The sequence below is a fragment of the Schistocerca serialis genome, chromosome 10 (genome assembly GCF_023864345.2).
Source record: "Schistocerca serialis cubense isolate TAMUIC-IGC-003099 chromosome 10, iqSchSeri2.2, whole genome shotgun sequence".
Lineage (NCBI taxonomy): Eukaryota > Metazoa > Arthropoda > Insecta > Orthoptera > Acrididae > Schistocerca > Schistocerca serialis.
Window position 1 is genome coordinate 150,275,304 of NC_064647.1, and position 72,089 is coordinate 150,347,392.

Genomic DNA, 72,089 nt, shown 5'->3' on the forward strand with positions numbered 1-72,089 from the left:
GTCTAATATATACAGTCGCGGCACTCTCGCTGATTTTTGTCATACACTGCGACAACAGCGCCCCAAGCGGTGGAGAAGCTACGCTGCTGAATACGGTATTCAGTAAATGTAAACAGTATCGTTTCTATTCATTTTTAACATGGTTTTTACGAAACGCAGCGTATGTAGCGCAATCAACTGCGGTAATAATAGGAAGAAGACACCACATTTGTCATTCTTCAGGTTTCCTAAGGACCCTGAGAGGTATGAAACATCACATTAGAGCACTCTTTATTTACGATTTTCTTTTTTTTTTAGGAACAAAAAATGGTTAATAAATAGTAGAAGACAGGACCTGCTGCAAAAAGATGTCCTTTATTTGCACAATAAGTGAAGTTTTATGCATTACATTTCCAGTCAAACCAGTTCATGAGCGCGGAAAAGAAGGAATGCAGTTCCTACGTTATTTGACGTGCCAAATAAGCCACAACTAGTGACGATGAAGAGAAAATTACCATACAAACGTGAAAGTGTTACTGCAAAAACAATAAAACTGTCTCCTGACACAGAAGAAACAGTTACCACAAGTGTTACTACACGAGAGACATATATAAAATCACTAACAACGGAATCTGCAACACAGACATCTTTTGAAGATGAAATGCTTAGATTATGTGAAATTATTCGCGTGTTGGATAACCGTGTGAAATGTAAAAACTTGCAAATCATTAGACTTCGTACAAAATTACTACGTGAAAAGGAAAGTGCCTATCGTAAGAATAAACTGCAACCACAACGTCACAGGACTCGAGTACTAAAGGACAAGCTCATTTTAGAAAGTATTGGTTTCAAGCACTTGAAAAAAGATGCTCTCGATTTACTGATAAGCCAAATCAGTATACCATTGAATGGAAAACGCGGTCCGAGATGGAAAGATGAAACTAAATTATTTGCACTTAATTTTTTGTATTATAGTACTCAAGCATACTGTTTTTTATCACACTGTTTTAGCCTTCCATCAGTACGTACCTTACAAAGGTATGTGGAAGATATACAATTAAATTGTGGGATAAATAATAACATATTTCATCTTTTAAAGCAGAAAGTGCAGCAGTTACCAGAAACTGATGTAATTGTTAATTTGTCTATGGATGAGATGTCACTAATGTAAAATTTGCTTTATGACAGCTCTAGGGATCGTGTTATTGGATTTGAAGACATGGGTTTCATATGTACATCTGTGGTTGCCAATACTGCATTAGTTATAATGATTAACGGCATCTTCTCAAATTTTAAACAGCCGTTAGTATATTATTTCTCCAAAGGACCAGTAGGAGCTACCCATCTGACGCGCATATTTTTTGAAGTTGTCAAAAAACTCACAGAGATTGGTTTGGTTGTAAAAACATGTGTGACTAACCAAGGCTCGAATTTTGTGGAGTGGAGGAACAGACTGGGTATCACACCAGTTAATCCATGCTTAGTACACGAAGGGAGTAAGATCTACTTTTTTATGACACCCCACAGTTGATAAAAAGCATACGTAGTAATTTATTCAGGTATAACATTATCCACACAACAGATGAAGGATGGATTGGCACTGCTTCATGGAAGGACATTTGTCAGTTGTGCTCAAGTGATTGTAAAGAAGTATAAGTTGGCTCCCAAGCTCACTAAAAGAGCTGTCCAACTGCCAGCATTTTCAAAAATGAAGGTAAGCACTGCAATTCGTGTGTTGAGTCATACAGTAGCAGCAGGCATTGGGACACTTGTTACCTGTGGCACCATATTTGCTACTGCTACTGCAGAGTTTTGCCAAAAAGTAAACGATATTTTTGACATATTTAATGAATATAGTGTTAAAGGGCTTATATCCTTAAGGAAATGCATTACAAGTGCATCAGGACATTTGGAAATATTAAAGACACTGAAGCCATGGATACTGTCATGGAAATTTGTAGATGTTGATGGGAAAGATTTTTCATGTAGGATTAAGTGTGTTAAAGGACTTCTGAGTAACATAAGCGCTTTGAACATGTTTGTTGATGATGTTTTGGGTGGAACCAAGTTACATCTATTAACACGCAAAATTAATCAAGTTCCACTGGAAAACTTTTTCTCAGTGATAAGGCATAAAGGTGGTTTTTGTAGCAACTCATCACCACGACAGTTTTGTGCTGCATTCAATAATTGTGCTTTAAGCAAATTAATAAACACACACAATTGTGAGGGGATCAACTGGGGTCAGACAATAGTGGATATGAAAGCAGCTTGCAAATTACTTGTTTCACCGCTGTTGGACATCAGTGACAAGAGTTCAGTGATCAGACTACCAAATGTGGTATTAAATTCAGGAATCAAGACTTAGTCTGCAGGAGCAAGAGAAGAAATAAAAAAGTGATGAAGCTGGCTCATTTGGGTTGCTAAAGTGTGGAAATTGTATTTTTGGAAGCAGGCTTCCTGCAAACAGAACGTAATGAAAAGTGATGTGTCGCTTCATTTTTACACAAGGAAGAGCATCTATATACTTCATATGTGGGATATACAGTATGTATTCTCTTGATTTCAGTGGAATGAGTGCGACTGTATGCTACTTCTTAATTATTTCTTCAAGAATATGTTGCAGCTTACGTCACTTCATTCAATAGTTCGTGCTCTGTTTACTTATATTTCAGCTCCATTTATGTCTCTCGCTGTTCTCCTAACACTTGTGGCGCAAAAATATACTAACTATTCTGTAAATTACGTACAAAACGAATTAAAAACAAACATTATTTTTACGTCGCATCTGCCGTCAGAGGAAGGCTAGCTTTCTGGCCGCTAGGGGCGCTAGTGTCACTTGAACTGTCAAATGGTAACAACTTTCACAGCAGTAAGTGTCACGACTGTATATATTAGACTGTGGCATACGCACATAAAGTTTGTGCTCGCTGTCTGGCGTCGCTTGCAGCGTAGCTACTCTGTTTGGACTGTAAACGAAGTGAAACCTTCCTTTGTGCTCGTTCTGTGTGAAGAGCACCCTTCCATGCATTGTTAGGAACGTAGCCAGTGTCTCTATTGACGTTAACAGATAATCTAATTTTCACTGCTTCCATAATCACCAATAGTTCGAAACGTGGGCCAGTGGTTATCACTCAGCGCTCGGCCGCCGCTGTTTCTTCAGCGATGGTGATGCTGGTGTTCATCACAGCGACCGGCAATGCTCCATGCAGACTGCACGTAACCGCTGCCACACTCACAAGAAATACTTGGTACTTATCATTAAAGTAGTTACTCAGGCCGTCCAGTGTAGGCTGTAATTATGGTACGGCAGCAAAACTTGGTAGATAAGCTAATGAATTAACGGGGAACCGATTACTGCTAGTGTGGTGTCACCGCCAGACACCACACTTGCTAGGTGGTAGCTTTAAATCGGCCGCGGTCCATTAGTACATGTCGGACCCGCGTGTCGCCACTGTCAGTTATCGCAGACCGGGCGCCACCACACGGCAGGTCTCGAGAGACTTACTAGCACTCGCCCAGTTGTACGGACGACTTAGCTAGCGATGCAACACTGACGAAGCCTCGTTTATTTGCAGAGAAGATAGTTAGAATAGCCTTCAGCTAAGTCAATGGCTACGACCTAGCAAGGCGCCATAGCAACTGATAGTTATCGTATGAAGCATGTCTCATCAAGAACGATGTATACAAATGATGGATTAAAGTTAAGTATTCCAGCAGCTACGTACTTTTCTGTATAGCATTCATTACGTATCCTGTTTCAGACCTCACGCCATCCTGCGTGAGCTTATAGCGTGCATTTCGGCCTTCGCTAGCAATATAACGGCTAGGAAAAAATTAGTTCGAATTTTGGCCACCAGGTGCAAATCTAGCGCAATGAATGCAAGAAAGACATGTAGAAATGTCACTACACGTGATGCATTAGGAACGAGACATTAACGGAAAAGGTCAAACGAGTGAGAAAGGCATAATGTTGATTTCATTATTAACCGCCGGTTACACAATTCGTTTAGTATGAGCACCAGAGACGTGGAAGAAACGTTGCATCCGTAAAACGACGCGATCAGCATTTGCTCACGGTGGAATCCGAGCAATGTGTTCCTGTCTAGTGGCCTCCAGATCAGACAGAGACCTAACGTGTTTCCCAGATCCAAAAGTCACATGGATTCATATCAGGTGATCTTACACACCATGCATCTGGTGAACATCTGGAGATAACACGTTCGTGGATAGTTGCATTAAGCAGATCTTTCATTGGGTGAGCGACACGAGGTGTTGTCCCATCTTCGTTGAAAATAGCGCTTTCCACACTGAGCCGTGGCGCGGCTCTCGGGCGCAAGACGCTATCGATTACTCCTCTGGTTGAGGTTGGCACTGTGTGCGATCGCGAGCGCCTCCTGTCGGAGCGGCTCCTAACAGGGGAGTGAGTACGAGTAAAGAGTGTCTGGGGCGAACAGCAGGGGAGAACGGACATGGCGGCGGCAGTCTGAGGCAAGAGAGGAGTTGTTGCGTACGGCCGAGAAGAGAGCGTTGAGCAAGGCGGCAGTCAGCATCGCTTTCCGGGGGACAGAGAGTTGCGGCAGTCCGGCGAGCAGACACCAGCTCCGGGAGCAGTGCTCCGGTTTGTGGACGTGACGTGGGTCGTATTTTGGCGCAGTATAGTTTGCTTGGTACGCATCTGCTGCTCCCTGTATGCCCACGTTCTGTCCGTATGTGCATTGAAAAGGTTACGCTCCGGCTGGAACAGTGGCTTGTGCTTTACGTTCCTGCTGCTGCAGGCAGCTGTAATTTCAGAGTTTTTGTTTTCGTCGTGAACAAGACAGCTAACGTGTGACCTGTTTTGGGTTTTGGAGTCCTGTTTTGGGCAACCTAGTTATCACGCACACAAATGTATTGCTGTCGAGCGAGGTTAGCCCTAATCTTGTGAAACTGACCTTTCAGTGACTGGCTCGTCTGCAAATTAAGTAATTTAACCTTTGTGGTGTGTTTTTGCTTTCAATGGTGAATTTGTCATTCATTTGTGTCTGTTTCGCCGTTAATGATAACTGTAAGATAGCAAGGTCTTGAAGGGCTTGCGTATCGTGGCTGTATTTTGGCTACTGTTTAATTTGATTTCTTGTTTATCGGTCTGGTGAAAACTTATGCCAAGTTTACTAATTTCCGCCTGTGGTTCGGAAGTTGATTTTAAGGTAAATCCGTGGGTAAATCTTTACTGCACCTAACTGTTAACTGATCTTGCGTGGAACTAATGCCATTATTAAATCGTTTCTTGTGTGATATAAATTGTATTACCATAGACAAGGAGACAGGGCACATTCTGTGGTCGAGGGGTAGGCACGGTTGTTGGTTTGCGCGTGGCGTCTTGTCGCTCGCTATCATTTCCCGCGTTAGTACGGGCGGCGTGAGATTTGTTTGCTCGCGCGGTTGTACGGCCGCTAGTCAGCTGTGCCTGCTCCCGTTTCAGGGTGGGCCGTGTTTCGTAAGGCGTACGCCGACTTTCAGTCACTGTTACTCCTGTGTTGCTGTCGGTCGCTTACCGAAACGTTAGTCTGTTTTGGCACGGTGGCCACTGGGCCATGACGATGTCGGCTGATGACCAGCGTTGGGGCGGTCGTCCGCTCTGAGTGGCTTCGGTCGCTTGGACTTGGCAGTTACCTTCTGATGAAAGAGGTTAAATTAATTAATTTGCAGACGAGCCAGTCACTGAAAGGTCAGTTTCATAAGTTTAGGGCTAACCTCGCTCGGCAGCAATACATTGGTGTGCGTGATAACTAGGTTGCCCAAAACAGGACTCCAAAACCCAAAACAGGTCACACGTTAGCTGTCTTGTTGGGGTTATTCACCTGTTGAAGCTTAAAATTTGTAACTTAGCTTTCATGATTTTAATTTAAGCATTCTTGTAAAGCAGTTCTTTATCTACGTTTTATTGATTGGTAATTCTTTGTTGGTGTTATTCACTGGTTGAAGGTTAACATATGTTTGTAACCAAGTTTATGTCCTTGCTTAATTGAGATTTGTTAAGAGCCTTTATTGCTGGAAGATCATTAAAGCTTGGGTGCTTGTAATTGTGAATACAGTTGTCTATGTTGTGGGCTACCCTCCCACTTCCACAGCCAAGCTGTCCTACCACCCAGTTCACACACACTCTTCCAAAGCCGGGATCACATGCTGTGCGAGAAGGTGTCGATAACGTACAGGCATAACGGTACACCTGACAGGCCCTCTAGATGTATTACCTGCAAAGAAGAACCGGCCGAGAATAGAGGCACATAGGACGAGTGCAATGGCTCTTTATGCACGCTGTTTAATTATCATCATCATCTTGCACAGTCCCCAGCCTCTGGCCGTGTCTGTATGGAACACAGGCCTCTCCATCGTCTTCTGTCTTGCCACCATCTCTCCGTCTTCACCTGGATCTAGTCTTCTCCTTTCTTCTGGACGCATTCCTCTACTCCTTCCGGCCGGCCGAGGTAGCCGAGCGCTTCTAGGCGCTTCAGTCTGAAACCGCGTGACCGCTACGGTCGCAGGTTCGAATCCTGCCTCGGGCAGGAAAATCCTTAGTTGAGATTAAGTAGTTCTACGTTCTAGGGGACTGATGACCTCAGATGTTAAGTCCCATAGTGCTCAGAGCCATTTGAACCATTTTTCTTCCAGCCATGTGTCTCTCGGTCTTCCTTTTGGTCTCTTTCCTTCCAGTTTCATCTCGTGTATCCTCCTGGGTATTCTCTTCTCCTCCATTCGCTTAACATGCCCATACAATCTCAGCCTTGATTTCTCTATCTCCTCCTGTAATGGTTCCACCTTCATTAACTCTCTGAAACTGTCTTTGTCACTCCAATACTGTTTCTGAAGAACTTCATCTCACTAGCTTGTTCTTTTCTTTTCTCTCTTCCTTTCATAACCCAGGTTTCTGATGTATATGTCAGGATCGGGACATAGTACGACCGGTATATAACCTTTTTACTGATTTGGGGTACATCCTTGCTCCATGTCAGGATTCTGACACTCTTCCGAAATGCTTCTGCTTTTCTCCCCCACTCGTTTATTTCTCTCTCGTTTTTTCCATCTTCCTGTATTATGATTCCTAGGTACTTGAAACCCTCCACTCCCCTCAATCGTTCCCCACCAATTGTCATTCCAGTTGTTCCTCTTTTCTACATTCTTGTTGTGACAATCATCTCACTCTTACTTATACTAAATTTCATCCCATATTCTTGTACTGTTCGTTCCCATACGTCCAACTGCTCTTTTACTTCCTCCTCCTTATTCCTCCAAATCATCAGATCATCTGCTGTTTAACAGTACCCCGAATTCGAGTGTTCTGTGCTTTCATTGCACCCTGTAGTATGAAATGTGCTTCATCACTCCATAGAACATTGCTCGGCCACATGTCGTCAACTTTGAGCCTTGCCAGAACCGAAGAACAAATTCAGAACTTTGCTGAGGGTCGTGAGTTTCAGTTGCTGCACCGTCTGGATCTTGTTTGGGTACCAGAGTAAAGCAGACCACAAAACATTCCATACTATTGATAATGGGATGGACAATTCTCACGACACTGTACAAGTACTAGCGCTACCCGGGACACATTCTACATGGTCAGTTAGAGCAATAGCAACCTCTTCAATAACTTCCACCGGGATAGGACGCCTTCCTCTTTCAGGCGCCACACCAAGCTGACTCGTGTTTTCGAATTCCATTATTATATTCTTTAAACCGTTTTATGACATCTGGCTCCGTTTCAGATCTTGTCGTGTGACGGCTTGTACGTGATACCGTCATTGAAACAATATGCAGCACCAGATTTGCAGCCGGTGTCCAAAGTTGCAAAACTGCAACCTTTATTCTCGGTCCGACCTTCTGTGAAGGCGATACACCTGGAGGACCTGTCAGTTGTAACGTGACGTCTGCATGTTATCGAGACCGCCTTGTAGGGTATGTGATTCCTGCCCTGGAAACCACTGTTATCATGCAAGATGGGACATCTCATGTCGCTCGACCAGTGAGAGAACTCTTTAACCCGAACATCCACGTACGTGTTATCTCCAGAAGTTTTCCAGATGCATGGTCTTAAGGGTCACCTGATCTGAATCGAAGTAACTTTTTGCTCTGGGGATGTCTAAAAGAACGCCTTTACCAGGGACACGTTCGCTTTCTACATGATCAGAATGGCAGTACACAGGGACATTGAAATGCTCTAGGGAACTGGTGTTAGGATACTGGGCCATAATCTTAGTAACAACTTTAATAAAAAATTAACCATTTATTGCCACATCTAAAAGATCTAAAAAGATCTCAGCAACTACCACCCCAGTTTAATTTACTAATGACTCTTTCTTTTGCAAGCATTGCAACTAGTGGTAGAAATCACATAACCTCTGAAATAACATATAATAAAAAATTTATAAAAGAGTCTGAAGAAAACGTTTCTGAAATGTTGAGATTAAATCCATGTCTTAATACAGATTTTTAATAAGATCAGCAATGTGGCATTCAACAGTACATTCCAAATTTAAGCTTTAGAAACTTACAGGAATTATTAACTGGCAGTTAACATCCGACATCCACTGGCAAGTAAAACCGATCGCATGTAGTTAGGAAAAACAAGCAATCCAAGAAAATAGGTTGATGACAAGTTTATATAAAATACAACCATTTGGTCGTGCAGATAAAGTGCCGCTGTAGAGCCAAAATGACAGTCAACCTGTTGACCATTTGAAGTTTTAGGCTCTCGCTTTAGCACAGTTGCCGGCCTCAATGGCCGAGCGGTTCTAGGGGCTTTAGTCCGGAACCGCGCTGGTGCTACGGTCGCAGGTTCGAATCTTGCCTCGGGCATGGATGTATGTGATGTCGTTAGGTTTAAGTAGTTCTAGGTCTAGAGGACTGATGACCTCAGATATTACGTCCCATAGTACTTAGAGCCATTTGAACCATTTAGCACAGTTAACAGAAAGAGCAACCACTTTAGGATTAACAGTTTCGTTTACTCAAGACCCTTCAACGGAAATTACAACGTGAACCACATGTGTATGCAAGCTATCCTGGAACATATAAATTACTAGTCAAAAAGTTTCGAAAAAAAGACACTGGAGAAAAATTAGAAAAAAGGAGTCGCGCTATGAAATTACGTTATATGGTGCTTAACTTAGATAATTCCAATTTCCACGGTTAAACCGAACCAAGACGCTTCCACATCGCGAATTTTATCGAAAAAACTGTATTTGATGAGATCACTTCAAAAGTTCACGAAAGCTGCTTTACAGACGACGATAGATAATAAGGTTGGCAAGTACTCGTTAGAGAGTAGCCTTTCCACACATAAACTACAACAGTTGGGAATGCAATGAAATGCTCACCATAATTGTCTGAAAGTAGGAAGTAAGTCAACAATTGCCCTTCCAGTGGCTGCAACCGGTTGAGTTGTTCAGTCGTTTGGAAATGGCTGACAGGGAATCAACCTGGTACTACAGAGCACACAGGCTTCTTCGGAATGATCCAGGTAGTTGGCCAAGCAACTGACTGAAATAACTTCTATATCGGGCAGTCTCCACTGGTCCGGCCGACACAGGACGTCACGCACCCCGCTGTGACTAACATTCCAAATGCAGCAGCGAGCCACGACGTCGCGGCGCTTGCTACCCGCTGTCGCCGTTTGCTGTACCCAATGACTCAGAGAGAACAACCGTCCCCGCAGTGGCGCTTAAATCGACCTCGTCGTCACCGCGCTCCCCTCTGGCGGCGGAAAATCCCTGTGGGTCTGCCACGGACTGAGATGCTGCCAGTCAGAGGGATCTATCGATACTGAATCGTGCACGATGTATCAGAATGTCTCCACCTCCTTTGAAGGGCAGTAGACAGGAATACGTTCCTGGGATTCCACCGGAAACTGCTGATCACATATTTTTACAGGCGAAGCATCTCGTCAGCGTCTCCGGTGTTCATAGTGAACAAATGGCTAAGCGATAGTTAATAATAAAATCAACATCATGCTTTTTGCAATTCTTTGTACTTTTCTTTCCACGTTCAGTTCCCAATCTATTACATATGGGAGCATTTCTCTTTCTTGAGTTCACTGTCAGATTTACACCTGGTGGTCAAAATTGGAAATAATTTTTTTTTTCAGCGTAAATTCATCCACATTAACGCATTAGCACGTCTACCAAGTTTCGCTGTGATACGATACAGCCCATACGGGATTTCGGTGAGTAGTTGCATTTTAATGACCACCCAGTATGATAAGAGATCTGTTCAAGAAATCACAAAATTTTTCTGTGTTTACCTTTTACTTATTGTGGATGGCCTCCTGCGAAATATTCTCCTCCAAAATTGATACACCGCTCCCACCACCGTTTCCACTTCCGGCGCGAATTTTCTTTTATGTTGTCTATCGTCCTAAACCTTCGTCCTTCAAGCGGTGTTTTCGACTTTGGAAATAAAAAAAGTCCGCAGGGGCCAGATCTGAGGAGTACAGAGGACGATACAGCACAGTGATTTCGTATTTTGTGCAATGGTCATGTTGTAACCTGTTGTGACCGCAATCGGAACGGTCGCGGGGTGGCCGAGAAAGCGCGGCGGGACGAAACGGAGAGCGGCCCGCGAACAAACAAACGAACGGAAAGGACGGACAGGAAACAACGGCGGACTATCGAGAGAGACCTTACGACGACAACACGCAACAAGCAACGGAGTGACAGAGACAACCAAAAGAATCCAAGGCGTCCACTAGTAATGAAAACAAAGAACGAATAACACGCTGTCTGTTGTCGAAGCGTTGTATCAAGACTCACACAACGATTAGACTCCCTGGCTGAGCATTTTTTTTTCTTTATTGAGTTTCGATTCCCCCCCCCCCCCCAAAGGGGGCGGGCTGGCAGCAGCTTAGTACGCCACTCTTCAGCCTACAGAATTTGTTTTAAAACGATGAAGATAATAAGGAATAAAAACAGGCGATAAAATCGGAGACTTAAAAGGTAATATGGCGGAAAGAAAATGTGGAACTTAAAACATAGAAACAAAGGGATGATGATGCTAATAAAATACATATGAAGCAGACAGGGAAAATAATAGACAGACAATTAAAAAACCACGGCGACAGTCTGGTTTCTGTTCACAAGAGACATAAAATTCACACCCAGCGACAGCATGATTTCTGTTCGCAACACTTTGGAAAGATGAACAGCACTGAACATTCACTTGAACACTGCACTAAAAAGTTGGCAAATATACCACAGCCGAGGGCAGGTGGGGGGAACCTGGACAGATGATGGGAAAATAAAAATGGGGGGGAAGGAGAAGAAAAACGAAGGGGGGGGGCAAAGGAGCCGATGGAGGGCGAGGACCCATAAGAGGGGGGACAGTGCTGGGCACATGCGACAGGGAGTGGGGAAGGCAGAGGAGGGGAATACAAAAGGGAGGGTGGGTAGGGAGAGGTTAGGCGGGGAGAAAACAGGATGGAAGGGGGGGCAAGAGGGAGCCCAGGGAAAGGACAGAGGAAAGGAGGGGGGGTGAGGATCAGAGTTGATAGGAGGGATAAATAGAGGGAGAAAGGGCATCATCCGGGAGGGGGAGTTGATGGAAGCCACCTTGGGAAAGGAGATGAAGGGTGTAGAGATGGAGGGTAGGGGGGACACAACAGTGAAGGCGTGGCAGGGGGCGGGGATGGGAGAGGAGAGAAGCAACCAGGGGGTGAGGGGGATCAAGGCGGCAGGAGGTGTAGAGTATGCGGATATGTTCGAGGAATAGGAGCAGATGGGGGAAAGGAATGACGTCATAGAGGATCCATGTGGGGGGCTGGAGGCGTATACGGAAGGCGAGGCAGAGTGCATGACTCTCAAGGATCTGGAGGCTTATTTTGGGGGGATGGGCGGCAGGTATCCAGGCGAGATTGGCATAACAGAGGATGGGACGGACCTGGCTGAGCGAGAGGCAGGCGCTTAAGTACGCTATCGGGAGCGCCGCTATTGGCCGCTGGGACCACGTGTTCCACTGTGGCGTCCTCACACTAAATGCGGTCCACGAGGCGTGCACCGCCACAGATTACGGCGCGATGGTTCAGAGACCTCTAGGGTTCTTCGACGTCCATGACGTCGGGCGGGAATTCAAATCCCGCGGCGTGCGGTACCAAAGGTCACATACGAACAGAGATGAATGTGCGGGTGCGTTATCGTAATGCAAGAGCTATGAATTGTGTCGCCACATTTCAGGCCGTTTCCTTCTCACATTTTCTCACAGGCGCCGTAATACGTCCGTATAGTACCGCCCATTAACAGTTTGTCCCCGCGGCACGAATTCATGATCAACTAATCCTTCAAAGTCAAAGAAGCATGGCTTTAACATTTGACCTGACCTGACGAGCTTTTTTGGTTTTGAAGACCCTTTGTCACCCCTTTATGAAGATAGAACCTTGGTTTCAACATCATAACCGCGGACCCACGTCTCACCACCAATTACGATTCTCTTAACGAACATCTAGTTTACATTTGCGCGATCCAAAAGCTCTTCACAGAAGGCCATATGGCCTTGACTCATGGGACGAACTTGGCAGCAACACGATGCACTCCAAGATGCTGTTTCTGGATTTCGTGACACGATCCGACCGAGATGTGACATTCTTCTGCAATCTCTCAGACAGTCAGTCTTCGATTGGTCCGTACAATTTTGCTGACGTTCCTGACATAAGCGGCGTCGGTAGACTTCTCCAAGGGCGACCTGAACAAGGGTAATCTTTAACTTCCCATCGGCCATTTTTAAACCGTGTGAATAATCCGTAGCAGCGACTTCGTCTTAAACGCTCATCACCGTAGGCGTCCTGCGTCTCTGGGCAGGTTTTCTTAAGTTTCACGCAAAATTTAATGCAGACGCGTTGCTCCTCTAACTCTGTCAGCTCGAAATTCGCAAAATATTCGACACAACGTTCTACTCAGTACAGCACTGAACGATAACTAACAGATCTACAACAATGAAACTTCCAGAATGACACTTTCACTCTGCAGCGGAGTGTGCGCTGATACGAAACTTCGTGGCAGATTAAAACTGTGTGCAGGACCAAGACCCGAACTCGGCACCTTTGCCTTTAGCGGGAAAGTGCTCTACCGACTGAGACACGCAAACACGACCCACGACTCGTCCTCACACCTTGGCTGCCTCAGTCGGTAGAGTACTTTCCCGCGAAAGGAAAGGTGCCGAGTTCAGGTCTCGGTCGGGCACACAGTTTTAATCTGCAACGAAGTTTCGTATCAGCGCACACTCCGCTGCAGAGTGGAAATCTCATTCTGGAAACATAACCCAGGCTGTGGCTGAGCCATGTCTGAAACCTGGTAGTAGTCAATGGAAGGCAGGATTCGGTTACGATTGTGGACGGCGCCGTAGTCAGTTACTATTGGTTGCCTTTTACAGTTACACACAATTTATTTTAAACCAGTAATTCCAAACTCAACAATAAATAAAAAATACCTCACGTTATTAATGAAGGAATAAACAACACTGTAAATAATAGTGTTTTCAGTGAGTTACAATTTAGCAAATCACCATTAAATAGAGATACAACAGTTTTTTTTTTAAGCAAGCCACTTTGATCTGGCCAAAAGGCCTTACACTCCAGAAATGACAATAAATTAAGAACTGTTTAAAGCTCGCTGCAACTTACAAATTATAGGTATTGAAATATTAAAGGCAAGTCGCCACAAACACAGCAAACAGTATCAGACTCCAGGAATGGCAGTAAATAAGGTTTTAAAGGCTTACTGCGTAAATACAAATACCAGATTAGAGTTTTGAGGCAAGTGACCCACATCACGGCTGAAGGCCTTACACGCGAAGAATGGCAATAAATTAAGAACTGTTTAAGAACTCGCTGCAATTTACAACTTACAGGTACTGAAATATTAAGTCACCACAAACACAGCAGAAGACATCAGACTCCGGGAATGGCAGTAAATAAGGTTTTAAGGCTTACTGCTAAAATACAAATACCAAATTAAAATTTTAAGGCAAGTGACCACAATCACGGCTGAAGGTCTTACACGCCAGGAACGCCAATAATATAAAAATATTCTGAAACATGCTGTAAAACAGCAAATACAATAGCAAAGGTTAATTAAAAAAACAAGCAACTGATTCAGACGTTGCTCCAGAAATCGACCTCTGAGAAGGTCCACCAACAAACACTTTCGCGAGCGATGAGATAGGCAGCCAAGGGTTGCACTCACTTCACAAGATGGTAACTCAGACTAGCGGTGGTGTAACGAAAGGCTAATGATAATCTTGCTGAACCTACCTGACGTCCGATAAACCAAATGCAACGGTGGAACAATACGCCAAACCCAGAACCGGCGCTGTGCACTACGTCCAGAGCCAACGGAACAGGAAAGGAATCAATACCACCAGAGCAGAGGAGTCACCAACCGGCCTACAATCAAGAAAGCTGTCAAAACTACACGCCTTACCCGACAGCAGCGGCAAGGCGAAGAAACGTACACTGCCGTTACAAATCCCCAGGGCAGGTAACTGGGGCCTAAGCGGCCACCAGGCAAGAAAAATTACCGCTGGTTGAACTTAACAAATTGTAACAAGTTGAACGCAGTAAATAGCAACAAGAAGTAGGGGAAAGCTAAGCAGACCCGCCTTCCACTCGCTGCCTGACGCCTCGGCGACACTGCGAGCAGCAACACGAACCCAAGTCACTGGAGAATCACAATGGTGGAGGTTTCTCTACTTGGACTGAATTGCACTCCTCTTAAGGGGCTCCGGAACGCCCTATACTTGCAATGTTAAAATAACGCTTATAAATTACATCTTTCCTCACAAAGTATTTGAGGTAGGAAGTTGAACTTTTTACAGATTATTTATTGGAATATGGGCTACAACTTAACACAGGGATTTTACAAAATTTTAGTTCAGTTATTAAAGATGATTTTTTTTTCAATTGTAATGAAAATTCACAACTTTTTTTCGCAATTTTTTATTTATGTATTCAAAAATATACAGTTTTTTGGAAAAAGGCTGTGTTAAATTATGCAGAAGGTACTGTGAAACATTTACTGAAAGTTTGAAACAAATATGTTTGGAAGATCCTTAGAAAACATGTAATTAGTATGAGAAAATAAAAGTTTTGGGAATCGAGCGACAAAGATTGGATTAAGTTTTTAGTGCATTCCAGGTCCATAGGATGGATTATCTTCATCCTCTGCAAACTCCTCCTCCAGCTTCCTCTTGCTCCTCCTCCTGTTTACTCTTGCTTGTATTTCTAGACTCTTTACAGCCCTGTCTGCAGCCCGAAGGCGTTCCTTGTCTAAAGCAAGCATCGCTCGTCGTTGTGTTCGTAGATTTTGCTACCATTTTCTTCAGTTGCAGTTACTGCAACACTGTTCCAAAAGGTGGTTATGTATGAACACTTATCACATTTCAGTTGTATTTCACTAGCAAGTCCTACGTGCTTTATTATGGAGAGTTCCAGACCAACTTCACTACAATGAATACATCTTACACAGTTTGAAAAAATTCCTTTGAGAACCGACATATCAAATATTTCATTCACATCCGATTCGCCCATAAAACATTCATTGAACCAAGCTTCTTCTGTGAAGTATTTTCTTTCCCACTTTGACTGCTATGGGCAGGTGTACTTGAGAGGTTAGGTTCACTCACTTGGTTATCGTCTTTATTGTTTACAGTAATAACACATACCTTTGGCTTTCCAACATTTCTCCTTTTCTTAAAAGCCTTCAGAGGATTTCTAATAACTTTACTTTTACTCATTATTATACTTCAACAAAACAGAGACTCAAGAAACAGAATTAATTACGAATATTTTCGAGATAACGACAGAGTAAATAAACATGAAACAATCGACAATCACACCAGCGATATATATTGAACCATCACAGGTTAGCCACAACACATACTTTATCTCACATCACTAAAATGTACCTGATGAACACGGACGTTAATAATAACACCATTTGACAGCAGTTTAACAGCGCCACAGTGGGTCACGCCCATGTAGAACACATTTCAAAAAAAATTTAAAAATAGTTGTAGTCTTCGGAAATGAATAAATTATATATCTATTAAAAGGTAATAGTCTGCAGATTCAGAAAACGCAAAAAAGTAAAAATTGAACTTTTCATGATTTTGAGCCTTTCCGGAGCCCCTTAAAGCTTGCAGGATCCGGTTTACGACGAGGTCGTGCACCCTCGTGACCACAGCCCTTCCATCCGGCAGTCCACGCGTGCCGCCAGCGGTCCCGGCGTGTTCGGTCACTGCGCAGACCTGTCTGCTACTGAGTCTCCAACCGACTCGCCACTCACAGGACCCGGCAAAAACAACGACGTCGCCCCAAAGATAGAAAAACAGTTACTTCTTATCGATAACGGCCGTTGCTGCCACTAGCGGACAGGCAGCGCTTGCGAAACCGAGTAGCGCCAGTTAACACGAGAAGAAGGCAAACAACCGCAACCATGCCAACTAAACGATACTGTCTGGCCTCCAACAGACGGCGGAAACCTACCAACAGCACCAACGTGAGCCACAGCACGGCTCAAGGTCTCTGCAATATCCTTTCTTCCAGCAGTGTTGTTCTGCAAGGTAGAGCACTTGCCCGCGAAAGGCACATGTCCCGAGTTCGGGTCTCGGTCCGGTACACAGTTTTAATCTACAAGGAAGTTTCAATGAAACTTCCGTCAGTCACATATCAAACACAGGTTTGTGCAGGGATGCCAGTTGCATTTCGCTCCAACACACCTCGCGTGAAATTACGAATAATTCGACATTTTTTGAAGTGGCCTCGCAAACGACTAGTATTCTCATGTTGAGATTGTCATCAACAGCTCACAACATTTCTTAGATTTTATCGGTTGACTGAAAGACTGCTCTGATTCCTTCGTTTGTTCAGGACTCTGCCTATTTTATTCATTGAAGCGGCGCGGAATGCTAACCTCGGCCGGCCGGAGTGGCCGAGCGGTTCTAGGCGCTGCAGTCTGGAACCGAGCGGCCGCTACGGTCGCAGGTTCGAATCCTGCTTCGGGCATGGATGTGTGTGATGTTCTTAGGTTAGTTAGGTTTAATTAGTTCTAAGTTCTAGGCGACTGATGACCTTAGAAATTAAGTCGCATAGTGCTCAGAGCCATTTTTCAAAACAAACCTCCGTATGTGTTGATCCTCATGACTTGGATGAACGGCGTCACTTCTCGGTTAACTCGACAGCGTTGACATAATGCCACGAACTGAATACCCGTTCCTTCTGATAAGCCTCGTCATAGAATTAATTAGAGTTTCCGCCACTGGCATCACGAGCTGCCAACATTTTCGGCTGACACTGCACACACGGCATCTCCACAGCGTAGTGATCGTGGCAGGCGCGCCGGAGGCTGTTCCAGGCCGTAGCGGACGGAGAAGGGCCGCTCGCGTCTCCTCACGTAGCCTCCATTATTCAGCGGGCCTTCCGCAAAGTAGACGCGTGGCCAGTGCCGCACTCTTGTACGCCCGGCGCCAGCAGCCTGCATTATTCCGCAGTCACGCTGTTAGCTCTAGCCCTGCTGCGGTCTTGTCCTACACACCGAAAGCCCGACAGCAAAGGGTGGTCTGGTTGTGGCCGGACGTCGGTGCAGCGGCGTAGATGGTACCCTGACGAGACAATAGTGGCTCAATAAGTAATGAATCATATGGGACGGGAAGCACCAGGCTGCCAATGGGGAAAGAATGAGGCCTAGACAGGTTTGATGTGTGAGTGGAGGGACAGTATCAAACTTTAAACACTAGGAGAAAGAGAGACAGAAAGAGAGAATAAAACAGACAGCGACCAGACTTATACATACAAGGCCGTGCTGAAAAGTGATGATGAAAATTCTTAGAGGTTTCTGAATAAAACAAACCTTATTAACACTCCACATCGTTATTCATAACGTCTGTATATTTACACTGAAGAGCGAAAGAAACTGTTACTCCTGTCTAATATCGTGTAGGGCCCCCACGATCACGATTAACTGCCCCAACACGACGTGGCAGGGACTCGACTAATGTTTGAAGTAGTGTTGGAGGGAACTGACACCGTGACTGTCCATAAATCCGTAAGAGTACGATTTTCTTCTGAACAGCACGTTGGAAAGCATCCCAGATATGCCAAATAATGTTCATGTCTGAGGAGTTTGGTGGCCAGTGGAAGTGTTTCAACTCGGAAGAGTGTTCCTGGAGCAACTCTGTAGCAATTCTGGAAGTCTGGGGCGTCGCATTGTCCTGCTGGAATTGCCCAAGTTCGTCGGAATGCGCAATCGACATGAATGGATGCAGGTGATCAAACAGTACTGTTACTTCCGGTCACCTTTCAGAGTCGTATCTAGTCGTATGAGGTGTCCCGTATCACTCCAACTGCACACGCCCCACACTATTACAGAGCTCCACCAGCTCGAACAGTCCGCTGCTAACATGCAGGATCCATGGATTCATGAGGTTATCGCCATACCGGCACACATCCACGTGCTCGAGACAATTCGAAACGAGACTTGTCAGACCAGGCAACATGTTTCCAGTCGTCACCAGTTCAATGTCGGTGCTGACGGGCCCAGGCGAGGCGTAAAGTTTTGTGTCGTACAGTCATCAAGGGTACACGAGTGGGCCTTCGGCTCCGAAAGTCCATGTCGATGATGTTTCGTTGACACTTGTTGATGGTCCAGCATCGAAATCTGTAGCAATTTGCGGAAGAGTTGCATTTCTGTCCCGTTGAGCGATTCTCTTCAGTCGACGTTGGTCCCGCTATTGCGCGATCTTTTTCTGGTCTCAGAGATGTCGGAGATTTGATGTTTTAGCGGATTCCTGATATTGACGATACAGTCGTGAAATGGTCATACGGGACAATCCGCCTGCTTCATCGACCGGAGATGCTATGTCCCATGGCTCGGGCTCCGAGTATAACACCATGTTCAAACTCATTTAAATCTTGATAACCTGCCATTCTAGCAGCAGTAACCGATCTAACAACTGCGATAGACTCTTATACCATTATATAGACGTTGCCGACCGCAGTGCCGTATTCTGCCTGTTTACATATCTGTGTATTCGAATTCGCATGCCTATACCAGTTTCTTTGGCGCTCCAGCGTATTTATCAGTGTAGTCGGCGTGGTGGCGAACACACTCCTTTGTTGTTATGGTCACTGTAGAATGACTTCGTTGACGAAGCCACAACCGTTGCTCTGCTTGCTCCGCTTCATCACCATCCAAGTGAAGTCTTCGAAGATGCTCTTTAACTTTTGGAGAGCCAAGGGGCAAACTATAAAGCCAGCAGTGGAAATATCCCACATCTTCCCAGCTAATAAATCCAACGCCGTTCATACAAGTTCCGGAAAGGTCATGATTACCTTTCCCTTTGACTGTAGGTGCCCTCTGCTAGTCGGGTTCTTCGAGAGCGAAACCTCAATCAGTGCGCATCGCTATGACGACACTTTGCAGAAACTGCTAGGCGCCCAGGAATGCCGTCGAACGGTATCACCCTGTTTCACGACAACATCCTCCCCTACATTGCCAATCTGACAAAGGATACGCTTCAGCGATATGGTTGGGAAACACTACAGCGTCTTCCGTACAGCCCGGACCGTTCACCGCGTGTTTTTTTACATCTTTGGGTTGGTTTGGGTTGTTTTGGGGAAGAGACCAAACAGCGAGGTCATCGGTCCCATCGGACTAGGGAAGGATGGGGAAGGAAGTCGGCCTTGCCCTTTCAAAGAAACCATCCCGTCATTTGCCTGGAGCGATTTAGGGAAATCACGGAAAACCTAAATCAGGGTGGCCGGACGCGGGATTGAACCGTCGTCTTCCCGAATGCGAGTCCAATGTGGTAACCACTGCGTCACCTCACTCGGTTCACATCTTTGGCTCGCATTCGGGAGGACGACGGTTCAATCCCGTCTCCAGCCATCCTGATTTAGGTTTTCCGTGATTTCCCTAAATCGTTTCAGGCAAATGCCGGGATGGTTCCTTTGAAAGATCACGGCCGATTTCCTTCCCAATCCTTCCCTAACTCGAGCTTGCGCTCCGTCTCTAATGACCTCGTTGTCGACGGGACGTTAAACACTAACCAGCACCGCATCTTTGGCGACCAGAAAGAAGACGTGCGCGGACGTCCGTTTCAGACGGAGGAGAAAGTGCAAGAGTGGGTGTGGTTTGTAGATTCCTCAGGGCTGACTGCGTTCTACGAAACGAGAAGTGATCGTCTCATCTCTCAGTGGAATAAACGTCTTAAATCGTGTGATAATTACTTTTGAATGGAACCACTCCATTATCCCGTTGTGACGGATGTTCGGTTGTCATTTCATTGCCCCTTATACCGAAAAGTATCTGTCAAAAACGCAAAACTATGAGCTCACGACACGTTTCTTAAAACTGTAGTACGTTGCACGTGGGAACCGGAAACTGGTACTTGAAGCCAAACCAAAATATCGAAAAATACGAAAGTAAGGTTGTCATGAATATACTATGACAACAACGCGGTAATGGAATCTGGATGAAGTGGAAGTCAAAGTAAACCTATAAAGTTCGAATAAATGTCACATACAATTGGAAAACGACGACTGAAACCCGTCACTTACGTGAATCGCAAAGGGAATTTCGAACCTAGATTTATTGATCTATAAATGAGACAACAGACTAACGGAATTTCATGAAGACGTTAGGGAAATTGACGCACGTGACGAAATAACTGAAGTTACAAATAATTCAGACGGATGATTAATAATCAAAATATCTTCGATAATTGACAGGATGGTAGAAGAAATACAGGGGTGAAGAGAGAATGGGAGGAAAACTCATGCCGAGCAAACGTGCTCCTCAGTTGGGAAAAAAAATAAGCTTTAAAACAGGGAACTGTGATAATGACAACAATAAAAGAACAAAGCATTTTCCTTCAAATTTTTATATTTCTGCATATTTTTCTGCATAGACCACAACATCATTTTGAGTGGTTTCAGATAGTTCACCTCTTTCATTTTTATTTTTCCTGTATTGACCACTTGGTATAGTGGTACAGACAGTTCAGAATTATGGAGGCTGCCCTTCCATTGAGTTCGTCACCCTACCCACAAACTACTAAGTAATTTAAAGCATAATTTACACGTATGTTATCGACAACATTGAAACAAGTGTAGCACCAAAAAACTCTCTGTTTCTTAACAGAACAAACTAGTTTCTAAATAGTGAGTGCGCGCGCGCATACACACACACACACACACACACACACACACACACACACACACACACACACACACGCATTGCCAGTTTCAATAAGAATTCCCCAAACAATCTTTAGTAGATTCTGTGTTATCAACACAGTGAAAACATTGGAAGGGAGCTCATTTCACACAGTTCGGTACGCAGGCAGTGCGATTTCTTTCTCGTTCTAGGGGAGACAAAACATTTATGGATCCAACTCTTTTCCGCTTTCCCATATGTGTTTAATTTCTGTATCATAGTATATTGCGAATATTTATTTTCTCCACATAGCTGATGCCACAGTTCAATAAAGACAACATAATAACTAAAAGCAGAGCGTGCGCTCTATTATTCTTTATTCCACGAAAGCGATTACTGTTTGCAATTTTAGCACATAACAGAAAACGCATTCATTAACGGCTGCTGTGAATGTTTAATTACTTGCACGTATATTTGCGAGCATACTCTATTTTCCGCTGACGCACAACGACGTCGCTTCGAACTACGCTTAATTTGCTTCGAAAATTACAGGTCTAACAGCAGCTTTTATTTTAGTGTCATCTACTGAACTTCCTGCGAAGGTGACTGTGAGCATTCACGTATATGCTGACAACAGGTCACTTAAATATTTCTTTTTCAAATGACCTCGGTAGATGTCCTTTGCAATACACATTCCTTCTACTTAAAAAATCTCCAGAAATCACAAATTTACAGTTTTATACATAGCTGTTATTTTCTCAGCAATCTAAACATTTAGGAAAAAAAATTCAGTTGTCAGTCACACAATTAGGAAATTTACTTTGCTTTACGGGTTTCATTGATTAATCTGATATCTTTTGAAGATCCCCGCCGGTAGCTTCCAGAACCTCACCGACTCTCTTCCTCCATGTCTCGCAACGGTCCTCACTGCAGAAGATGGTTGTTCAGGCTTTTTACAGGTGTTCACATTAGTAAGACTGGAGAGTGTAAGAGGACTAAAAGAATGTAAACTATAATCACCCAACTTGAAAGGAAATTGTACAAAGAGAACTACATGTAATGGTCATTTTTACAGATCCCTCGCTGGTCGTCAAATATATGGCAACTTCCCTGTGTTATCACCATTTTTAATTACTGTTGCGAGACTGATGGTAACCGAGAACCCTCAGACTTATATGGTAGGAAACTGATTCTATAGAGAAATATCGGCTAACAGTCTTATTGCAGACAAGCTCATTTAGCAACTAAGGACATGTTGTGTGGCTGTGCGATCCTCCACAGCTGGTAGAATCATTGCCAGACCTCTCTGGCGCTAGTCGCATAGGGGCAGTGCGTGGCGTTGAGTATGGCCCTCTTACCCATCGATTCTATATTCCCACGACCGTGGGCAGGCCACGATGCTACCGCTGCCGAATTTAGACAGGCGCTTGTGGCTGTTCGTCTTCATTTCACGAGACACGACGCCATAATTTCAGGAACGAACAAATCTCAGATCCCAGTTCTGAACGAAAAATAGGCTGCGTGATCTTTCCCTGTGCACAGAATGTGGGCGGCCTGGTCCCTACATACTATAGTAGTACTGAAATCTAATCGGAACGCATGTCGCTACCAAAGCGGAGGCCACAAAAACAGGATTTTTCTGGAGCTGATAGTTTCCACTGGTGATAAAAATGTAGGGTCAAGAGTTTTGGATAGCTCTAGGTCTATGGACCACTTGTATACCCAACAGAAGGATCATCTTCTTCAACTATCCTACAGTAAAAGGCCAAATTTAGAATTTTATGCATTTCCCCCTGCTCAAGCAAATATCGGATGGTTCTTTTTGCATGTCTGCGGTGCGTCTTAAGGAGCGTCTGTTTCAAATGGCTCTGAGCACTATGGGACTTAACTTCTGAGGTCATCAGTCCCCTAGAACTTAGAACTACTTAAACCTAACTAACCTAAGGACATCACACACATCCATGCCCGAGGCAGGATTCGAACCTGCGACCGTAGCGGTCGCGCGGTTCCAGACTGTAGCGCCTAGAACCGCTCGGCCACTTCGGCCGGCTAAGGAGCGTCTGGAGGCAACATATATTTCGTGGGCGTTTTCTGAGAAAATCTGAGAAACATGGTTTCTGAGCACCGAAACCGAACCATGAACTCTAGGACGTTTGTGCATTGCAAATGGTCGAATTTTTTAAAACATGTTCATAAAATCTCGATCTCGAAAATCGTCGAAAGTTTTATTGATATCTTTATCCGTTTCCAATATACAGAGGAGTCAAGTTACCCTCCACGTACACACAAAATACGCACGTAATATTCGCTGTGGGACGAAACGTAGTTCATAAAGTGTCTCCGTTATCATCCGAAACTGGGAAACCCCTTTTGTAATAGGCTTCCACTTAAAATTCGGAAGTAAATTATCAAAATTTTACTAGCCCACAACATTCTTTTCTTATGAGTGGCATATCGTGCATCTCTCGCAGCACATAAAAGACGACTATGGTCCTGTTTGTTAAAAGACGGACTGAAAAGTGTAGTACCAACTGGCTTACTCTACCTTTAAAAATGTTGCCAAACATTTTGGCAGGCGAACGTATTCGCTCTTTTTTTATGCTGAGAGAGAAGGAGACTGAAATTATAGAGTTGTGTCTCGTGCAATAAAGAGGAACAGGTAACAGTGCCTATCTAAATTCGACAGTGGTAGCATCGTAGCCTCGTCAGAATACACATGGGTAAGACGCCCGTACTCAACGCTATGCACTATTTCATTGACCCCTTGTGACTAGCGCCAGAGAGGTCTGGCAACTGTTCTCCCAGCTGTGGAGGATCGTACAGTCATGGGAATAAAGAAATAGTGGAAATGGGTGAGAGCTAGTGATAATGAGAGACGGAATCTATGACGACAAGGAAGAGAGAGGAAGCGACAGTAAGAAGAGCCAGCAGCAGTGAGAAGGAAGGAATGAGATAGTAGCAACAAGAGAGAACGCGAGGAAGATAGTGACAGAGTCAGGAGACAGTATTAGTAGGGCAGGACGAAAGAGGCTGTGGCTACGAGATAGGGGACAGTGACAATTAGAGAGACACAAAGAGATAATCAGAATTAGAGAGACAGAAAGAGATAATGAGTTGTGCTGAATGTGTGGGGGAGAAAGTGCAAATGGCAGTGGATGGGTATGAGTGGCTTACATCGAGTTAAAGTTAAGGGAGCTTGTGGGAATAGTAGGTGAATTGCATATTAAAAAAGAGTGTGAGTATGTTAGAATTCCAAAATTTTCGAGAAAATGTTTGAGTTGCTGAGCGAGAGAGAACGAGGCAACTGGTACACCACTTTTCCGTCAGTATTTTAATGAAAATGGACGTGTTCTTTCCTTCGTGGGGGACCGCAGTTCAATAGAAGTTTTTGAAAGTAATTTCCGCCATTTGACTCTTAACTGTTCATTTGTTCTACACAATCATGATTTCTGCATTTCAGCCATCCTCAAGTGCATGTTGAAAATTAATAAAGTATACGTATCTCACAATGCAGGGCGTAGAAAGAGACGGTTATTACAGACCTGTAAACATTACTTACAAGTTAAAATATGTCTGACCCTTCCGTGACATGTCAACGTCGAAAACATATTTGTGGTCTATAAGATCAGTAAGTAATGTTTCTAGATCCGTAAAAAAAAGCATATTCTGTGTATATTGACTGAAGGGGGCAGTGAAAATCTGTATCAAGGCCGGGAATCGAATCCGGGTCTCCTGTTTAGAAGGCAGGTGCATTAGCCATTAAACCACCTTCGCATTGAGGTTCACGCATTACCCTGGCATGCCTTCCTCCTGAATCAAAACTGCTACTGCCGCCCCAGTTTGCTTTAAATTCCCCCTTACACACGAACAGAATTACCGAGGCACTCCATGTTCAGCATCGTACGTAAGTGGGGGATCCATCCTGAAATTCAGGAACAGGTACCCATAAAAATGAAATGTACACAGTATCATAAAGTTTATTGATGTCATACAGGTTTGATTTTATGTATACAGACTAAAGCAGAGAGTGAAAGTCAGTGTGAGACAGGTAAAGTTTCAGAAACTGTGTCATTTCATTTATAAAAGCACATTCATTGTGAAGTGCTATGACAGGAGCGTATTTCTACTGGCCCAATTGCATACCCGAGCATGTAGCAGGCACCACAGTTGATGACGATTTGACGCTTGTTGCATGCTGACTTCATGGTTTGCGATTTTCGTGGGCAGTAGTGTAGTTTTCCGCGCTGCTACCTAGGGACCCTTCCCCTACTTGTTAACACACGACGTCTCTGAGTGCAACCCCCGCGGCACGGATGAATGGCCCTGCACCGCACATTCTCGGACGCAAGCCGTGCGTCTCAATTACACGCCTTCTCCCCTCCACTCTTCCTCACCTAACGCTGCGTCGTAAGCAGGCCACTAGAAATGCGCGGCTGACGCAGTCAGGTTCCTGTTCTTCCCCTCCTATTTTGCTTCTTAATCCATTAATTAATTTCTGCGCATAATGTGTATTTATGAACCATTACTTTCTCTTGACAGGCCTCTCACTTCAAAAGGGCACCCTCCACATCATACTTACGAGATGCGTACCTCGTAATTAATTCGCCTAATTACGCATCACATTTAATTATTTTTTTCCACCGCAGCTCTTATACTCCCTTTCGCAGCACCGCTCTACCGCCTGCGCATCATTTATACAATTATTACTTACACTGAAGCGTCAAAGAAACTGGTATAGGCACGCGTATTCAAATGCAGAGATATGTAAACAAGCAGAATACGGCGCTGAATTCAGCAACGCCTATATAAGACAATACGTATCTGGTGCAGTTGTTAGATCGGTTACTGTTGCTAAAATGGGAGGCTCTCCAAATTTGAGTTTGAATGTGGTGTTATAGCAAGCGCACGAGCTATGGGACACAGCATCTCCGAGGTAGCAATGAAGAGGGGATTTTCCTGTGCAACCATTTTAAGGGTGTACCGTGAAATCAGGAATCCGGTACAACATCAAATCTCCGCCATCGCTGCGGCCGGAAAAAGATCCTGCAAGAACGGTACCAACGACGAGTGAAGAGAATCGTTCAACGTGACAAAAGCACACCCCTTCCGCAAATGGCTGCAGATATCAATGCTGGGCCATCAATAAGTGCCAGCGTGCAAACCATTCAACGAAACATCGATATGGGCTTTCGAAGCCGAAGGCCCACTCTTGTACGCTTGATGACTGCACGACACAAAGCTTTACGACTCGCCTGGGTCCATCAACACTGACATTGGACTGTTGATGACTGGAAACATGTTGTCTGGTCGGACGAGTCTCGTTTCAGATTTTATCGAGCGGATGGATGTGTACCGGTATGGAGACAATCTCATGAATCCACGGACCTTACATGTCAGCTGGGGACTGTACAAGCTGGTGGAGGCTCTGTAATGGTATGGGGCAGGTGCAGTTGGAGTGATATGGTACTCCTCATACCTTCACATACGACTATGACAGGTGACACGTACGTAAGCATCCTGTCTGATGAACTGTAACCGTTCATATCCATTGTGGATTCCGACTGGCAGTTTCATTAGGACAATGCTGCACCCCACACGTACAGAATTGCTACAGAATGGCCCCTGGAACACTCTTCTGAGTTAAAAACTTCTGCTGGAGACCAAACTCCCCAGACAGGAACATTATTGAGCACATCTGGGATGCCTTGCAACTTGCTGTTCAGAAGATGTGTCCACCCCCTCGTACTCTTAAGGATTTATGGACAGCCCTGTAGGATTCATGGAGTCAGTTCCCTGCAGCACTACTTCAGACATTAGTCGAGTCCACGGCGTGTTGTGGCACTTCTGCGTGCTTGCGGGGGCCCTACACGATATCAGCCAGGTCTACCAGTTTCTTTGGCTCTTCAGTATATGTCCGGCCTGCGATTGGAATAGAGGAGAAGTAGCAGTGTGGTAAGACTCTGGAAATTCACCCGGTAATACTGTGATTGAAACCCAGATTTATAGGTTTTTCGTGTCGCATTACCCTCTGACTCTAAACAATATAAAAAGATAATAATATCATAATTTTTCATAAAATTAATCTTTATTATCGTAGTAAGCAACGATTACGAGGAGAAAAAGGCTAAAAGTAAACAATAAAATGTTTTAAAATTATGGTTTCACTTTGTAACCACTTGGACACACAGTTTTCGCGTCTTTCCTAGATGCAGTCCCTCATCTCCTAACTTCTATGAGATCATTACGTTTAAAATATAGTCCCAAATAAGAACCAAAAAGGAGCATAAAATCTAATACATTTATATCGCAAGCACATGCAGCTCTATTTGTTTCATTTCGAACCTAATCGTAACAGTAGTAACTCAAATTCACGTTACAACAACTGCAGATAAACTGTAAAAAGAAAAGCCACGTGTTGCAATCTTCTACAATCACGTAGCAATATCTCCACGTCGATTGTTGCTTTGAACTTTGTGACTGCTACAATACGCCACATTCATATCACTAAATGTCAGCCGGCCGAAGTGGCCGTGCGGTTCTAGGCGCTGCAGTCCGGAACCGCGAGACCGCTACGGTCGCAGGTTCGAATCCTGCCTCGGGCATGGATGTGTGTGATGTCCTTAGGTTAGTTAGGTTTAACAAGTTCTAGGGGACTAATGACCTCAGATCTTGAGTCCCATAGTGCTCAGAGACATTTGCACCACTAAATGTCAATGGCTTAGGTGGTTTCATTGGAGAGGCAGTAGTATTTCTCAAACATGTTAATGAAATGGCGGTTTCAGAGAGAAACCACTGGCCGGCCGTTGTGGCCGAGCGGTTCTAGGCGCTTCAGTCTGGAACAGCGCCACCGCTGCGGTCGCAGGTTCGAATCCTGCCTCAGGCATGGATGTGTGTGATGTCCTTAGGTTAGTTAGGTTTAAGTAGTTCTAAGTTCTAGGGGACTGATGACCGCAGATGTTAAGTACCGTAGTGCTCAGAGCCATTTGAACCATTTGAGCCAGAAACCACTGGTACTCAGGCGGTTAAGCTGAATGCCGGGATGTCGATTTCGAAAACGATACGGCTGACTTCATTCCTTATTCTTCCCCAGACCGACGACATGCGCCTTTGTAGTTGTCTAATGTTCTTCCCTCGCGGTCTCAGGCGCCTTGTCACGGTCCGTGCGGCTTCCCCAGTCGGAGATTCGAGTCCTCCCCCGGGCATGTGTGTGTGTGTGTGTGTGTGTGTGTGTGTGTGTGTGTGTGTGTCGTCCTTAGCGTAAGTTAGTTTACGTCATATTAAGTAGTGTGTAGGCTTAGGGACCGATGACCCCTGCAGTTTGGTCCCATAAGACCTTACCACAAATTTACATTCTTCCTTGATTTTATATTTTGTTGTGAACTGTCTTTCAGTTTTGTAGGCCGTCGTCAGACAATTTAACACTGAACAGAAAATTTAAAAAATCACGACTGACAGTTTGCAGGTGTACTTAGACTGTTACACTGCCGGGTAAAAGTTAGTACTCATGGAAAGACGACGTCGATTTTGGTCCGACGATGGAATACACTGGGGGATAGTAGGTGTATTGAAATGGCTTCAACGTCATCTGCCGACAGATAGCCTAGTGACATAGCTATCAGAGAGCCATGTGTGTCTATCCTTTAATGGGAAATGCTCCCAACCACAAGGCTCAGTGTGGTGCAGATGTGTGAAGCAAGCAAACACACACGCCACAGAGAGAGGCTCGTTCTTCCTACAGCCAGCTGAGGGATCAAATTTCGGCGTACCGAGTGGCAGGATGGTCCTTTCGGAGCATTGCTACACAAGTTGGTGCCGGTTGTGCAATGACTATGGTATCAGTGCTCACGTGAACATTCTCAAGCCGTAGACGAGGTTCTGGACTTCCACAAAAGCACAGACCCCAACCAGAATCATCCTATCGTAAGGGCAGCTGTGGCAGGTCGTACAGCAACCAGACGTGTCAATACGAACTGTTTCAAACCGGTTATTAGCAGCGGGAGTACAGGCACGTATACCTCAAGCCCGTCTCCCGCCCACGTCACAGCATCGACGTGCACGGTCTGACTGGCGCCATCGTTCGAGGATGGAATGGCGCGCCATGGTCTTCAGTAGAGACGTACGCCAACTAACGGCTCCAAAGGAAGGGTGTACCAAGATGAACGGAAGGAGCGAGGAACGAGATCTGGGGAACGTAGTTCACTTCGGTCGCGACTTTCTGCTTACAGTTCCCGGAAACGGGAAACGGTCGGTCTCGTTCCCGAACGGCATGCCGGCCGGTCTCGTTCCCAACTAACGGCTCCAAAGGAAGGGTGTACCAAGATGAACGGAAGGAGCGAGGATCGAGATCTGGGGAACGGTCTTTCATAGTTCACTTCGGTCGCGACTTTCTGCTCACAGTTCCCGGGAACGGGAAACGGTCGGTCTCGTTCCCGAACGGCACGTCGGCCGGTCTCGTTCCCAACTAATGGCTCCAAATGAAGGGTGCACCAAGATGAACAGAAGGAGCGAGGAACGAGATCTGGGGAACGGTCTTTCATAGTTCACTTCGGTCGCGGCTTTCTACTTACAGTTCCCGGGAACGGGAAACGGTCGGTCTCGTTCCCGAACGGCACGTCGGCCAGTCTCGTTCCCAACTAACGGCTCCAAAGGAAGGGTGTACCAAGATGAACGGAAGGAGCGAGGATCGAGATCTGGGGAACGGTCTTTCATAGTTCACTTCGGTCGCGACTTTCTACTTACAGTTCCCGGGAACGGGAAACGGTCGGTCTCGTTCCCGAACGGCACATCGGCCGGTCTCGTTCCCAACTAACGGCTCCAAAGGAAGGGTGTACCAAGATGAATGGAAGGAGCGAGGAACGAGATCTGGGGAACGGTCTTTCATAGTTCACTTCGGTCGCGACTTTCTACTTACAGTTCCCGGGAATGGGAAACGGTGGGTCTCGTTCCCGAACGGCACGTTGGCCGGTCTCGTTCCCAACTAACGGCTCCAAAGGAAGGGTGTACCAAGGTGAACGGAAGGAGCGAGGAACGAGATCTGGGGAACGGTCTTTCATAGTTCACTTCGGTCGCGACTTTCTACTTACAGTTCCCGGGAACGGGAAACGGTCGGTCTCGTTCCCGAACGGCACGTCGGCCGGTCTCGTTCCCGTCTGTCTCGGTCTCGGTCGGCCGGTGTCGTCCTTCTTCGAGTGGCCACTCGTCGCTGTTCCACTGCCGACTACTCATAGTTAGTTCAGTATCGAGTTGTTGTTCGTTTCGTTCGCTTCGCACGTCCATTCTAGATCTGTTACAAACCCTTTTTGAACTCTGAATTTCTGGTTCTTTCCGTATTCTATTCAGCGTCCACGACAAGTACTTAAAACGTATTTTACAATTACGTAAAATACATAAAAATTACGTGGTATGTAATACATCTTTCCAGGTAACAAAACGGCGTATCAGCTTACTTCATTATTTCGGTAAACAGCAGAAGAAATACTTGTAAAAAGGCAAGATTTTTTGTTATTACACATGCAAGGACGTCGGCAGGGCACACACAGATCGTTCATTGTTATGGAAGGCAGACCGACTCACAACCGAATGAAGCCCGCGCTTCGTAATCGAGTGCATGGTGTCACATTTTGTAAAGAGACTATGATGACTCCCACAATATTATTTCAGTGGTAAAGGGTGGCGCACGAAAAGTCGGCCCCGAATACTAGACTGCTCATTGTCGCTTACCAATCGTCATCTATTGTTTCGAAGTTGCTTGCATTAGCTTATTTGCTTCCAGAATGAGATTTTCACTCTGCAGCGGAGTGTGCGCTGATATGAAACTTCCTGGCAGAGTTCGCAACAGTTCGTGTTGACATGTCTGTGCTCACAAGCCCTTCCTTCTGTAAAGTTTGGAAGGTAGGAGACGAGGTACTGGCGGAAGTAAATCTGTGAGGACGGGGCGTGAGTCGTGCTTGGGTAGCTCAGTTGGTAAAGCACTTGCCCGCGAAAGGCAAAGGTCCCGAGTTCTAGTCTCGGTCCGGCACACAGTTTTAATCTGCCAGGAAGTTTCAGCTTATTTGTTATTTCTTGACTGTCTAATTATTACATGTTTACCTATTCTGCTCATAGCGGTCAACAAATGGTGAGTAATTGGCGAGCCGGTTTCTCGTGCACCACCTTATGTTATTTCGCTGTGATCAGCCACATAACGCTACAGTTGGCTAAACGAGATGTTTTGAAGAATTACGAAAATTACAAGTGTGTGAGAAATCTGTTATGAATAAAAACTCCGTACTCCAGGGGGGAGGCGAGTGCCCCCTCTTGGCGCCTTCCATCTTCAGTCACCTACGCTACTAATTTTCAATTTTTCATAAGAACCATATACCAAGCACAATGAACGGTTAACGAGTAAAAATGAACGGTTCCCAAAAAAGAGCGGTCACCAGTGAACAGGTTCCCTAGGATGAACAACTTTGCCCATCTCTAGTCTTCAGCGATGAAAGCAGATTCTGCCTGCACGTAAGCGATGGTCGTTCGTGGGAGCAACGTAGACCTGTGGAATCTGTATCGTAGAGCGCATTCGTCCAAGACACACTGCCCTCTCCGCAGGACTTATGGTCTGGGGTGCGGTAAGCTGTAACATTTCTGGCTTCACAGCCATCGCATTCGGCTACAAGAACCTCTTCTTAGAGGAGTTGAAAAGGTGGCAGTGGCAAGATGACGTAACGTGGTAAGAGGTACCGATGACAGGTGGTTTATCCGGAACTGCCTAAAATTTTGGTGCTTCTCCGCGATTGGCTGCTGCTTTCGAAAGTTGCGCGCCGAAACGATAATCTTTTGTCATTAATATTAGAAAAACTAAACAGCATATTTACTTGCATTTCAAATTAATGCATCTCTCAATAGCCTGCTATCATTCCATTACTTCACAAGTGCCGGCCGCTGTGGTCGTGCGGTTCTAGGCGCTTCAGTCCCGAACCGCGCTGCTGCTACGGTCGCAGGTTCGAATCCTGCCTCGGGCATGGATGTGTGTGATGTCCTTAGGTTAGTTAGGTTTAAGTAGCTCTAAGTCTAGGGGATTGATGACCTCCGATGTTAAGTCCCATAGTGCTCAGAGCCATTTGAACCAGTTTTGAACTTCACAGGTGTTAATAACCAGAAGAAAAATAATCAACTGCTAAACGAAAAGACAGACGAAGCACTTCGGTAATCTTCGGATCGCTCCTAACTTGGAGGCGGGCGAAGAGGTTCGTCTATGAGATCGTAGCTGGTTCGGTAGTCTCGGAGGACGGACAAGTGTCGCAGTCGGTGTTAAGACTTTATTAGCATTGTAGCTGAGAATATTATGATAGTAATTACGGTAATACGCAGTTATTTTGTTGAAGAATGGTAATTATTTGTACCTCTAAAAAGGATTGTAACTGTGCAGTTTCTGGTGTTCTTCCTATGGGAAGCGTTTGGCAACCCATGTAAACAAAGTAATTGTAAATTTAATAATTCACATAGTATCACTTGTCCGCTAAGACTTTCTTACAGTCTCAAGGTGACGGATTCACGACGTACGTGCTGTTTTCTGCACGGGGGACAACAACTATAGAAGACTGCAAGTTTGTGAACGTTTATTAGAACTTATGCATTCCATTCAAGGCGCTGGAAACAAATAGACACCTCGCGTGTACTGTAGTCTTAGAAAAAATGGGATCTGTGGTGACACGTAAGAAGTATGAAGGGGAGAACGTTTCGAGGGAAGGAGTTTATCGTACACACACATATATATCTCGCTCTCTCTATCCCTCTCTTTTACAACTTGTCGTAGAGCTACAACTCTCGTTCACCTGCGGAGTTTCTGGACAGGGCCGCTGACCAGCACTTGGTAAGGGCAGAATGTTGTTACACCCATTCTTTAGCCGCTCTTGCAAGATAAAGGTGATGTGTTGTTCTAATAGGATAATGCTCGCCCACACACTGCCTGTGAGACTCCACACGCTCTGCAAGACATGCAACAAGTTCCCTGGCCAGAACGATCTCCAGTGTTGTCTTCAGTCGTGTGGGATATGATGGAACGAGAAGTGACTTGGTGCGACTCGTCAGCCAACAACTTTTACAGAACTACCTGCACAGGTCGAGCAGACGTGGAATAACGTATCCCAGGACAGTATTCGTCATGTGCACGATCGACTGCGTTGGCGCCAGTGGAGGCTACAGTACGTACAAATATGGGTGTTTCAGCATGGGTTGATATCTGATACCATAAAACCGGTTGTGCTATTGGACTGAAAGTGTAATCACTCCATCTACTTCACATGCATTGTTGCAGCAATAAGTCTGGAGTGAACTGGAAACCTCTAAAAGGGGGTACTAATTTTTCCCTGTAGAGTTTTTCTAAAGAAATATGACAGTTAAACATTGTGGCATCTACAGGACAAGTGTCAAATTGAATTGCTTCAATTCGACATGGTAACAAAACAAGAAATATTATGTAAGGTGGAGTGGTGCACCTCCAAACACTTTTCAGATTTCCCCTCCATCCAGTCTGTAATACAAGTTTAAAACATTTCCTTATTGTACTTAGAAATGGTAGCACTCACATTCTGTGAGCTACAGTCTTGTTTTGAAATTACTCTGGAAAAGTAAGGTTTTTCTAGATGTGAAAAACTATTCCGAGGTATAACACTGTGGTGTACACAGGAAGAAATATTCTATTTAAATTTAAAATGCGTTGCAGTCAAGAAAATCTTGTCACTGTCTTCACTTTTCGCTGCAGCCTCATTCTGGGTCTTTTTATGTCCCTTCTTCGTCTTCTACAGCAGGGCCCGGTATGAGATGCTCTCTGCGGTCATTCTTTGTAGGTGATATTTCCATTCTGTTTTAGTTTATTCAGTCCTTTCATTAATATTACAGTTACCCGGTTCATTCCTAATATCGTCGTTTCTTATGCGGTCTTCCCTGCTAACACCTCTCACTTACCTTATAAATCACATTTCTGCTACTTGTAGTCCCCCTATACCGTTGTTTTTTACTACAAACCAATAATGAGTAAATAAAATTACATTTAGGAAAAGTATTATTAAAAACTAGTTATAAATTAAAAGCTCTTGAAATAGAAGCTATACTACATATTATTTCCATTTCTCAGACAGGGAAAACTCGTAAGATATTTAAGAAACTCAGCTCCTTGTTCCATGGTAGAAGACCGTCTGTTTCAAGGTACAAGATGGCGCACGCCAGACAGAGTATGGCTTAACCATTCCCTTTTTATCTCATTAGTTTTAAAAGTGCAGAATTCTATCCGACGTCAAGCTTGCTATTTAAAGAATGAGCAATATCCTCCAAATAGCTTCAATAAATTATACAGCACTTAAATATGTAGAGCTCGTAATATTTAAAAACGCGCCAGAATACAACTTCAAGTCTCACAACAACAATTCCGGAAACTGCTTGCTTACGGTGGTTTCTGGTAGGCATTCCTTTATGGAACTCTACAATCAGGCACTGTCTTGAAATATATACCGGGAAACAACATGTGGTACACTATCGTCTAAAAAAAATGGCTCTGAGCACTATGGGACTTAACTTCTGAGGTCATCAGTCCCCTAGAACTCAGAAACTACTTAAACCTAAGTAACCTAAGGACATCACACACATCAATGCCCGAGCCAGGATTCGAATCTGCGAACGTAGCGGGCGCGCGGTTCCAGACTGTAGCACCTAGAACCGCTTGGCCACTCCGGCCGGCACACTATCGTCCAAGTGCGATACTCTCCGCTAATGATATACTGAATGTTTTAGACTCTCAAAGATATCTTTCAATGCGATAAATACCATGGTTGAGACTGACGTAGACATACTGAACGACACAAGTTATACAGACATCAATCAAATTTTTTAAATTATACACAAAACAATACCGAAATATATACAAAGAAGTGATGAACCCACAAGCCTTGTGCTACAATTAGCTCAAAAATTAAAAGTATAAGAATACACTACTGACCATTAAAATTGCTACACCAAGAAGACATGCAGATGATAAACGGGTATTCATTGGACACATATACTAGAACTGACATGTGATTACATTTTCACACAATTTGGGTGCATACATCCTGAGAAATAAGTACCCAGAACAACCACCTCTGGTCGTAATAACTACCTTGATACGCCTGGGCATTGAGTCAAACAGAGCTTGGATGGCGTGTACAGGTACAGCTGCCCAAGCAGCTTCAACACGATACCACAGTTCATCAAGAGTAGTGACTGGCGTATTGTGACGAGCTAGTTGTTCGGCCACCATTGACCAGACGTTTTAAGTTGGTGGGAGATCTGGAGAATGTGCTGGCCAGGGCAACAGTCGAAAATTTCTGTATCCAGAAAGGCCCGTACAGGACCTGCAACATGCGGTCGTGCATTATTCTGCTGAAACGTAGGGTTTCGCAGGAATCGAATGAAGGGTAGAGCCACAGGTCGTAACACATTTGAAGTGTTACGTCCACTGTTCAAAGTGCCGTCAATGCGAACAAGAGGTGACCGAGACGTGTAACCAAGGGCACCCCATACCATCACGCCGGGTGATACGCCAGTATGGCGATGACAAATACACGCTTCCTTTGTGCGTTCACCGCGATGTCGCCAAACACGAATGCAACCATCATGATGCTGTAAACAGAACCTGAATTCATCCGAAAAAAACGTTTTGCCATTCGTGCACCCAGGTTCGTCGTTGAGTACACCATTGCAGATGCTCCTGTCTGTGATGCAGCGTCAAGGGTAACCGCAGCCACGATGTCCGAGCTGATAGTCCATGCTGTCGCGAACATCGTCGAACTGTCGTGCAGATGGTTGTTGTCTTGCGAACGTCCCCATCTGTTGACTCAGGGATCGAGACGTGGCTGCACGATCCGTTGCAGCCATGCGGATAAGGTGCCTGTCATCTCGACTGCTAGTGATACGAGGCCGTTGGGATCCAGCACGGCGTTCCGTATTACTCTCCTGAATCCACCGATTCCATATTCTGCTAACAGTCATTGGATCTCGACCAACGCGAGCAGCAATGTCGCGGTACTATTAACCGCAATCGTGATAGAGTACAATCCGACCTTTATCAAAGTCGGAAACCCGATTTTAAGGGATTTCTCCTCCTTACACGAGGCATCACAACAACGTTTCACCACGCAACGCCGGTCAACTGCTGTTTGTGAATGAGAAATCGGTTACAAACTTTCGTCATGTCAGCACGTTGTAGGTGTCGCCATCGGCGCCAAACTTGTATGAATTCTGAAAAGCTAATCATTTGCATATCACAGCATCTTCTTCCTGTCGGTTAAATTTCGGGTCTGTAGCACGTCATCTTTGTGGTGTAGCAATTTTAATGGCCAGTAGTGTATAAATGTCAGAACAGTACGCCATGTCAATACTGGCACACACTAGTTATGTATAGGCAAAAATGCAGAGGTTGGTGAATGTGAACAACGGTACACGCTCTCGCTCGAGTGTGTGTTGTGTGTCTATGTGTGTACTTGTGTGTGTGTGTGTGTGTGTGTGTGTGTGTGTGTGTGTGTTTGTGTGTGTATGTGAGAGAGAGAGAGAGAGAGAAAGAGAGAAAGGGAGAAAGAGAGAAAGTGTGTTAGAGCAGCCGAAGGAGCCAAGTCACTAAGTTCATTGTCTAAGGGTGAATGTGATCGTTTGCCCATCATACTCATTACTCGTGGCAGATTAATCTACCAAGTCCCGTACGAGTTCGGGCATAGCGTGTGCGTTCGCACAAGAAGGTCAAAGGCCGGGAACCCATATTTTTAACTATATATGGGCAAACATCTATTAGGCGCACTACGAATGTAGTGTTGTGGACATGTTGGGAATGTGGATCTCACGGGGAGCGTGCAAGGGATAAGTCCCTACAGACGCACTATCTTCTGTGCCCGCGGTGGCTCAGATGGATAGAGCGTCTGCCATGTAAGCAGGAGATCCCGGGTTCGAGTCCCGGTCGAGGCACACATTTTCAACCTGTCCCCAATGAAGTGTATCAACGCCTGCTTGCAGCTAGGGTGTCTATTTAATTATCATTTCATTTCTAGCAAAGCTGCATGGTCATCCACGGTATCTGTTCTTTCGGGAACAGATACTACCGTCATATATAGTTAAAATACAATGTAAATCTGTTTTTGTGGATAAATTCTGAGGTTTTGATTTTTGACATATGACACATGTTTTCAGTTCCCTGTAAATTTTTCTTCTCATATTGCTAAAATAACAGTATGTGCTGAGCTTTGCCAAACACTTTTTCGTCCCATAATGACCCCAAACTAAGTGTGTGTGCCAAATCAAATTACGTTCAGGCTCTATGGGAATGCATACACACCAGTTAGTAGCATTTGGATGTCGGCGATAAAATAACACATCATTGTGTAACTTGTAATACTTAGTCAAAGGATGATTGTGTTTTTCTACCAGTAATGTTATTATCTTATACCAGTGAGGATCAGATTTTTGTAATTTAGCCATGTTTCTGCACATATAAATATAATATTGGTGACACTGCTTGTCTTGCATTAAGAGAATCCTGTAGTCATTTATATTTTCTAAGTCACTGTTAGTTTCATTCATACCTTGTGGAAGTCTAGACAAAGCGTCGGCAATGGTGTTGTTCTTACCTTTTAAGTACTTAATTTCAAAAGAGTAGTTCTGAAGAGTAACTGCCCATCGTGATAATCTAGGATGTGCAAGTTTACAAGTTAACAAAAATGCCAGGGCCTGGTGATCGGTATAAATTACTGTATGTTTGCAAAATAAATAATAATTGAATTTCTTGAATGCCCAGACTATGGAAAGTGTTTCTAACTCAGTAGTGGAGTATGTACGCTCACATTCAGTTAGAGTACGACTTGCAAACCCAATAATTCTTATCTGTTCCTTTTCTTTATTCTTTACAACTTGAAATAAGCAACAGCCCAAGCCAGTACATGAAGCGTCACAAGTCATACAAAAATCTAAATTGAAATCTGGATGGCTCAATATGTTTGCATTCACTAAAGCATGTTTAATTGTATTAAAGTCATTCTGGCACTGTTCCGACCAGATCCAAACTTGATTCTTTCTGAGTAGATTTAACAGATGTTTACTGTTCAAAAGTGGTTGTGGTAAAAAACTCCTGAAAAATGAACATAGCCCAAGGAATGATTTTAACTGCTTTTTTGTTCGAGGGCTAGGAAAGTTTCTGATAGCATCTAATTTACTGGGATCAGGACGTATGCCCTGTGAATTAATGATATGTCCTAAATATTTTATCTCACTGCAACCAAATTTTGATTTTCTAAGATTGGCTGTGACTCCAGCTTGTGCAAATTTTTCTAAAATTCTTTGAACTGTGTCAACGTGTTCATTCCAAGACTGTGTAGCTATCAGTATATCATCTACATAGTGTGTGACTGTCTCAACTAAATCATCGCCAAGCACGGTATCCAGGGCTGTAATGAATACCCCAGAACTGACATTAAATCCGAAGGGTAGAACACAAAACTGATAGGTTCGCCCCCCCGAGCATAAATGCAGTATATTTCTGAGAATCAGGAGTGATACCTACTTGCCAAAATGAATTAGCGAGATCTATTGTGGAAAAATATTTTGCATCTAGAAATTTCTGTAATTGCTCTTCTAAATTTTCGGGTTTTGTGTGAACCGGTAAAATTATTTCATTAATTGCTCGTGCGTCTAACACTAGCCTAATGCTACCATTTGGTTTTTTGACAACAAGTAGAGGACTACAGTAAGGTGAGGTGAATGGTTCAATGACCTTCCAGTCTAACATTTGTTTTAGTTCTTGCCACACAGCAGGTCGTTGAGATAACGGTACGTTATATGTGTTGCGGTAGAAGATCTTGTGAGGCTTAACTTCAATCTTGTACACATACGTGTTGATAACACCTAATCGTTTGGTAAAAACTTGTAAATATTTGGATAACACTTCCTGTAGTTTCATACGTTCATGTACACTGAGAGCTGTAGCTTCATTTATCTTATGATCAAGCAATGTTTTCAAGTCCATTAGCTCTGTGTCAGATGAGTGTGTTTGCATGTCTTGAATGTCACTGTCAAGTACTAACTGAACCCTGTACCCTGTACAGCGTTTGTCATGCTTTAGAGTTCTCCTGTCCAAATCAATAATAATTACACTGCCTTTATCATTTAAAATACATTTACCTTTGGAGAAGTCTATAATGCAGTCCTTCTCGCTCATAATATCTAATCCTAATATGCAATTTGTCACAAGGTTTTGTACAACCAGGAATGGCCATTGTACGGTTCCATTACCTATTTTAATGTTTACAAAAACTTGCTTCTTAACCCTACATGACTTATTACCTAGAGCAGTAGTTATTTTACAGTTTTGGGCGGGAAACTCAGGCACAGGCTCCAATTCACACATCTTTTTATAGAAATTAAAAAAACAAAACGCTCACAGCTGCACCTGTATCTAAGATAATAGTAGTTGGAATCCCACCTACTACACCAGTAGTAGAGGCTAAAACAATTTCATTTGTGTTTTAACGACATTGTGTACTGTCTTGCAAAAGTTCATCTGATATATTGTCATTGTGGTTGTATCTTATAAATAAAACAGGTAGTTTTTGTTTAGAATTATTAGGCAAATCAATATTTTGTTGTTCAATGGTGGTGTCAAATAACTGATTAACATTGAAGTCGCCCCCCAAGAATTCTTCAGCCACGACCCGGGGCATAGAAGTGACTGTTTCCAGTTTGTTGGGTTAGCATTTGTATTAGGTACTGACAGAGATTGAGGTTGTGTATCAGGTGTCACTTCTATTATATTCACATTCGGATATTGCCTGTTGTGATCTCCAAACTTTTGCAGTTGTTGCTGTTGCGCATTATGACTTACCTGTCGGTCGTAAGGTATGCTCCAATTTTGTCCTGGTGGCTGCTGTGGTATAGCAGTGTTTGAATGAAAGTATTGATCGCTACCAGTCCAGCCTTGATGCTGTTTTGGCTCGTAGTTATTATTATTTCTATTTCTGTTTGCGTTTTTGTTGTTACATTTGTATCCGTTGTTACCGTTGTTGTTATTACCGCGGTGCCTTTTGTATGGATTGCCGCATGAAGTGTTATTACTGTTGTAACTGTTGTTTGTATTGGAATACGCGTGTTGATTTTGATTTCCGTATTGAGACGGCATGTGAGTTTGCTGTTTTTGCTGTACCGCGTATCCAACTGTGGGCGCGCCAGAATTGAGTTGGCAAGCCTGCATGTTTTGCATACCACTAGTATAAACATTGTGGCTGCTGTTTTGCCGCGCGAAGCGCTGATCTTCTAGTAACATGTCAACCGAATCTAAAGCCGTTAAAAAATAATCTGGATCGTCATCCGGAATATGTAAGAGTTTTTCTTTAATGTTGAAAGGCAATTTGGCCTTCAACGCACGGAGTATATCACGTGTTGCGACTGGTTCGTCCAAAAAATGTCCCATGTTCAAGTATTTTTCAAAATATCTGCGTAAGTTACCATTTTTACTGTTAAAAGTTTCAGGTTCTAAAATTTGTCATCTGAGTCGCTCCTGGACGGATTGCGACCAGAATTTGTTCACAAAGGCACGCTCAAACTCACTACGTGGTACATACGTCAGCTTGACTGTATGCCCAGACAGCTGCATCGCCTTGGATATAACCGACAATATATGAAATCTTTTTCCAGTCACTCCAAGTGCGTGGAAATGCGTTACTAAAAGATTTAAGAAAAATCACCGGATGAATGGTTCGTTTTCCTGGGATAAAAGTCTGAAACTGCCTGTGTTCTATTAAGCTTTCTTCTTCCTTTGCATTATGATATGGATTTGTTCCACTGTAATTACTGCAATGTTCAGATGGCGAGTCATTGCGATAATGTTGCTGTGGTTTACCATGAAAATAGCTTGTGTTTGTGTTTGCACGTCGTGGTATGTGTTGTAGTCGTGGTGTGTTTTGTTCTTGTGTGTTTGTCGTGTGCGGTATGTGTGCGTCATACTCGAATGTATATTAGTTTCTGAACTGTACATTTTGACTGATATTTTCATTACATTCAGACTGTGGTTGATCGGTGAATTGTCTCATGGGTGCAGTGACGGATTGTACTGCGTCACTAATCAGCTGTTTGTTATTAGTGATGTATTCCGCTACGGAGTCGTGCACAATTGTTGGTAAATTTTCATGTATGCATCTATCAAAATGTTTGTCTTTGCTCTCTACCCAATCATGAAATTCTTTATTAATATTTTGAAAATGAGCTGTGGCATCATCGGTCAGTCAGTTGTTGTTCAACATCGCCAAATTTATTCTGCACGTCAGTAATTCGTTTTTCAAGGTTGTCATGTACTGAATGATATGTTTGAATTTGTTCAGTAAGAGCTTCACACGTGACATTAAGGTTTTTTACTTGTGTCTGTAAAAGTGCCACGTCATTTGCAGTCTTTTCTTGTCTCGTACTAAGCTTGGAAAATTTCGTACTGAGTTCAGTCATCTGTTTGGTCAGTGTGGCGTCTATAAGTTCCACACGTTTACATGAAGTGTCATTACATGCCTTGACTGCTATGAGGTCAGATTTAATTTCGTCATTTTGTGTCTTTAACTGTTCATTTTGTGTCTTTAAGGTTGTCAGGTTTTCCGCGTTCTGCATTCTTAAGGTTGCCATATTTTCTGCGTTTTGTTTCATTAGCATTTGTAACATGTTGTCAATGTTTACTGTTTGCAAGGGCTCTGCCCCCGCCGCGTCATTAGACGTGACGTCACGTATTAACATGAGCTCTGACTGAGACTTTGAAATTTTTGTGGTGGACGGCCTATTGTCAAAATTTCCGTTAACACTTGCGTCAATATTTGATGAATCGTCGCTACCGGTTGCTGTCGTAAAGTCATTTTCTAACATTTGTCTCTCGTCCGAGTCGGATTGCGTCTGAATAGTATGTCTTTGCTGTTCCATCTTTGCGTATTGTTTTCTAGTTATGACCATGCCACACGTATGGTATGCTTCAAGAATCGCTCGTAGCAACAATGGCTGTTTGTTAATTTAAAAATGTAAACTGAATATCGGATTATTCTTAATGGCTGCTGGCCATGTTACAACGTATCGTACAGAAGTCGGCCATATTGTACACTCGTGTATTGGTATTGTTGCAGAAGTTATTGTTTAAGGAAAAGCACTGAGAATGAAATTTATCACTGAAAACTGCTACGCGCGAAAGAAATACTACAGAATCTACTGAAGAGCTAATACACTGAATTATGCGTCTGGTCAAGCCTGCCAATGCAAAGATGCTGCGTCTTACCCTATTTTGCTGGAAGCTTCGTTGCGTCTTCCCGCAAAATTTTAGAATTGGAAAATATCTTCAGATTTTTGTTATTTCTCGTACATTCACGTCCAGGTCCAGAAAGTTGATTTTTCACATGAAACAAAGAGAAAAATGTAACAAATGACAAAATTGAACAAGTCCTGTCACGGTCGCCAATATAAAATAAATAAAATATTAATTATTGTATATGTATGATAGGGATTGGTTGTAATTAATATTTGCTTATCTGGGACGTGGACGTTTAATTATTTGGTATCAGACGCTTGACAATGGCTTTTTCGCAAATGCAATGTTATTCGTAGTTGACCGTGAAATATAACACAAATAGTCGGACTTGGTACTTAAATCATTTCCAAAGACTGCTGCGGTAGGTGCGGACTCAAAATGTAAATCTCAATATTAGAATAATTTTCCAGCCATGTCAATACGTCGTGCGGAGGTGACTGTCTACTAAACATAAAAAAGTTTACACAGTTAGTTAAATCAGATATATTCAACGAATAAGCCTACAGTTAAATAATTCTACTTACTTTCATAAATATAAATTCTTTACAGAATCGAGTGCCTAGTAAGACTGCAACTCGCAGTGTTCTTATATAACTTCAAATATGGCGGTGTGCCAGTTAATAAAATATACGTGCTTCCCGCACCAGTTGTAATGCAAGACCTCTCCCTCCTTAATCCAACATAAGAGTGTCCTAACTGTATTTTGTTTTATAAGCGACATAGCGCTGCAGTCCAGTGCCATAGGCTTTCTTTAGTTGTCAGAGATTAATTATTTAATTAAGATTTCCCGTTTCCGAGGAAACTCACGCACGGCATGCAAATGTGCCTTTATATAACGTTACATATGACACCTAGACGTCTTAAATCATGACACTGGCACAACCAGGTGACCGTTTATTATAATACTGTTGGCAGTGTGAGCTGCTTATTTTATTCGTTAAGAAACTATAGGTTTTAGCCCTATTCGTTGTATTGTTGAATTGCAGGCAACCGGATGATGGTCTAACAAAAGAGACCGCCCATTACACAATAAACGTGTATCAGTAGAGCTGCTGTGGTTCTCATTAATCATTAACATCCATGTTAAATGGGTGCTGGAACTTTAGCAGAGGTGAATAATGGAAATGTATTTGAGCATTAAGGATTAAATTAGGATTCAGTGATCGGCGCTTATTGACAGACAGAATTTCCGGTAACGTTAGTGCTCTGCCATTATTTTGTCTATGGAGAGCATCACATATGATTTAATTTAACTATTTCACTCGTTGCTACTTCTTTCTTACTACTGATAATACTGTTTTCCCGCTGTTAGTCTTTATTTAGGTGTAAAACAGAACTTAAAACTGATGCAAAATTAATTCGAATACAAAACATTGTCACATATTAAATTTAATCGGTAGAAAATACTTTTTTTTAATGCTAGACGTCGTGCACCAGTATTGTATTCTGCAGTAAGATTTGCAAAAGATGGCTGCCTGTCCTGCTTCACAGATCGACTAAGCCTTCGGCATCCGCGTTGTGTGATGAGGTGTGGTATTCCAACACTTAGTCGCCTATACATGGTATCACCATCCTTGGACCAGTTTCTCTAGATCAGTGGCAATTATCTTGATCCCTACAGTATATCAGTGGGGATTCTGGCTTGCGTGTTGGGTGGTAGGTGGAGGGGTTTTTAAAAACATTTTCATAACATTTTCCTACGACTTTCTGTTTTTAAATTTTATAGCGTTACTTCCTCACTTTATAAACCCACCAGTGTAGCTGAGAGCGCTAATGCGCTACTTCCTGGAGTCGGGTAGGTGCGCCAAACCCTCATCGAATCCGCCTGGCTTATTACCGATGTGAGCCGGTATGCCGCCCAGCCTGGATCTGGTTTTTAGGCGGTTTTCCACATCCCGCTAGGCGAATACCGGTCTGGTTCCCACGTTCCGCCTCAGTTACACGACTCACAGACATTTGAAACACATTCGCACTATTCCATGCCTTACACTAGACGTGGACAGCTATGGTTCACCAATTATATCTTGGGGGGCTCAGGGTGGCGGCAGGAAGGGCATATGGCCACCCTCTGCAACTAACACTGCAAAATCTATAGTAACACGGCCGACCCCGTGTGATGTGGGACTAAGGTCCCAAGAGAGAAGAAGATCTTCCCTACTTGATAAATTATCATTGATGCACCATCCAAGACGGTGGACCATAAGAATCTGGCCTTTGTCATTTTCCCCAGTTATGGCCTGTATGGTCAACAGATGTTCTCATTCTTCACTGCTCCACTTATGTATACCATCCGTCGGAAAAGTTGCGAGACTGATTTTTTTCGTGGCAGGCGAATATTCAGTTCTCGTTACTTCTGTTATGTCGTTATGGAAAGACACAAATTGTCTGTGCATGCTTTACACCTACCTTCGCCATTTACAAGAGCCTGTGAAGTATTTTTGTGGTCAGCCAGAAAGCGATGGAGAACAAATTGACCATAATCTCCAGTTTGCAAGTCCACATTACTTTTTGTGCACACTGAAAGAAAATTTTGCTGCTTGCTCTTTATTCAGCAAGATCAGGAACCATGGCTATAAATAAAATTTTTGAGCTTTAACTGAATGAGATATTCTATAAAGTTCACAAGCAGAAAATATAATATCTATCTGAAAAAGCGCTGTTAAGAGATCAGAGGCGGCCTCTACAGAAGATCCACGTAAAACGGTCTATCGCTCTGACTTCTAATCACCAAAAGAGAATTGCTCGCCTTAAAAGTGGAAAATATCTCGCCACTTCCCACGGGCTTCCGTGAAATCTAAGCAATCCAGGACGGTGTACAATCTTCAGTATTTCACTTCCTACTTTTACCGAAAACTCATTCAAATCTGCCCAGCTCTGACGTCATCCGAGGTACACCACCCGCAGGCATTTGAATGAGGGGAATGGAGTCATATCTCGGTGAGATCTGTCTCTTTCCACTGCCTCACTGACCGTATTTACGTATACAGGGTGCTACAAAAAGGTACGGCCAAACTTTCAGGAAACATTCCTCACACACAAAGAAAGAAAATATGTTATGTGGACATGTGTCCGGAAACGCTTACTTTCCATGTTAGAGCTCATTTTATTACTTCTCTTCAAATCACATTAATCATGGAATGGAAACACACAGCAACAGAACGTACCAGCGTGACTTCAAACTGTTACAGGAAATGTTCAAAATGTCCTCCGTTAGCGAGGATACATGTATCTACCCTCTGTCGCATGGAATCCCTGATGCGCTGATGCAGCCCTGGAGAATGGCGTATTGTATCACAGCCGTCCACAATACGAGCACGAAGACTCTACATTTGTAACCGGGGTTGCATAGACAAGAGCTTTCAAATGCCCCCATAAATGAAAGTCAAGAGGGTTGAGGTCAGGAGAGCCTGGAGGCCATGGAATTGGTCCGCCTCTACCATTCCATTGGTCACCGAATGTGTTGTTGAGAAGCGTACGAACACTTCGACTGAAATGTGCAAGAGCTCCATTGTGCGTGAACCACATGTTGTGTCGTACTTGTAAAGGCACATGTTCTAGCAGCACAGGTAGAGTATCCCGTATGAAATCATGATAACGTGCTCCATTGAGCGTAAGTGGAAGAACATGGGGCCCAATCAAGACATCACCAACAATGCCTGCCCAAACGTTCACAGAAAATCTGTGTTGATGACGTGATTGCACAATTGTGTGTGGATTCTCGTCAGCCCACACATGTTGATTGTGAAAATTTACAATTTGATCACGTTGGAATGAAGCCTCATCCGTAAAGAGAACATATGCACTGAAATGAGGATTGACACATTGTTGGATGAACCATTCGCAGAAGTGTACCCATGGAGGCCAATCAGCTGCTGATAGTGCCTGCACACGCTGTACATGGTACGGAAACAACTGGTTCTCCCGTAGCACACTCCATACAGTGACGTGGTCAACGTTACTTTGTGCAGCAGCAACTTCTCTGACGCTGACATTAGGGTTATCGTCAACTGCACGAAGAATTGCCTCGTCCATTGCAGGTGTCCTCGTCGTTCTAGGTCTTCTCCAGTCGCGAGTCATAGGCTGGAATGTTCCGTGCTCCCTAAGACGCCGATCAATTGCTTCGAACGTCTTCCTGTCGGGACACCTTCGTTCTGGAAATCTGTCTCGCTACAAACGTATCGCGCCACGGCTATTGCCCCGTGCTAATCCATACATCAAATGAGCATCTGCCAACTCCGCGTTTGTAAACATTGCACTGACTGCAAAACCACGTTCGTGATGAACACTAATCTGCTGATGCTACGTACTGATGTGCTTGATGCTACTACTGTAGAGCAATGAGTCGCATGTCAACACAAGCACCGACGTCAACATTACCTTCCTTCAATTGGACCAACTGGCGGTGAATCGAGGAAGTACAGTACATACTGACGAAACTAAAATGAGCTCTAACATGGAAATTAAGCGTTTCCGGACACATGTCCACATAACATCTTTTCTTTATTTGTGTGTGAGGAATGTTTCCTGAAAGTTTGGTCGTACCTTTTTGTAACACCCTGTATATGGCCGCAGCGGACTGCCAAACGGAAGATCGGCGAATCACCCTCCCGAGGCAAAGGTAGCAGTACCTAAGTGGTCCCTTTCTCAGACACGTGTTAATTAATATCTCTGTCGTTTAACAATTTACAATCTTTTTAATTTTTGTATACGTAGATTTAAGTTTGCTTTAGTTGCTGAAAAAGTTTTAGCTCGACTGCCTTTAAACTTTGGCTGGTAGTTAGAACAGAACCGACATTAGAACATGACCTCTGAACTCCCTATTTAAGATTCCTTGTAACTATTATTATTTACCATACTGTCTTGAAACTTGGAACAGCTGTATTATTGCGCGAATATAATCGATTGCTGTCAGTAGAGCTTTCTATTACAAAGAAAAATGATTCTTAATCTCTCATGAATAAGGACGGTTTCATTCCAAATTTGTTTTCTGGCAGATAACTTGAAAAGAAAGAGAGGTAGCTTACTGGTGTCACATACGTAATGTTTTTACATATAAGTGAGGTTATATACGAAGCGTCATGTTTCTGAGTGTAATATAGCGCCTTCAGTTTTTCATGCAAACGCCGATTTTGGACAAAATATTGTTCAAGTTGAGATTTGTAACTTTTAATCATGACATAAATTTGCATATTCCGACCAATTTTTAGCGTTATAGTTTTATTATTTAGAACCACTTACTTTTTTCTTAGGATCGTACACTTTACATATTTATTTGATCATTCTGACACTTTAGAATGTTAACATTAATCTGACGAAGTTTGGGAAAGTTGTTTTAATTTTTAATTTCATGATCGTGGTACAAGCCTTTGACGTGGCGCTGGCAGCAGTGAATTGGGGTAAGCCCCTGCTCATTCGCTCGCCTCTGTAACTCTTACTATAATCCGTTCATCATAAGAATAAACCTGATGTAAAGAACCACAAACGCGATGATTGCCCAGAAGCAGTAGCACACGTACACTGGTGTTGTTACGTTCTTGGAAGTAGATCCTACTTGTGTATTAGATATATTAGTACTAAGTTACGTTCTAGGCGCTCAGTCCGGAACCGCGCGACTGCTACGGCCGCAGGTTCGAATCCTGCCTCGGGCATGGATGTGTGTGATGTCCTTAGGTTAGTTAGGTTTAAGTAGTTCTAAGTTCTAGGGGACTGATGCCCACAGATGTTAAGTCCCATAGTGCTCACAGCCATTTGAACTAAGTTACGTTAAATGAAACTTTAAGATATTCAAGTGTATTAACAGACATCAGTTGATAAATAAATCCACATTGAACGTGTAGAGCAGCGTGTAGAGCAGTCGGTAACGTAATTGAGTGAGGACCACGTGCCGATATTCGTGCACTAGTTCAAATTTCCCGAGAATTATTTCTTTCTCGCTCAATTCGAAATACCTACATGTCGTAATTATAAAACTCATCATTTTTTAAGAATAATGCACGTCTTCTTGTTTCTAATTTTATATTGGACGCGAAATTCCTGTTTCCATTTCAAATACAAATTCTTAATTATCGATGTTTTATGAAAGACTGTTTGTAAAAGTTGTTTAAATTAAGAAAACATTGTGGTGTCACTGCCAGACACCACACTTGCTAGGTGGTAGCTTAAATCAGCCGCAGTCCATTTAGTACATGTCGGACCCGCGTGTCGCCACTGTGTGATCGCAGACCTAGCGCCACCACAAGGCAGGTCTCGAGATACAATATAGTACTCGCCCCAGTTGTATGACGACATTACTAGCGACCATACGGACGAAGCCTTCCTCTCATTTGCCGAGAGACAGTTAGAATAGCCTTCTGCTAAGTCCATGGCTACGACCTAGCAAGGCGCCATTAGCCTTACCTACTTTGAGAGTTATAGTATAAATGTCTCAAGAAGAACGCTGTATTCATCACATAATAAAGTTAAGTATAAAGCAGCTACGTACTTTTCTTGCTACCATTCAATAGTTATCCTGTTCCAGAATTGACGACCGTCGGCGTGTGTGTGTACGCGTGCCTTCCTTTCTTTCGGCTACCCGTCACTGTGGACTGGCTGCCTTGTCAGTCCACTTCAAACATAATTTAATTTTTAAGGTAAAAATGAAAAACCAAATCCTCTTTATTTGGACTATGTCAATTATATTGTACCACAGAGGTAAATAAGTATCGTAAAAACATGAAAAACAATCTTTTTTGCAGCATCGAGCATATCATACAAATGCTGCATTTTTACATTTTCTACTGTACCATTACAATATGAACCCAACATAACTGGTATAGAGCCAAGCTGCAGGATTTTGCCCGAGAACTAACAAGACTGTTAAGCTGCCAGACGTACTGGAACTAACGCACGCAGTTTTTTCACACGTCACTTCAAAACGCTGGAGGGATATAGAACGGCTCGTCATAAAAGAAATATAGAAAATGCTGCGCCTGGTTGGCTTCGTGGATTCTGTTGTTGACAGGCTCGTTATCAACGTAGCAGGTGACACTTACAGAACTGAAATGTATTTCTCGGATTCGGGTAACGAAGGAGCTAAGAGATTACCAGACGACTTGACTGTAAGCAATACCTTCAGTGGCTTCAGTATTTAACTATACGGTGAAATCCTTCAATTCTCTCTTACGTTACACACAGCTTATGCAGAAACATTACCCTGTCGTTTAGTCAGGAATTTTCATAATTTTTGTTTTTAATTGCAACAGTACGTTAGCTATGTTGCGGTTTACGCCTAGTCGTCTGAGAAGGGTATTGAGGGAGATTTGCAGTGTATGACATTCGAAGCTGTATTGCGCCTCTGCTCGTCTCTTCTCACGTGTGAACTGCAGCTGGCCACGTGACTGCAGGCTAGCTGTACCAGCTGACCGGCCAGTGCTGTCCAAGTTAAAATACGCCGGAAAGCTGTTGTCCACTATTGACGCCAAATCGATGTCCGCATAACGCACAGCACAAAACTTACCCTTATTATCGTACTCGACAGTACTCGAGACAGCGTAGCAGGCAGTCCCACTTTCTTTTTCTTCTTTCACTTGCGCCTTTGTCCCGCAATGTTTCCGCAGGGTCGGCGTGGTTACAACGGATTTGGCAATGTTAATTTAAAGGGGTGGCCGGATGCCCTTCCTGCCGCCACCCTATACCCGCCAGGACGGAATCAGCGTCTAGTGTAAACCATGAAACAGTGCGGAGGTGTTACAAATGTCTGCGTGTCGTGTAACTGAGACGGGATGTGGGGACCAGCCCGGTATTCACCTAGCGGGATGTGGAAAACCGCCTAAAAACCACATCCAGGCTGGCCGACACACCGGCCCACGTCGTTAATCCGCCGGGCCGGCGCGCGCCTACCCGAGTCTAGGAAGCAGCGCATTAGCGCTCTCGGCTAACCTGGCAGGTTCGTAGCAAGCAGTCCCACATGAAACTGAAATCCAATGAGGCTCCAGCAAACGCAGAAGAATACATAGTGCAATGTTTACATCAGGTTTATCTTATGGTGAACAGATTATAGGATACAGCGCCTCAAAGCGACGTCAACGCAGTAACTGCGGTGATAGCATGGTCTAACAACTGCATACAACAAATGTGAATTCGAGCAATCAGTTGTAAGCTGGCATTTTCAGCCGTGGACCGGCGACAGTAGTGTATCAATGTTGTCGTACCTGAAATCACAATGGAGCAACAGCTCTAGGTCAGGTGTTGAAGACATACTCCGGACTGTTCTTGAGGAAGAGAAGAGTGTGTGCAAAGTTTGTCCCACCTACCCTGACTCCAGAACAGAAACGACATGTTGACGCATGACACGGCTTGATCGAAATGCAAGACGCTGACACTTCTTTTAAAGAAAAATCGTCATGGATGACGAGACTTGGTGTTATCAGTACTAATCTACCACAATTCTTCTCTTACGATCATACAGCAATACCCACAAGATGAAGAGCATCCCCAAGGATATTTGGCTCTGAGCACTATGGGACTTAACATCTGTGGTCATCAGTCCCCTAGAACTTAGAACTACTTAAACCTAACTAACCTAAGGACATCACACACATCCATGCCCGAGGCAGGATTCGAACCTGCGATCGTAGCGGTCACGCGGTTCCAGACTGAAGCGCCTAGAACCGCACGGCCACACCGGCCGGCCAAGGATATTTATGGAAGTTTGACGTGGATGTATGAACGTTTGGTGCATTGTATCAAGTTGGGTAAGACTATGTAGAACACTCCATGCACTGGAAGCAACATCCTAATTTTTCTCTCTTTCTGATTAAATCACTCTTTTAAGGGGAGACGGAAGGCAATTTTTATCCGTATTCTGCCAATGCTATTTTACCCTTTGAATAGGTACCGGTACACTTTTTAAACGACCTGTAAGTGATAAAACAATGAAATTTTTACTGAATATATATATATATATATATATATATATATATATACATATATATATATATATATATATATATGCCTCAATTTACAGGTAAAATCAACATAATACCTCTTATGGTTTTGAAGAAAAAATAATTTTATTCTTTCACTAGCAAAATTTAACATTTTTTCTACATTAATTATTATAAAACAGTTTCTGTTTGTGAATGGTTCAAATGGCTCTGAGCACTATGGGACTTAACATCTGTGGTCATCAGTCCCCTAGAACCTAGAACTACTTAAACCTAACTAACCTAAGGACATCACACACAACCATGCCCGAGGCAGGATTCGAACCTGCGACCGTAGCAGTCGCGCGGTTCCGGACTGCGCGCCTAGAACCGCTAGACCACCGCGGCCGGCAGTTTCTGTTTGTGTGGTGGTTCTCAATTTACTTGTAATAACGTATTACCATCTGCAGTACAAACTGACAAAATGTCATGTTTCTAACCCCATTAGTTTATCAAATAATGGTACCTCAAAGCAAAAAAAATCTAGTTTTGAGAAAAATCCATTTAAAGTCTAATATTGCAATGCTAGTATAGTTACTGATGAGAATTACTTACCACTAATATTTTTCTGCACCATACTGAGAATCATCTGAATCACACTGATCTTCTCTTCTCCACTTGGTCCCTCTTTTTTTCTGTCTGGGTTATTTTGTGCATTTTAAATTAGCAATATCTGCTTTGCGGATTCTGTCTTTATCTATTTGCACCAAGGATTTTGCAGTATTTCCACTAGATTTTATGCCCAATAATTCCAAAACATCCACTTTTCGAATTACACCATCACTGAAGCATATAATAGCATCATAAACACAAAATTTGAGTATTGTAAGCTGAACAAAAACAGTTTTCGGTAGCCGGTTCCAAATGACAGAATTTACACATTCATTTAAATTTTGGGTTTTCCCATGAAGACATTTCTTCAACAAGGTATCTTTACAAAGCTCTCTAAATATAGAACAACAGAAGCATGAAATAATATACAAGGCCTAAAAGAACGCTGTGCATTATCTCTGCATGGCGCTAAAAGGAAGGCGTGGCATTTAAATGCCAGATTGCACAGAGCGTCAGGAAACCATCATATCTCACGAAGAAATTGTCGTATTTATATAAAACGAAAACTGTTTCACGCAGGAAAGACCAGGCTTTTCAAATATGCTAAAATCTAAAAATCCAATTTTTGAAGCCCACTTGCCTTCCGTCTCCCATTAGCTATTTGGACCAATGGGGTACTTTCCTCACCGTGACAAGTTCCTATTGCGCCACCTTGCGGTGAACTGTGCTCATAATGTTTTGGTTCATCGGCGTTTTGATGTTAGTGTCATTTAGAAGGGACTGACTGGCAGATGGTTGTACAAGCCTTGGACGTTCACATACGTATAGTATACGGAAGGTGCTAAGGTAAATGCAAACCGTTCTCTTGCACTGTCATCCATATATTGAATCTACGTATGCTCAGTAGGGCGTTGTCTGCCATCACAGTCCTGTGAGCTCTCAGAGAGCAAATAATATTCTTTTGATGTGACTTACGAATGAGTATCAAGCTCAGAACTATTCATACCCATCATTCCAAATTCAGTAACCGCTAATGTGAGAGGATAATTTGTCGTCTGCAGATGTATAAAAAAGAAAGTAAGACATAAAAATTTCAGATGAATCTATATGGTTCCAGAGGCAGTTTGAAGTGTCAAGCATCTATGACATACGAGGGCTGCACAGAATGTATGTTCCGATGGGTCGCGAAATGGAAACCACAGTGAAAACACTGCAACAATTAGGTACACCTTTCACCTACTTCTCTACATAGTCGCCGCTCCAACTTCGATTGTTATCGTAGTGCTGTACCAACTTTGCAATATTCTCGTCATATAAAGCAGCCGCCTGTGCTTTCGGCCAGTTATCTACACTGGTCTGCTGCTCGCTGTCTGTGGAATAATTGTGTCTTCATAGCCAGCGGTTCTGGTGAGCAGAGATGAGACTCAGGGTGAGCCAATTACGGACTGTATTGTGGGTGATCAAACACTTCTCATCGGAAACGCTGCAGGAGCGTCTCCATTGCCCCTGCAGTGCGCGGCCGAGAATTGGCATGAAGAAGTAACTGTTCGACAGTAGTGTTATGTGGGCTGCATGGCGCAGGCGAAATCTCTAACCAGGCCCTAGTACTTGTGGGGAGGCGCTATTCCCTACGCATCTTTACGTGCTAACTGTTCACTCAAAACTGTAAAGAGCGACGCGACACGATCGACGGGAATACTAGAGACACTGTCCAACACATCAGTGCAAAGCTTTCCCGGATTTTCCCAGTGGTTTCCATTTCGCGACTGATTGGAACTTACTTTCTGGACAAGACTCGTATATTCACGCAGACTGAAGCGACGAATGAAAATTTGTACCAACGCTGGGATTTGAGCCCGGATCTCTTCCACACTAGAGTGATGCGCTAACCATTACGCCACCCTGGAACACTGGCTTCGCAGAACTTCATGAACTACATTAGCACGTCTCCCTCTACAAGCCAAATTCCCACTTGGTATTCCCACTAAACTCGAACTGCATTGCAGAGGCTCTCCAACTATATTGCAATGGGAGAGCCTGCCTGAAAACCCAGGCATAGGTGCTTTAATCAAATGGAACTATATAGTGCCACAGATGTTTTCAAGTCTCAACCATCTACGATGTATACACGCGAAGCGACGATTGGAACATGAGAGTAATTCATGGCAGGCCACATCGAACCTGTCCGAAGAATGATGGAAGAACAAAATTAGATCATTTGGAGCAGGGGCAGTGAAGTGGACCCTGACAGTAAAGTGGGCGTTTACCGGGCCCTGTCTTGTCTGGTTTGCTGCCAGCAGGGAGCGAGCAGTCAACACTCCACAGACTGCGGTCACAGATTGTGTAGTTCCGGGTTTCGCTAAAAAAGCGCAGTATAATGAATCATTTCCCAAGTTCGGCCAGTGAGGGATAAACTATTTTTACAAGTCGTTCTCTGTCCTCAGAGAACAGCTTGGCTCAAGGCTGTTGTCGCCTAGAAAAGTAGATGGCGCTCAGATGGTCAGGAGATATTCATTCCTGGTTTCTTGTGAGAAGCGTGGCAACCGTTTATTATTCAAAATTTTGTTTTCTTCCACTGTGAGGGCGGAAGTGCGACAGCCAGTTACACTCCACATAGGATGAGAATTTCTCTTAAAAGGGGAGGACGTAGCTTATTGGGTGACCTAAAAAAGGCCTGTAAGTCGAAGTTCAGAATGCCGTTTTCTAGAAATTTCAGATGCCGAAAAACAGCCCGTCAACCGATGTAAATGATATCTGAGAATTGGGAGTTTGGAGCTCGTTTTCATCAGAATTGTAAGCTCCGAAAAGAAAGTTACCGAACAGCTTATGAACCGTTTGTTAGGTAGGGTGTTGGACGATTGTTTCTTTTTTTTTTTTAAACATGTCACTGATCAGTGTTAAGTGGAGCCTTCTCATGGTGGCTTATTCTTTTGCGATGGATTTTTTCAGAGCAGAAAGGAAAGAAGATGCAGAAGCCGATGTTTGGGCCTTGGAGGCATGCAAACGGGGATGTTATGACTCTAGAGATATGGCCAATTATGTGGTGACTGGCGACTAGCAGCCGTCAACAGCAGGCCTCAGCTTACGCAGGAGTCGACTCTCCGGCTCATCACCCCTGGTGAGGATTGTTCACCCAGAACAGAAAGCAGTTACGCATTTCTGGCCTTTTCCTTCTAACCTCGAATAGGCCCCATGATGGAAATGATAGTCAAGGGCTCAGCCATTACTGAGCAGATTTTGAATGTGGATCCCATACACCTTCCTGGTATGACCGGACCAATTACTGCACACCCATCTATGGTTATGCTGTTTTGAGAATAACCCTTTGAGACGACGGTCACTCTTGTTGCATTTGTTCCTCGTGACCATTGCTGCACCAACCTAGCTCTGATTTCAGTTCGTGTGCGTGTTCATAACTGGCAGTCCCTTTCAATTTGTAATTTATCGCTCGCGTCAATACGTAATTATTGCTTTCTTGTTTATTCATGTGGTTTCAAGGAGTACCCGTAATAAATTGGGGCTAAATTAGGCCAAGACTTTTAATCCAGAAGTCAGATAAAACCCCTTCTAGTTATTTACAATTTTACTGCTTCTTGTAACAGTAGCAGTTGGTGTAGCATAGCCTCTGGTAAAAAAAAAAAAAAAAAAAAAAAAGAAAAAAAAAGAAAAAAAAAGAGTATAAATCGGTCATCGATACTCAACACTGGAGAAACTCCATCTGCGCTCTTAGAATCGCAATTAATATTATCTTCGTCCTTTTGAACAAGAAGACTGGCGTATTTTTTTGTTTCATTATCTTATCGATTCTGATGTTCTAGCTGACGGACGCTAATTGTTCACGGTCTGTAACTGATACAATTATCTGTAGTAATAATAGAATTCTGTTGAATATATATGAAATTAATAATTGTAATATGTGTTTTTGTCAGTAGTGAGTACCTATCCTGCATGTGATTCAGTACGTAATAATTAAATGTTGCCTGGGCCATTATGTGTAGGCTCATTATTTTAGCGACGCCATTGATGACAAAAATTATATAAGTTCTTTTAACAGTCATTTAATGCTAAAAGATTAAAAAGAATAATCTCAATAAGCTGAAAACGGTGTCTTGTAATATTTTCCAATATTAGGCCAGAGGTATAGTTTCTTATTAACAGTAATATCTATAAATGCTTACGCTGCCATTGCACATAGGCAGCTATCCTGGAGCATTGAACCTCACAGAAAAAATATTTAAGAATTGTTTAAATGGTTTATCGTTTAATATTAAAGAAATATTTTTAATCCATCGTGAGTAAGACGCATGTCTTTACGTTGGGATACGTATTCTGGCAATGGCGCCCAGAGGAAAATAAGTCGCGGCTTTTAAGAAACACAGAAGAGTACTTTCAGAACCATTTCATACAATAGGAATAACGGCATGGTTATCACTGTATGAAGCAGTATTTAATTCATTCAAAAAATTACGCGATACTGTAACAAAGTCTCACAGATAAACAAAAGTGAAACGAAGACAAAATTAGCGTGAAGAGAGAGGTGCATGAACCGTTCAACGAATACTAAATTAAAACTAAGGTTGTCAGCTTGACAGAAAATAATAAGATGTTCTGGTGTTGAATCAGTAAATGGACCGAAGCCATCAGCACAGGCACTCTATATCCATAACGACACTGAAACAGAGAATGACACAGAAAAGGCCGAAAAACCAAACGTCTTTTTCCAAAACTGTTTCACAGAGGAAGACAACTCTGTAGTTCCTCTTTTCAATCGTCGCACGAGCGACAAAAAGAGATCGAAATTAGCGACAAAGAGATAGAAAAGTAGCTGAAATCGCTCTCATATTTCTTGAGACCGAAAATATATTCTGTAGGAACTTTAATTTTAACTCGCTCATATCTGGATCGAGATAATACAATGAATTATAGTAATGAATATTAAGTAGAGATCAATTAAGTTTACGGATTGGTAAAATATGTTTCATACAAACTCTCCGCGCTTGAGCATGGCTTTTTACGTTAAAGGTCCGTTCATGTATTTTTAGCTGTGTTTCTTCCCTCTGTGTTTTCACTAAACTCGGACTTCGTAATAAGACAGCAAACGAAGACGACGGAGGATCGAGCTGGGCCACTTTTTGCTTATATGTACGGAATCTTTTGACATGCCAAGTCACCCAATAATCTTACAATGACTAAAGATACAAAATAAAACGTTCATGGGTTAGTAATAATAGTATACCCTGAAATAAAACACAATTAAATTACGACACTTACATTGAGACTTGCGTTAAGAAATTTTAAGTACCGATTGGTTGCAACTCGTGAATGTATTAATAAATTAATGTAGTATTTATGGCGGAGTGCCAAAATACGTACGATCTGCACAAGATCTAGAATACAAAAGGTGCCTCTTATTCCGCCAATAATTTGACGATCAAAAATCTTCAGCTGTTTCTAGCGGCTGCATACAGTATCTATACAGCCGTGGACTATATATCTATGGCTCAAATTATTTCTTTATTTCATTACTTATAATTAAGTTTTCTGCTAATAAAAGCTCAGCAAGAAAATGTGCCTTTAAAGAAGCAACACGGGTTCCGAAAACGATTGTGTGAAACCCAGCTGGTCTGTTCGTCCACGAGATACAGAAAGGATTAGACACAAGTGCCCATGTCCATACTATGTTCCTTGGCTTGGCTTCTGGAGGGCATTGGATACAGTTCCACATTGCTACTTAGTAAACAAGATGCGAGCGCATGGAATATCAGATCAACTGTGTGACTGAACTGAAAAGTTTCTGGCAAACAGAACACAGCGTTTCATGCGGAATGGAGGGAAGTCTTCAGAAGTAAAAGAGACTTTGGACGTGTCCCAGGGGAGTGTTAGAGGAGCAGTACTTTCCACAACATATATAAATTACCTAGTTCGTAACATCGGAGAAACCATGAGACTTTTCTTAGGTGATGCTGTTGTACATAGAAAAGTCGCAATGCTAGAAAACTGTAACGAACCACAGGAAGATCTGCAGAGGTTGGACGTTTGGTGAAGGGAGTGGCAATTGACCCTCAACATAAACAGAAATAACTTATTGTGAAAAAGAGACAAAACACCGTTTATTGTACGACTAGTTTAGCATTTGCTGTTTCTCTCACGTAAACTGTATGACCTGCAGAGATTTTTTGTTATGTTTTTATGTAATCGAATTTTTATTTTATTCACAAATTGCAAGAGCTTCTAAGCTGTGCACGCTAATTAAGAGCATACAAGAATGTCCTTTTCCGGATGTACTTCTCACCGAAAAGCGATTCTGCAGTCCAAAGTTAACCACACTTTTCCCATTATTGTGGGTATACTTCCATAGCAACTTTCATCCGCTAACAAATATTTATTTAGATTGACCGGGAAGTGCAATAGGAATTTCTGTAAACTTAGCTTTAAAATTTTTTCCAATGTAACGACATTTTTTCTTAAAATTTTAATCCCAGAAACACAGAAATACGTTTTTTTTTTTTTTTTTTTTTTTTTTTTTTTACTTCTAACAGAGAAGTCAAATACCAGTTGTCATAGATGTAGCCTCAAAAACCTTTAGTGATTATTTACTTTCTAAAAGATATTTCACGCACTAATTCACCTCCTTAGTCTTAAATTTTCAGTTTGCTGAACCACGTATTTCCTTATTTCTGGCAGAGAAACCAAATGCCAATCTTCATAGGTCTGGCTTAAAAATTACCTTCAAAGCAAATTTTTCAAAAAAAAAAAAGAAAAAAGTGTTGGTAATGGTGTCTTTGTCACTTTATAGGCATTCTTGACTAATACCAAGTCATCACGTCCAGTCTGAAAGGCAACTAACACTCACAACTGTTACAGCTTGTATTTAACACTACCTTGCTGCTAGCGCCACTCTTATGCGACTGTGAAATTTTAATAGACATCAGCTTTCAGATGTAGAAACACGCCTCAACTTTCATTTACGTTGCACAACTGCTTCTTGGTGCTGCAATTTTTTCCCCCGAGCGGTCTAAGGCGCTGCAGTCATGGACTGTGCGGCTGATCCCGGCGGAGGTTCGGGTCCTCCCTCGGGCATGGGTGTGTGTGTTTGTCCTTAGGATAATTTATGTTAAGTAGTGTGTAAGCTTAGGGACTGATGACCTTAGCAGTTAAGTCCCATAAGATTTCACACACATTTGAACTTTTTTTTTGTTTTTTTTTCTGTTACAGGCGTTAAGCCGGGTTCACACAGGCAAGAAAAGTATCGCCACTGCTAATGGCGAACTGCAGTTGCTTTGTAATTGCATGTGTGAGCTAGTTTTCGGTGGTGCCATTTAAGAAGCGCAACTTTTGTCACGCCACAAAAAGTTGAACTTGGTTTTACTTTGTTGCGCCATTTTGCCTTCAGCACAATCGAATAATGTCATTCGATTGCTACCTCGCGGCTGTATTCAAACCTTCTAGTGCGTAAAAGTTCGCAGGTAGTGCTTTTTGTTTGTGCGTTTGCTATTAATATGTCGAAAAAGTGGTCAACAGCGACAATTATGTGATTCTTGGAGGTGTATCAAGAACGAGAATGCCTTTGGAACCACAAAAGCGAATCATACAAAGACAGAAATTTGAGAGATGCTGCATTAATTGTAATAGTAAACAGTATGCATGAATATGTACCTGGAATTGATGTAGCTACAACAAAATTAAAAATTCGAAGCATTCGAAATGCTTACATGAATGAACCTCCCCCATGAACCATGGACCTTGCCGTTGGTGGGGAGGCTTGCGTGCCTCAGCCATACAGATAGCCGTACCGTAGGTGCAACCACAACGGAGGGGTATCTGTTGAGAGGCCAGACAAACGTGTGGTTCCTGAAGAGGGGCAGCAGCCTTTTCAGTAGTTGCAAGGGCAACAGTCTGGATGATTGACTGATCTGGCCTTGTAACAATAACCAAAACGGCCTTGCTGTGCTGGTACTGCGAACGGCTGAAAGCAAGGGGGAACTACAGCCGTAATTTTTCCCGAGGGCATGCAACTTTACTGTATAAGCGTTTCTGAAGAAGAGAAATTTGTTAACATCGAGTATAGATTTAAGTGTCAGGAAGTCATTTCTGAAAGTATTTGTATGGACTGTAGCCATGTATGGAAGTGAAACATGGACGATAAATAGTTTGGACAAGAAGAGAATAGAAGCTTTCGAAATGTGGTGCTACAGACGAATGCTGAAGATTAGATGGGTAGATCACATAACTAATGAGGAAGTATTGAATAGGATTGGGGAGAAGAGAAGTTTGTGGCACAACTTGACCAGAAGAAGGGATCGGTTGGTAGGACATGTCCTGAGGCATCAAGGGATCACCAATTTAGTGTTGGAGGGCAGCGTGGAGGGTAAAAATCGTAGAGGGAGACCAAGAGATGAATACACTAAGCAGATTCAGAAGGATGTAGGCTGCAGTAGGTACTGGGAGATGAAAAAGCTTGCACAGGATAGAGTAGCATGGAGAGCTGCATCAAACCAGTCTCAAGACTGAAGACCACAACAACAACAACATGAATGAACATACAAAAGTATTGAAATCAAGAGTGGTGCGTCTACAGACGGTATTTATATACCCAGCCTTGCTTGGTTTGAAGCTGCAGACCGGTTCTTAAAACATGTAGTCGAGACAAGAGAGACGAGAAACACTTTGGTAAGTAATATTTTACATTTATTATGTTTCCAAAACATCTTATTTTGTAATATGTACAGCCCTTTAATCAGCTGAGACAGGTGCCGCCATTTTGCAAACTGCGCAATTACGAAGAATTTGTGGCGTCCTGTGTGAACGGTAGCTCACAGCGCCACTCCAGAATGACTTGACTTGCGATACTTTCGTTGCGTGTGTGAACCCGGCTTTAGATAGTTCCACTGTGGCTGGTGATGCACGAGTGGGTACGCAGGGTCGAGCCTGCTGGGGTGGCTTCGCCTTCAGGGATGAGACCTACAGCTGGCGCTATCTCAGGCGGACAGCAGTTTCTCGGAGCACAGCCGGGCGCGGCGCGTCGCTCGAGACCAACCGCTACGCGGCGCCACGGCGCCCCGTTAATGACCGGCCGGCAGCGGACGGGGAACCCCCAGCCTGACCGTTGGCTCGGGGAAGTCCCGGCCCAGCCGGGGGAAGTCCCGACCTGCCAGCAGAGTTCGCTAATGGCCGGCGCAGCGCTCTCTAATGGAACAGATGGCGCCCGAGCAGGGACATAGGCGCCATCCACTTTGTGTGTGTGTTTGTGTGTGTGTGTGTGTGTGTGTATGGCGGCTGACGTGACGCACTGCCCACTAATATCACCTGCACCTCGTTTTGCCAAGAGAATGGAAAGCAACAGGGCAGGTAGCCTCCATCTTAAATAATTCATGCTCCGTTGTAGCCGACCTGTTGTTGCGGTAAGCATGAGTCTCGCTGAGGGAAACAGCTCCGTTACCCAGAATTCCGAACTGTACTTTTTTGTGTTGAACACTTCATCATTTCAGTATTAGATCCTTTGGTGACAATCGTAATTCTAAAGCACTTAACTAAAGCAGTTACCATTCCCTGTCTTTATGATACAAACTCTCTGCTTCACTGCTGCTCAGGCAATCTCTTAGACTGTGCAGATCTATGTACACCACATTTAAAATTATTACCTAAGGAATTAGTTAAAGTGACCATCATGGGCAAAGTGGCCATTCGGGTTCTGGTAGCTATGAGGTGCTGGCACGGAGCAGAAAATGCTTTGTACATGGAGGGCACAGTCACAAAATCTTACACGTTTGCTGTGGCGCTCCTCAGGATTAGAATAACTTTTGTGAATATTAGTTAACCTGACTTAAGTGGTCAGTTTGTGTATTTATTGGATAGGGGGAAAGTGAGTTATGAAATTGTTATTAGAGCGACGTATCATTGCAGGTTTTGTGTAATGGCGTCAATGCCGATTTACGTGCAAAGGGAAATGCAAAGGCTCAATCTAGATATAGGAGGGGTCAGTGAAGTGAAATGAAAAAAAAAAAAAAAAACAAGGATTTCTCGTCAGATGAGTATTGGATACTATCAACAGCAGCAGAAAATGGTATAATAGGTGTAGGATTAGTCATGAGTAGGAAGGTAGGGCAGAGAATGTGTTACTGTGAACAGTTCAGTGACAGGGTTGTTCTTACCAGAATCAACAGCAAACTGACACCGACAACGATAATGTCGCAAGCTGAAGATGAAGAGATGGAGAAAGTGTATGAGGATATGGAAAGGCTAATACAGTATGTAAAAAAGATGAAAACCTAATAGTCATGGACAACTAGAATGCTGTGGTTGGGAAAGGAATACAAGAAACGGCTGCAAGAGAAAATACTCAAGGAAGTGGAATACCGAAGTACTAAGGAATGACACGGTACGCTTGATATTCTCTAAGGCTATAGACACAGCAATAAGAAACAGCTCGGTAGGTATTATAGCAGAAGAGGAATGGACATTTCTGAAAAGGTCGATCACAGAAAGTGGAAAAAAATAGATAGGAACAAAGAAGATAACTACGAAGAAACCCTGAGTAACAGAAGAATACTTGATCGATGAAACAAGGAAGTACAAAGATGTTCAGGGAAATTTAGGAATACAGAAATACAAGTCACTGTGGAATGAAATAAATAGAAAGTGCAGGGAAGCTAAGACGAAACGGCTGGGTGGTACATGTGAAGAAATCGAGAAAGAAATGATTGTCAGATCGACTGACTCAGCATATAGGAAACTCTAAGTGAAATTAAAAGCATTGTTGGTTACATTAAGAATGCAAAGGGAATTCCACTGTTAAATGCAGAGGAGAGCGCAGATAGGTGGAAAGAATGAGTCTTGTGAAGTTAGCACAACAATATTCGAAAAAATTTTCGTATCGAGAACATTCTTCGTCAATTTCCGCATAATGTAAATAAGTACAAGAGTTATGAGCACAGTTTCGAACAGAGCTCCAAGAGTTCTATCGAAAATCCAAGTAACATTTTTTTGTGCAGCTAATAGTTTACTAGATAATTGCAATTTAAGGAGAAAATCTTTTCACTTACTGTGAAGTTGGCACCCTTTTTTTCAGAAATGTGTATTTTTTTCATAGTTCTTGATAGATGTGCCATAGTTCTAGAGTTCTTTGTACAAAAGTTGAATAGTTCTGCAGAATTTAACGAAGAAAACAACAATACTCGAAAAAATTTTCATATCGAAAAAATTCTTTGTCAATTTACGCAAAATGTAAATAAGTACAAGAGATCTGAGCACAGTTCTGAACAGAACTCCAAGAGTTCTATCGAAAATCCAAGTAACATTTTTTGTGCAGCTAATGGTTTACGAGATAATTGGAATTTAAGGAGAAAATCTTTTCACTTACTGTGAAGTTGGCACCCTTTTTTTTCAGAAATGTATATTTTTTTCAGAGTTCTTGATAGATATGCCATAGTTCTAGAGTTCTTTGTACAACATTAAAATAGTCCTGCAGAATTTAGCGAAGAAAACAACAATACTCGAAAAAAATTTCGTATCAAAAACATTCTTTTTCAGTTTTCGCAAAAAGAAAATTTGTACAACAGTTTGAACAGAAGTCCAAGAACTCTATCGATAATCCTAATAATATCTTTTTGTGGCCATGATAGTTTACACGGTAACTGCTTTGATGTTAGTCCCACTGTCTCCACAGAAAGAAAGAAATTCGTACAACAGTTTTGATGAACAGTTCTGGATAACACCCCAAGACTTTTATCGATAGTCATAATAACATTTTTTGTGGTTATAATAGTTTGTAAGATAATTGATTAATTGTGGGGCTCACTTAATCTACAAAAAATTATGTCTATTTGTACGTTCTGATGATAGCTCTGGATAGCATAGTAAGAGTTCTATCGAAGATACTAGTAACATATTCTGTGCAGGTAATTGTTTACGTAGTAACTGCATTTAATGAGGAACCCTTATGAGCATTTGCCGCGAAGTTTGCGCCCCTTTTACGAGAAATATACATTGTTTTCATAGTTCTTGATACGGATGCAATAGTTCTAGATTTCCCTGCTCAAAACACGCACAGTTCTGCAGAATTTCGGTAAGAAAACAATAACTCGGCAAAATTTTGGTATAATAAAATATTATTTGTCAGTTTGGAAAAAATAAATTTGTATAACAGTTCTGTTGGCAGCTCTGGATAGCATCCGAAGAGTTGTATTGAAAATGATAAGGACATTTTTGTGGCGATAATAATTTATACGATAATTGTTTTAATCTGATACTCACTTTCTCTACGAAATCAAAATTCGTAGAATAGTTCTGATGACAGTTCTGAATAGCACCCACAGAGTTCTACCAAAAACTATAATATCATTTTTTGTGACGATGACATTATATGAGATAATTAATGTGGGGCTCACTTTTGTCATGTAAAAGTAATAAATTCGTACAAAAGGTCTGACGGCATTTCTTAATAGGACCCTAAGAGTTTTTCCCCGAAAACTGTAATAACATTTTTTGTGGGGATACCAGTTAATGAGATGATATCATTTACGAGAGACCCACTTGGTCTATATTATAATAAATTGGAACAACCCTTTTGCTGACAGTTCTGGATAGCACCGAAAGAGTTCTTTTAAAAACCCTCATAACATTTTTATGGTGACAATAGATTATGAAGTAGATTATGTGTTCACTCTGCAGTGGATGTGCGCCGATGTGAAACTTACTGGCAGATAAAAACTGTGTGCAGGACCAGGTCTCTAACCACAGGCTGTGAAGAAGGAAAATCGTCACAATATCCTTTCTTCCAGGAGTGCTACTTCTCCAATTTTCGTAGGACAACTTCTGCGAAATTGGGAACGCAGGAAATGAGGTACTGCTGGAAATACAGCTTTGAGGACGGATCGTAAATTCTCACTTTTGTTTTGGAATTATGTGAGACATAAATAATGTTATAATGTGCAGTGCACAAGAAGCTCTTTTATCTGGACTAGGTGGGACCAGAAGTAATCCGGATAACAGAAAATCCGGATATATATTCTACTAAAGCCGACCGGAGTGGCCGTGCGGTTCTAGGCGCTACAGTCTGGAACCGAGCGACCGCTACGGTCGCAGGTTAGAATCCTGCCTCGGGCATGGATGTGTGTGATGTCCTTAGGTTAGTTAGGTTTAATTAGTTCAAGTTCTAGGCGACTGATGACCTCAGAAGTTAAGTCGCATAGTACTCAGAGCCATTTGAACCATTCTACTAAATACAATCTAAATGTTCAGCACTGTACAAATGCCGGTACACCTTCTTAAGACTGACTGTAGTAACTGTAGGTGGAAGCGTGGGATGTGCACGCTTAGATGATTCAAAGAGAGAAGGCTCGTCAGTGCAAAACAAACAGATGGCTGAGAGAGCAGATACATTCACACGCGCCACTAACCAGATGGTGTCACACCTGCCGAGCAGCGCACAGAGGTACAATGAGCTGTGGTGGAGTGCTGTTGGCGTGGTTACTATGCAACTTACTTGACGGGCACCAATACACTGTTATATTAATGCACAATACTTGAGAAACAATGCCATTCACGCACTCTGAGCTCCTTAATCACTCAGTACTAGACTAAATTACCGGCCTAGTGATAAGCACCCTATGTACCTCACCGACTACATTTCTTCGTGTTATAAGAAAAAAAGAGAAAAATACCAAGGGACACAAAATAAGAATCCGGATAAACCGTAAATCGGGATTAGTGAGAACCAGAGGTTCTTGTTTACAAATTTCGAACTCCTTTTTAACGTTAATACTGTATCCCCTCAACATAATAACACCTCCATCAGTGATGTACTGAATTAGGATTTAAACATACTACTTAGTTCGTTTGTACAATATATTCATTTAAATATACACTCCTGGAAATTGAAATAAGAACACCGTGAATTCATTGTCCCAGGAAGGGGAAACTTTATTGACACATTCCTGGGGTCAGATACATCACATGATCACACTGACAGAACCACAGGCACATAGACACAGGCAACAGAGCATGCACAATGTCGGCACTAGTACAGTGTATATCCACCTTTCGCAGCAATGCAGGCTGCTATTCTCCCATGGAGACGATCGTAGAGATGCTGGATGTAGGCCTGTGGAACGGCTTGCCATGCCATTTCCACCTGGCGCCTCAGTTGGACCAGCGTTCGTGCTGGACGTGCAGACCGCGTGAGACGACGCTTCATCCAGTCCCAAACATGCTCAATGGGGGACAGATCCGGAGATCTTGCTGGCCAGGGTAGTTGACTTACACCTTCTAGAGCACGTTGGGTGGCACGGGATACATGCGGACGTGCATTGTCCTGTTGGAACAGCAAGTTCCCTTGCCGGTCTAGGAATGGTAGAACGATGGGTTCGATGACGGTTTGGATGTACCGTGCACTATTCAGTGTCCCCTCGACGATCACCAGTGGTGTACGGCCAGTGTAGGAGATCGCTCCCCACACCATGATGCCGGGTGTTGGCCCTGTGTGCCTCGGTCGTATGCAGTCCTGATTGTGGCGCTCACTTGCACGGCGCCAAACACGCATACGACCATCATTGGCACCAAGGCAGAAGCGACTCTCATCGCTGAAGACGACACGTCTCCATTAGTCCCTCCATTCACGCCTGTCGCGACACCACTGGAGGCGGGCTGCACGATGTTGGGGCGTGAGCGGAAGACGGCCTAACGGTGTGCGGGACCGTAGCTTCATGGAGACGGTTGCGAATGGTCCTCGCCGATACCCCAGGAGCAACAGTGCCCCTAATTTGCTGGGAAGTGGCGGTGCGGTCCCTTACGGCACTGCGTAGGATCCTACGGTCTTGGCGTGCATCCGTGCGTCGCTGCGGTCCGGTCCCAGGTCGACGGGCACGTGCACCTTCCGCCGACCACTGGCGACAATATCGATGTACTGTGGAGACCTCACGCCCCACGTGTTGAGCAATTCGGCGGTACGTCCACCCGGCCTCCCGCATGCCCACTATACGCCCTCGCTCAAAGTCCATCAAATGCACATACGGTTCACGTCCACGCTGTCGCGGCATGCTACCAGTGTTAAAGACTGCGATGGAGCTCCATATGCCACGGCAAACTGGCTGACACTGACGGCGGCGGTGCACAAATGCTGCGCAGCTAGCGCCATTCGACGGCCAACACCGCGGTTCCTGGTGTGTCCGCTGTGCCGAGCGTGTGATCATTGTTTGTACAGCCCTCTCGCAGTGTCCGGAGCAAGTATGGTGGGTCTGACACACCGGTGTCAATGTGTTCTTTTTTCCATTTCCAGGAGAGTAATTACATTTCTATACATTGTAAAGACTTTTGACTCTCGCTGTAGTGTAACTCATAAAAACTTCCACACTTCCTATCTAACTAGAACAAAAATTTGCAACAATATTAACGATAGCAATTTCAAATTTATTTGTTACACACTGCACATGTTTTTATGTATCCTAGCGTCTGGTGATGTTGCCACCTAACTTTCATCCATGAGGGTCCTGGGCATATTTTTAGCTGTTAGTAGGTCCTGGATTTCATGAGAGCTCAAAACAATTACTGTTTTACGTAATAAAATTCTTCTGGTTCTTTCTGATTCTAAAAATATACACTTCATGTACAGTACCTCGTCATTCTCGTGCTTAAAGGTCATTCTGTTTAATTTGGGCGCCGCAGTTTCCGTAGAACCTCGTTTATGTAATATCTTTGAAGAACCTGTCGACTGTCGTATGTGTAGGAAAAATGTTTACATGGCATAAAACGAAATCAGAATGCGTTTCAACGGTTGCACTATGTTTTAATGGTGGAGTAAAAATAGTTCAAATGGCTCTGAGCACTATGGGACTTAACTTCTGAGTTCATCAGTCTCCTAGAACTTAGAACTACTTAAACCTAACTAACCTAAGGACATCACACTCATCCATGCCCGAGGCAGGATTCGAACCTGCGACTGGAACGGTCGCGCGGTTCCAGACTGTAGTGCCTAGAACCGCTCGGCCACTCCGACCGGCCTAATGGAGTAAAGATTAAAGACAATTAGCAGAACAGGCATCAAAACTAGGAACAACATGAAAATTGTACTGGTACGGGCGGATAGGCAACATGTCACATAAACTGAAAAAGCTGCTGAAAGCATGAAAAAGGAGGCCAGAATAACAAAGAAAAGAAGTAAAACTAAAGAAAATGAAAAGGACACGAAAGGTATCAACAAGATTATGGAGCAGGAATTGTTTGCAATGTCGTCATTGAGAAGAAAATGACATAAAAATCTTTTGTTCCAATTTTCTGTACTCAACGTTTTTCCATACAGAGATACTGTTACCGATATCTCATCCACTATTAAAGCTACATAAACAAAGCTGTGGATGAATAATAATATAGTGCTTGCCTACATACTGAACCACATTATTCAACAATGGATTAAATATTTTAAGCTGCAGTATGTCATATTATGTTCTTAAATTATTAGGAGGAAAAATTCACTCTTAAAATACATTTTTTTTAAATAATCAAAACATGAAACTGGTAAATATTACTGGTTTGTTGTTTCAACAAAGTAATAATTCAAAGAATAAAATTCGTTTGTTATCTTTTATTTGGAATAGCATGTAAGTACACTGAACCTGAACTAACAATTACGTGTAATTCAGTATGTAAGAAAAACATCAATATTCAATGCACAATGTATTCCACAGATTTACAATTTTTTTCACCTAGAGCTCACAATATACCAACTCTTTGATAAAAATTTCATTCCTGAATCTATTGACAGTCTTGCATTATTAAATTTCAAAGTACCAGTAAAAACTACAGGCTGTGATGTACAGGTCTCCTTAACAGCTCTTCTTCGGGATACACTAAAACCCAGAAGGAAATACATATGTAGGGAATTCAGTAATAAATAGGCATAGAATTTATGAGGTGTGAAACAACTAAGAAAAATAAGTACAAAAAATATATACGTGAAATTTAGGGCATAAAATGCTCTTATTCTAGTAGTGGGAGGGCTGTGGTTGCAGAAACAAAGATACTAAGAATTAACATAAGAGCTGTATTTGTAATATTTAGATATCAACTTTTAGCAATTGCTTACCTTATAAAGCAAAGTTCCTATATAGGAAGTACCTGTTACGTCTCGTCGGTCTTGTAGCTGCCATTTGAAAATTTTCCAGTCTTGACTTACATGAACACGTGTGGAGAAATTATCGTTTCTTTTGAAACTCTCTGTACTTCTTTATACAGGTCGTCGTACTGCTTCCAGTAGGTTCCATCGAAGACATATGCCGTGTAGTGTTTGGTAGAGCTATTATAATGAATGGCACCAACGAGAACTCTTGAGTGTTGACTACGATTTCTTTCGTGATCGTTTGAAACACACATTTCTTCCTTTGATTCGGAGGAAACTGATCCTCAGTTAGTGGACAAGTTGTTATACTAGTATCCATCATCAAGTAGCGTCCGAATTTCTTTTCTTCGACTGCTTCTCCTTTACATTTCTTGCATTTTATGATAGTCTTTAGACATTTGTTGCATCTACAGCTTCTTGAATGAAACGCACATACGTATCAACGGAAATATAATTTAGTTTCACATAGCGTGAATTTAGGAACGTCAGTCACGATATCTTTTTGATGCAAATCGAGATATCTTTTAATATTGTCTCGTATAATGCCCCAACATTCGACTCTGCATTCAGAGACAATATTTTTCGAGGGATTACTCCTTTTTTTACGAACCATATCACATATAAAACATCAAATCTCTGCTTAAAATGCTGGGAATTTATAATTTTTTTGTCCAAAACATCCAAAGCCAGAGACAAAAATGGATGGCTCACCATTTGAATGGTACTTTTGAAATCATCACTGAGTGATACTGCTTGCATGAATAAGGTCATCAAAGAATCGAATCCGCACGTTCCCTTCAAGTTGTAGGTAGCAGATTTGAATTTGCTTGAGGACCCATTTGGGAAAAGTGGCAAATTAATGTCTACGCATTTCTTAATCGAATTACAATTTGGGCAATCATCTAAGTAGTTTTTCTGGTTCTTAGTTTGCATGCTCAATGTGACAATGATTTCATTTTGAAGCTTTTTCAGCATTGCACTCTCTTCTATTTTATTGTTACAGGTCTCTCGGTTTTCTCCTGTTTTCGAACCACAGGATGAAATTTCAGTGACATCCCTGGTGAAGTATGATTCTCGATAGTCTTTCGTGGAATGAAATATCTCTTTAGAGTCCAAAGTCGGCAGTAAATTATTATCTGAATAGCGCTGAAAACACACACTATCACTCTTGACTGAGAGACTGTTGTTCTCTGCATTCATAACAATGAGCTCGAAGTAGGAGAAAATCTGTATTCCAAACAATTAAAAATTTTGTTTAACTCAGTCTCATTGCCATCTTCGTGTTGGGTCTCACTTTGTAAGGTATTGTTCAGTGTGCTGTCAGAATTATCGAATATATGATTGCTTTTGGGGTTTGTTATCTTCAGCTTCTTTTTCTTTCCTCTCCAGTTTTCTTCTTCATGGTAAGGCAATGATACTTCAGTTTGTTCGTGCTTCACAGCTTGCTTTGAATCTTGTTTTTCCATCATAAGTGGCGCTAACAGTTTTGTTTCCTCACGCAGCCACTTCAAATGTTGAAAAATGAATTTGTCTATTCGTAAAGGCAGCTTGTCAAAGCCTATTGTCTTTAATTTTGAAAATAGTCCTTCAGTCGCTGCTGACGGACGAATAGATAAAGGAATATGGAAATAAGGATACATCAGAACTGTCCACAGTGGTGTATAGTACATCAACTCTTTCAGCATCTCTGCAGCATTAGGAATGTTGTTCGGATTCACATCGAAGAGATTGTCATCCAAGGTCTGATTCGCGATGACTTCAACTTCATTGTAGATACGTTTTGCCCAATCAATCCACGCGTTTGCAAGTACATTCCTTAGAGTTCAAAATTGATTCCAAAAGACAGTCATCATTATTTTCAACATCATCAGTTTTCTTGTCATCATCTTACTTTTCGTCAATATATGAATGACGTGGACCACCTCTGATAATGTTATCAAGGTGGCGCTGATGTTCCATTGATGAATATTCTTGACTGCACTCGTCAATACCAAGATGTTCACTCAACGCAACAACCAAAAGTGAGCGCAAAGCACTTTCAATATCACGAAAATCCCTCATCATGTAAATATGGGCCAAAACTCGAAAATAAAGTTGTTTGACTTGTGATTTACCTCTTGAGAAGCATTTCTACCTCGAAATCATGACCATAAAATGGTTTAAATCTATTCTCAAACAACACGAGGGTAGAATTACTCTTTCATGCAAAACCATATGACTATAACACCTATTCAAATAATCTGTTAAGTCTGAGCAATTGGCTATTGTTCTAGAAATGGCAACCAACAAAGCCTTACCAAAATCAGTTACCATGATTTTTGGTCTGGGAGCTCCAGATCTGACGATTTCCATAAAGGAAAATGACAAGAATGATGCGTCATGCCTAAAGGATATCATCTGATAAGTTGGGCAACTAATTGATGATCGATTGACGATAGTTGGATCTCTACTAGTGACGTTTGCTTCGCGGATGCAAGTGTACTGATACAGGTATATGTAGTTTGACTTAATTTCCACACAGTCAGCCCTGTTAGACAGATCCAAAAATCGTGAAATAACTCGAAATGCAACGCCACCTGTAGCATCTACTGAATCGTATACACTGCTATTGATTTGGTGACAATATTTGTACAACTGACTTTGATCTTTCAGCCAATATATACAGAAGAATGGGTCCAATCCGACTGCGTGAATTTCGTCCCGATGGGTTGCATGTTTTTTGGTAAATTTGGAGGAATCATGTCTCCGAAAGTCATATTTTTCGCTTCATCATTTCGCCAAAAAGCTGCAGGCATCCTGTTGTCAACCAATTTAGCACCTACCTGTTGTCTTCTGGTGCCACGAAGTTGTCTTCTTTTCAGGTGATTACTATCGTCTGAAAAGTTTGAAAGTCTGCAGTTCAGAATAATATCGTTGTCCTTTTTTGGCTTCTTCAGAGCAATCCCTTCGAAAGTGGCTCTGCATTCTGTACATCTTCCTTTGATCTTCAAGAAGTA

The 72,089-nt window shown here is 42.9% G+C and overlaps 1 non-coding gene across 1 annotated transcript; it reads left to right on the forward strand.

Annotated features, from left to right (window-relative positions):
* Positions 1-37,043: 37,043 nt before the first annotated feature.
* On the forward strand, positions 37,044-37,118 carry Trnat-ugu (transfer RNA threonine (anticodon UGU)). Its single transcript has one exon. It is a non-coding gene; the product is annotated as a tRNA-Thr (tRNA).
* The last annotated feature ends 34,971 nt before the right edge of the window (positions 37,119-72,089 follow it).